Raw genomic sequence first — 72,089 nt, 5'->3', positions numbered from 1 at the left:
CCACTTTATGCTTTTAAATCCCGCGTTGTAACACTGATTTAAAACTATTTTAAAAATTAAACTACACTTTTCAGTCTCAGGAAGTACGTAAGAAAGCAGCACATGGATTTTGAACAATTTGTGGATCTATTTTAGGTGAAAACAATATTGTTTTTTGAGAGTTTAAAGAGGAGGCATTGTGCTGTTTCACATTTTATGACATATATTTAATGTTACAATGTTGCATGTCCAGACTAAACATGGAGGAAGTAATCCCCAGGCTTCTCAGCTCAGTGTGCAGGCTGTGAACGCGAGGTTTCACACAGTTTTTTTCTACACGCTGCACTTTGTGACGTAAGTCTCAGCAGGCTTCAGAGAGCTGGCCAATCAGCAAAAAGGGGGCAGGTTTTCTTAAAGGGACAGAGCTGACTGAGTCGTTTTGGGCAGTTTGTAGGAGGGCCTGCATAGAGCACCAGTGTGAGTTTTTTTAACTGTAAATTATGCTAAAATACTCCACAGGTATCATAGAGTGAAACATGAAGCTTGAAACTAGCATAATAGGGGCGCTGGTTTAGCTCAGTTGGTAGATCAGGCCCCCCATATGCAGAAGCTACAGTCCTCGACGCACTGATTGCAGGTTCGACTCCTGGCCTGCCGATCCATTTGGTGCATGTCAACCCAAACTCTCTACTCCCCACATTCCCTGTCTCACTTCTGACATCTGTCCTATCTAATAAAGGCAAAAAGCCAAAAAAATTATCTTTAAAAAGAAAAAAATAAATTAGCATAATACCCCCACTTTAAAACAGTTCAAAAGCAGTATGTTACGACTGCCAGTTGGGGTCTCACATTCAAAACTATAAGAGCATACATAGTTTGATGACGTCATGAGGTAGCGTGGGGTGTTGTTGTCGTCATTGCTGACAAAAAAAACACAGATGAGGTAATGTATTAAACTTTAAGGTTCACTCACATTTATTCATTTAATGCTAATGAAATTGCGACAACTTTAGCTAACGTTAACAGTCACACAACTTCCTCTTTCATTCCGACGCATCATCGAGTGTTTCACATGTTTCTTACCAAATTGAACTATTTATTACTTTGAATTAAATCATGTATTTCAACATTGTTGGAAACATTTGAGATAATTTAAGTACACAACTCAATAAAATAACAGTTTTAGTCTTTTCTAACATTTTAATTTGGGAATGTTGAAGGTATAATACTTTTTTTTTCAATTGTCATATAAAGGTTGCTATAACTCCAAATAAAGTATATACAGAGGTCATGACCTCTACTGCCCTCATGATGATAACTGACTAAAGAATGTCATCAGAAGTCTTTTTTCACTTTAAAGAGGCTGTAACTGATTTTTTTATTATTATTATACAAAAACTGCATCAGTTGACTGTGTGAAAATAATGTTACAATGCAAAACAGGTCGCTTGTAGTCATGAACCTACATCACCTGAGCTCCACTGAGCTTTACAGACTTTCACAGCAGATGGAGCTCATTGTTTAGCCGTCCGGTCGGAAACTTTGAGGTGTTTGTTCCCTCCCTCTGCTCTCATAGAGTTGTTTTGGACAAAGCAGGCAGCTGTTCAGCATAACAAACTCCAAAACCTCGCTGTACACTAACAGCTCAGCAACAAACAGACGCACACGGTTAGCAAAGAGCTGGTGAACCTAGTGGAGGCTGGTGGAGACCAAAAACAGAGCTAAAAGAAGGACAAGGTTGGAACAAACACAACTTATAATGAATGGTAATGTTGCTCTGTAACTGCAGGATTGCATAAGTACTCATACAATCCTGACATGGCAGCAACTTGTTTCCACTTCTGCAAAGAGGCCAAAAATGTCTGGAATGGGGTTCAACACCTGGAGCGAAAACAAAGAGTGTAGCTCTCACCAGCTGCTCAAGAGTAGAGGCTTCTGGGTAGAAAGCTTTAGCTAGAAGTATATGTTGTGTCACGTGACCTTTTTTGAAATGTGAATTACCGCAGGCCTATAATCCCTTTAATTAAAGCCTTCGTGCTATGGCTCTGCTACAACTGGCAACTACGGAGGAAAAGGCTCGTAAATCAGACGTCACCACTCTGGAGCTGGAGGGGAAGCTGAAGCAAAGCTTTGTTTGGGATGGGTGGGGTTATCCACATGGTGGGATCTGCCATCCCGCCTCATGAGAAACAGCAACTGGCGCTAACTCTGCAGCGTGATGTTACGGCATGAAACAGTCCGGAGTCATAGCAGAGCAGTTTCCTAGGCTTCATCCCTTCACTCAGCAGATTTCATCGCGCCTTTTGCGAGGGACATATTTTAGTCGCTGACATTTTGATTGTCAGTGTTTGGCATGTGGTGGGCTGATAATTCACGTTGAAAAGCTGACTAATTGGGCACCACATCCAAAAGGCTCTCTGTCACTGGAGGCTGTCCACAGCTAAGATGATTTCATGCAGCTGAGGAGATAATTCACTCGCAAATTCTGCTCAGCACAGCACAAGATATTCATGTGACTTCACAGGCCTCAGTTGTAATCCTAGTCTCAGTGGAGATCTTGTTAAACAACCCTGGTCATTTAATATTGGTATATACACATGATAAGATACCTTCATCATATGTTTTTAACAGTCCATATTTTTAAGAGGAATAGACTTCAATCACAAGTAGAAACTAGAAGAGAGTCACGTGTGATCTCTCTATATTTCTCCTTGCTGCTCCAGTGTGTCTCAGGCACATTTACATACAGTAAATGAATGCAAATAAACAGGAAGCTACAGTTCCACAATATGCAGCCTCACAGGAGTAATATGATTCTCCTCTGATCTACAGTGAGTTCAGTATCTTTTAAAAAAAGGCAAATATTATTTTGCTGAGTCTCCGCTGATGGCAAAGTGTCCTCTCTGGTCTCTCTGGGTTTCATTAAACTCAACACATTTCACAGCTCAGTTTAGAAACATCATTTGGGGAGACATATTTTGAACTGGGTCACTATTTATTACAGGCATCGGTTTCCTCTCGTGACACTTGGTACCACTACCAGCACATAACTGACATATAATCACACAGAGTAAGCTGCTCTGGTGAGCTTGTTAGCAAACATGTTTTACTTACACAATCAGAAGTTACATTAGCATTCATTCGGGGACTAGTTCAGGTCACCTCGTGAACTTTAGTCCAATGTTGAGTATCCTTTAATGTCCACCAACTCCTGATGGGAATATGTGTCTATGTTTCGTTTCTTTAGCTAGTTGAAAACAAGTTTAGCGCTGAGCTAACTGTGTGTAGTGGGTCTACCATTTTTCTTTGCTCATAACAGCCGCAGCTGGAAATAACTAAATAAGAGCAGTTGGAGTAATGAGCTGAAACTCAATATAAAGCTCTGTAAAGCTGAGCCGAGCAGGGCATTTATTCTCTGCAGGATCATCACTACAAGTGAGCCCTTCCACATTTTTATTTTGTACATTATTATAAAAAATACTGTAACGCTTGATAGAGCTTCTTGTTTATTGTGTTGTTTTGCTGTGGTGTTACCGAGGGAGATTTCCTTCACAGTGGGTTATTGGCTGAAGAGTTGTTCCAGGTATGAAAAAGAGGGTTTATGTGTGTGCAAGTTTGGAGATTACCGGGGTTCGACTGAGACGAGGGAGCTAGACACATGACGTGCCAATGGAGATTTAATGTTAGCTAATACAGTAAAAGTTAAGAGAGCAAGTGGATGAGCCACCATATTCCATCCATCCATCCATCCATCCAGAAGGCAAAGCTTTCGATTTACCAGTCGATCTACGTTACAAACCTCACCTATGGTCACGAGCTTTGGGTAGTGACCGAAAGAATGAGATCGCGGATACAAGCGGCCGAAATGAGTTTCCTTCGGAGTGTGTCTGGGCTCAGCCTTAGAGTTAGGGTAAGGAGCTAGGAATTCAATGGTGCGGGAGCTCGGAGTAGAGCCCCTACTTCTTCGTATCGAAAGGAGCCACTTGAGGTGGTTCGGGTATCTGATTAGGATGCCCCCTGGGCGCCTCCCTTTGGAGGTTTTCCAGGCACATCCAACTGGGGGTAGACCCTCACTGGAGGGATTATTTATTGCTTAGCCTGCTGCCACCGCGACCCGGCCCCGGATAAGCAGGTGGATGGATGGATGGATGGATGGATTGACGGATGGATGGATGGATGGATGGATGGAAACCTCAGATGAGCTGTTGCTACGACCTTGGAATAAATCTGGGCTCAGTTGAATAACTGGGAATCTACATAGAAACTGTAGCATCAGACGAATGTGCGTGACACGTAAGCGTCACGGCAGCACCTATTTTGCAATCTACACTGGCTGCGACTACAGCTAAGATGAGTCTCAAAGTTACGATTTCTGGCCATAAACGGGGGTGGCAGTGACGCCAAAAAGTCTGCAGTCTGCTGGAAACAGTAGAAGACAATTAAAACATTTCTTAATTGTGCATCAACTCTGTATTTATGTCGAATGTAGAAGTCAAGTCAGGCCTCCATTAACTCCAGAGGGAAACGTGTCTTTAGCTGCCGAATGCTTCACAATGTTCACATAGTTGCGAACTGTGTCTGTTAGTTATAAAATATATTTGGTATAAAGCGTCAAACAGACTTTCTGTTTCTGCACAAAACACAAACCTTGTTCCACAAAGAAACCACTGTCTGATAATCCTTCATGCTTTTAGCTGCAATTATGTTTAAACAGTGCATGTTTCTGATAACACTGTGCCGTTCTGTCTATAATTATCTCTTAAAAAGTGACTTAGGTGTGGAAATCATTCAGTGTCTCTGCTGCCCAGGGGCACACACTGAGAGGGAACATGGGAGTGATGGAGAGGACATTATGTGAAACTCTGAAGAGTCTCCGGGGACCATTACACACCACTTACCATATTTATACCATGAAATATTCAGGCTGCACTTTTCCCAGTAAGCACACAACCTTTCTTGAAGTCAAATGCTACCAAACTGAAAGCAACATGTGAACATATGGTCGCCTGACAGACTCCGCCGCAGAGGGAGGGCAGCCTGTAAAAGATGTTTTTCAACGAGGAAAGTGAAGTCAGTAGTGTTTATGTGTTTAATATGAGGAGGGATTACATATTCCAATATCTGCAGGGGACACTTTTCTTTTTTTTTTTTCAATCACATGGAAGCTAAAAACAGACAAATGAAGTCTTGAAGTAGTTTGATTTTGTTTGGAGAGGCCTCCTTCCTCCTCTCTGCTTGCCAACGCTGGCAGGGAAAGGCTTCAGTCTCTGTGTATAAGAAGCGGTGTGCCCTGGTCTCTTCTCCTCATCCTATAATTCTGACGGAGCGCCTGAAAGCTTCCTTCCTGTCTGGGAAATGACATGCTAATGGCCTTCTCTTCCTCTCTTCTCCAGTCCTGTATCACAGCTGTCTAATGAGAGCATTAGAGTAGAAGTGGCCACTGATGATGGATGCCTTCAGTTTTATCAGCTGCGAGCAACTGATGAGTCCTGAAGAGGAGATACTTCTGCTTTGGACTGAAATCACAATATTTCTTTGTCTGCAGGTGTCCTAATAAATATTTGTGCTCTGCATCCTGAGTATTCTGATTTAAAGTCTCAATGTTTAACAAAACACAGACAAAAAATTGACCTCTCAGTCTAATATTGCTGCTCAGAAGCTAGACGTGTTTCTAGGCATGCAAGGGGATTGGCTCGAAAGACGGCAATGTCCGTCTGTAAGCTGTCGACCACATGGTGTTGACTAAAATATCTCAACAACGATTAAATAGAGTGAAATAAAATTGTATTCAGATAAATCCTATTGAATTTGGTGTTTCTAAAAGTTTTCCTCTAGCATCACTTACATTTTTTAAATAACTGGTTGCCATTAATTTCCCCTCAGGATGAATAGAAAGAACTGAAACACCTTCAAAACTAATAGAAGTCCTATCAGCCTCAGCTGTAGGTTGTGTTAAAGTATTAGCATGCTGGATGTAGCATTTAGCTCAGAGTGGTTAAATACAGCTGTGGACTCGTAGCTGTGTTTTCTTCTTAATGGTGTGTACTATGAAGATACTCTACAAAAGGCACTGGAACAACAAGCAAATGTCCTAACTCATTTCAAATGATTCACTTTTCGCATGTTGTTTAACACATTTCAAGCGCCCCCTACTGACTGGTTGCAGTATAGGTCGTTAAGTTAACAGATGAGACATGAGTCAAATAATAAATCAAAATACAAACATGGTTTTCTGTCATTATACCTACTTTTTATCATGCAGATTTATGTCCAAGTGTTCTTTTTTTGGCTGAGGCGGGGTCAGCCCTACACACGGGTCTGTATGCGACTGAGTAACTGATTGAGTGACGGTACTTTCAGAGCCGTAGGGAGAGAGAGTTGCGACATCGCAATGGTGGATCATGGAGCATATTGGACCTCCACTGACGTGACTCTCTGTCTATACAGCTCTTTGCTCGGGGAGTAGGCGGGGCTGCTCCTCCGCTGCTGTCTGCTGTCCTCACCTACGTCCACAGCGCGCACCTGCTTTCAAACACGTTGTCATCGGCCTCATAAGGACAGACCCTGTAACAAATTGCCCACAGAAGCGTACTGAAGAGGTCAGCCACATACCAGGTTTCGACCTAGTCTTGTTTTAATTAATTATTTGATGCTGCAAAAAGGATGATTGACAGCTCTGTTGACAAATACGGCTCTTGTGGCCGATCTGCTCCGGATTAGCAGAGTGGAGGTGCAAGAGGAAATGTAACTAACACAATAAGTACAGTCATTAAACTTTCCATATCAAAAAGCTTTTCGCTGTTGAATGCGCTGACATGAGGGATCGTTTTTTCCGGTAAGTGAAATGTGTGTTTTGGTTAGCGGAAGAGGTGGGACGCCAATACTGCTCCACCTGCCGATCTTTATAAACCGGCATTGGTTTAACACCATAAAGTCTCTACTGGTTTCTGTTGTGCAGAACAGGTGTGTAATTTATTTGGTGTGCTGAAGAGAAAACATTCAGATGACTCGGCATAAAAAGGCTATGTAGTCCACAAAGTAGGTTACAGGTGTAGAAAGACCGGTTCAACCAAACACGACACAGCTGTTAGAAAACCACAGTCACCATCATAGCATTACATCTCTTTACATGACGTAACATATATGACATAATTAAAACTGCTTATGTAACTTAACTGATGTTACTAATGTTGTCACTCAAACCACGTCTCAACCCTAACTGAGTACTTTTTGTGGCTACACTGGGGCTATACTTTGTGGCATTATCCATTCCTAATGACGGACAGTCATCCACCACAGAGCCCTTTACTATTGAGCTCTTGTGGCCTGCTGCCTGACTTCACTGACAGCCGTCACCTGGGCAGAGACGTCAGAGGAGCCCACAGACTGGAGAGGTGGTGCCCTGCTTCCCGATGTCCCGCCGTAGATCCTTAACAGCCTCCTTCTTTGACAATGAAACTCAGCTTGCAAAGTTTACAGCCTGTCATGCTGTTGCTCGTGCACGGCTCTGTGCGCAGCTTATCAGCTAAAGAGAAAGATATAAGTTATTCTAATAAAGAGAGTCATTTTTATATGTAGTTTTCAATTGCTGACTCCTTTGACCTCATGTTAACGCTGTGTTAAGAGTCTGTTTTTTCTACACACATCTTGCCTGAATGTGCAGCATTGTTTGTGACCTGAAGATGAACTTAGTTTGCTTGCAGGTTAGCTTTGTCAGTGTCACTCATCTTCTCAGTGAGGTGAGATAATTTCAGAGGGTATGAATCATGTCAGAGAAGAAGGCTCTTGAGAATTTGTATTAACTGTACATTTCTTATAATAAATTTATGATGCATAATAGTTTTTAAATGAGTTGAATGTGCATATATTTGGCCAAATGAGCATCATACTGGTGCCTCACTCCAGTTTTATCCTGGGATGAAATAACAAACTGAATTTAAATATAAATAAGACCTGCCGTCGGACGCCTTTTATCGAGAGAACAGTTTCCCGATTATTTCCTTCATGAAACAGGGAAAAGTGGAATTATCACACACACAGAGAGAGAGAGTGTGAGTTAAGTCCGTAAGAAGATTTATTTGCATAAGCACACAGAGCCGGAGCAGTTTCCTGTGAAACAGCTTTGATGAAAGGCCTTGTTGAGAGTATGTAAATATACAGTACCTCTGAATGTTGCAGAGGGTTATATCCATTTTCACCTAAATCATGATGAATGTATTAATAAATATGTTGGGTTTTAACCCAAATACCTACAGTAACACCTGCTTCTTTATACACGATTAAACACACCAAATGTCCTGCTGGGCTCTGAAACACTGAGGGGTGCAAATTATTTATGGAACACGTGCGATAAAGATGTTTTGCTTCAATAAAATCCATAATATTCCAATTTTAAAAGAGCGTTTGATGCTGCACGTGTTTTTTTTAGAAAGGCTGGAAATCCACTTTGACAGTTTGGTGCAGTTAAAGTTCACTTTGCTTCTCCATCAATTACACAGCACACACTGTGACAGAGCAACACGAGCATCCTCCAACTCCAGCAGCACTGAGACACATTTGCATAAGTTCTGTTACTAGTGACTAAATTAAACGTCTTGGCGGTGAAGTTTAACATAATTTCCTCCCTTTGGCATTGATTATCTTGACTGAGGTGCGGTGTTCAGCATCTATTAAGACAAATCCGCTCTTATTAGGACACAGAGGATTTGAAGTCTAACAGACTGTAAAGAGGCATGATTGTTCTCTAATGAAATGCATCTCAAAAACAAAATCATTCTTTAACCGCCGTACGAGCGCCTAAATTAATGACTTCTGGATGTTTAAACCTCCCTGTTCTGTCACATATTCATTTAGTTTCCTTCTCGTTTGTCTGCCTTGGGAGCAGAAACATTTCTCACCACTGTACTATCTCCGCAGCTGCAGCTACAATATGAATTTTCATGAATGTGGCACCTTCACTTGCCAGGAAACTTAATGTGCCTCTGATATGTGTGATGAATTTCGCACATACGTGCGCTGATGATAAAGGTCATTGTTGCCGACAGCCTGGGAAATGTGACAACTGGTTTATTCAAATCATCAAGAAGCAACGTGCCTCGATTCGAAACATTTGAACTCTTATCTCTGAAGTTTACCAAACATTTATTTTTTAATTATGGACATCACGTTTTTATCAAATCTCATAAACATAATTAATTATAATCAGTTATTTTAAATATAACCTACACGTGCGTGGATTTAATCAACGTAATTTCACACATTATGGCCTTAATTATATTTTTATTTCTGAGTCAGCACCATATGTGTTCACACCTCTCATAATGATAGACATTTATAAAACATGTGACGCACTCTTTCCATTATATTAGGTTACCTATTTATCACCATTATCAGGATACTCACAGTTAATGCACAAATAAGCAAGAATAAAGGATGACAACTACAGTACATGCTCAGACATCCCTAACTTACATACTTGCTGTATGTGTCTTATGGCACATTTAACATTGCAATGATTGTAAAGGTTTTCCTTAAATTCATAATATGTGCAAACTTATGCCAGAAAATCAGTCTTAAATATTGCAGATACGATGGAAATATAGCCAAATATTTAAATAACCCCGTCTTCTCGGCGCTTCCAGCCTCAGAATAATCTTATTTACATGAGATAACAGAGAGGAAATGATATCAGAGACAAACGGCCTCTGTGATCTGGTTACTCTGCTGCAGCTTAAATAAGCAGCTACAGTCACTGCAGAGGTCGTCTCATCACAATAAGATGTGTGGAGAGGTTACTGCGAGAGAAAAAAAGATGTATACGTTATTGTACAGGTGTATCTGTAAATTAAACCTTCTTTGATCTTGTGCGATTTAGACAAAGAAGCATGCGCAGCTGCGTGTTTACATGCAAACAAGAAACCAGGCTACTGGGAGTAATTAGATTAACACAGGAAATTGTATCCCACAGAGAAGAAGCAAAAGCTGGGGAGGATGAAGACAAATCACACACACACACACACACACACACACACGGGGAAGCGGCGTGTTGCAGTCTAACTCTACCAAGAGCCAATTACGTGAGGGTCTGTTTGTGCTCAGCCAATCAGTGTCCAGCATGCCTTCTCTGCCTTTTCTGGCTCCAGGAAGCAAAATAAAGTCATCCGCTGAGAACATGGATGTAGTATGAGATGCGGTTGTGAGGACATTAATTGAAATCTAGCTCCACCTTGTGGTTGCTCTTGATATTGCAGCTTCGGATGGAAAAAGCTGTACATATTAGACTTGATTGAAGTCGATCAGGTAGACCAAAAACTTTCTACTCCCAAGCTAAAGGTTTCTTTGCAGTCCCGTATTTTATTTACTATAAATTGAGAACCACAACGGTTGTTTATTTTTTCAGTATGTCAAACGTGCAGATTATATGCGATGATACCTGTAAATAATCTGTATACCTTAAACTAAAGACAACATGTTGCTGCTGTATAGCAGATAAACTTGCGGAGCTCTTTCCTATAGTAAAGGAAGTATTCAAGCTGGGGTATGGTGTGCTGAGTTACTCCAATTAGTGAGCTGCAAATGAGAGACACAGGCCAGAGACATCCTCAGGATAAGAATGCAGAAAACGTACTTTTGTGAGAGTAATTTTATATTAGAATATTATTAGCTCACTGATGTATTAATGTGTAAGAAGTAGTTGATTGAGGTGGAGCTACTTGTTTATAAAGCATTTTATACTGTTATAAAAAAAAAATTCTCAGTAATTTTTTTTATGTAAAGCAGCAATGAAATCAAATATAATGAGGTGTGTCTTATTTGTCCAAGTGAGTATTAACATCTGACATTGATATGAGGACACTAGGTCACATGACATGGACGCTGTTGAGAAAAAAAGTATTAATTTCGAGCCATTAGGTCACATGACCTCAAAGCTATAAAAAAAAAAAGGCCCTTATTCTTTACAAAAACATGTATAGAAAATAAATGAATAACACTTGTACCCATGTACCCCATTTAGTTGCATTTTTTAATCCTAATTTTTATATTGGCAAGTCATGGAGAAAAAACCCCCATCACTTTTATATCCATTTAACAGTAATTTATAGATGGTCCCCAAGTCAGGCTCTCCGGGCGAAGCCGAGTGAGAAAGCGTCGCTGGCTCCCGAGTGAACGTCCGTCGAATATCAAACTTACTAAAGACTAACTTCACCGCGGTCCTCACAGGCGCGTGAGCTCGACCACGTGAGGGGGAAATAATGTAATGATTGCTGCTGCTGCGGGAGATTTGTTTCCCCGCCCACTGAGCTCCGTCCTTTAATAAGTGCTGTGAGACTGCAGACACACAGCAGGGCCGAGCGGCTCCACTCATCTGTTTCTCTGATCATGGATGCTAACATCGTAGTTATGGGAACCGAGAGCGTGGGGAAATCAGGTAAAGACTGTTCTGTTAAAGAAAACCTGTCATGGACACGTTTCTGTAACTCATGGTGGGTTTTATGTTTTTCAGCACTGACTGTGCGCCTCTTAACTCGGAGGTTCATTGGAGAGTATGGAGATATCGGTAAGTCAAACAGCGATACAATTCTGTATATAAAAAAACAACTTTGAAACTCTCAATTAACTTAACTTTTTTCTTGCAGAATCCATCTACGGTCACAGTTTGGTGGTAGACGGGAGGGAAATCACTCTCAATATTTGGGATTCACCTTATTCTGAGGTACAAATCATCTAATACGATTTCTTCTGAAATGCTGTGTTGTTAAAACTACATAATATAAATATAGTGTTATAGTGTTGTATTATAGCCTATTCCTACAAGTGGTTCTCCTTTCAAAGTAACTTCAAAGTTTAACAAAAATGTGTCTCAAAAAATATCATGGCCTAAAATTCCCTTCATACTTTATTCTGATTATCATAAGTGTTTTCTCATTGCATATACCTTAATTTGTTTATTTTTATCATGAGCCTTTAAGGTTATGGTCAAAGTTTACAGTCGTATACACTTAAAAGTAACATTCAAATGCAATGTGATGCATGTGCCCTGACCCTCTCAGCCATTATAACTATACATTAATAAATATATAAGAAACCCCACTATAAGTCAGTGACTGTGAATGCCTCATTGTTGTTTGCAATGTTTTCTGACCACCACAAAACTGTCTTTGACATTTGTAGAGTTTGATCGATTTTAATTGATCATATTTTCGAAGACTATAGTCTGTTGTGTATATTCTTCTTCAAAGTAGCTGATAAATATGTACAAACCAGATTTAAATATACGCAGTGCAGCAGTGTCAATGTATATTTAAGAAAGATTACTAAAATGTGTCATTTTTCAGGATTTGTCGGTGGAGGCGTCACTCTTTGAGAAGAAGGTCCAGTGGGCGGACGGCTTCGTTCTCGTCTACAGCATCTGCGACAGAGCCAGTTTCAACACTGTCAGCCGGCTCATTCACGCCATCAAGTCCACTAAAGACTACCTGAACGCAGACAAAGTGCCCATCGTGATTGTGGGTAATAAGAGGGACCTGCACCACAGGCGGACGGTGCTGAGCGAGGAGGGCCGGCTGCTCGCTCTCAAAGCAGACTGCCACTTCTACGAGGTGTCGGCGGCCGAGAACTACCACAGCGTGCTGGTGGTGTTTCACGGGCTGGTGGACAGGATGAAGGACGCCATGAAGCTGAACACAAAGAGGCCTCTGGGGTTGAAGGGGATAGTTAAAAGCATGTCTGCAGTGTTCGCCAGGAGACGGACAGACTCCTTTTAGGCACAGAGCCAGAAGAGCGTTTCTGTGAATTTACATAAGACTGGATCAATCTCACAATCTTCTAGGTGTGCCACATGTTGCTGTGCCAAAGGTAACAATGAAGTCTGACGACGCAGAGACTTCAGAAAGTGTGAAAAGACGCCAAAGAAGAAATAAAGCCATGACACATCAGGAAACATGGGGTCAAAACTATGTCACAGAGATTACAGATGTTTTCTGGTGACAGCTTGAACTTCAATCAACATAAGACTGATGAAATTACATGAAATTACATGTCATTTATTATACTGATGCTTGACCATTGTGTGCAACAAGGTTTGCAATATGTCGAAGCTATAGATACCAGACTGTAAGAAAATCTATGCACAGATTTAATGTGCCTTTACTTATGACTCTGACCAAAGATTGAAGCTCTTTAACTCACAAGTGAAACTTTTATATTGCAAGAAAAAGTGTCTTTCTCGATCCTGTAGTGAATTCTTAAAAGTAAAACACGCTTATTTGTATTTATTTAAGTCTGAACACTGTAAAGCCAAAAGAAAGAACAGTGTTTTCTATATTTATGAAAGGTTTACTTCATTATGGGAACCGTAATGTTTGTATGTACCTTGTCTGACTGCTTACAAGGATTTAAATAAAGTAGAAAATGTGAACAAATGTTTGATATTGATGTGTGAAAATGTCTGTGTATGTTTGATCCCCATGAGGCAATAATATAACCAGAAAGCAGCAATGATAACGGGTCAGATCAGAAAGGCTAGATGTGGTAGAAAATGAGTGGCATGTTTAATGTCACTGAAGGAGGACAGATGCTAATTTACTTGACCCAGCTGGTCTCCTTACTAATTACATCGTCCTACAATCCTGCAACTTTCTGTCACAACTCTACAGCACATCAGTTTCTGCATTAACACAGCCTCAATACATGGTTATTGTTATCAATCAAGAAGGGTTTAAAACAACTGTAATTGTGTTGGTTGATTCACTACATGTTTAACACATTTATCTTGCATTACAACGGTCATAATTTAAAGTTATGGACTCATGCCATTAGACCAGGTAACTACTTACTGTGCGCATATTTAATTTTGTTTAGTTTTAGTTAGTTATAGACTTTGCAAGTGTTGCAAGTAAAACATTTTGTTGTATAAAGCAGGTTTAAAGCTCCTGTGAGGAGTTTTCACAGGTTATGAAACAGACTGAAATTAATTCTGATGACTCTATATGAGCTACAAAAGCAAACCAGACCATCAGCGACAAGATTGATTATTTCTATATAATTATTTTTAATGCCTGAAACAGCTGGCGGGGGGTAGGTGTTGAAAATTTAAAGTGAGTGATACATGTGACTTAAAGAAAGCAGGATGATTGTTAAAAAACACCACTTAAGCATGCACAGGACAAAATCGGCAAAGAGATAAGAGGTACGGCTTTGTCCACAGGGGGCGCCAAAATCAATACAAACCAAAAGTTCCTCACAGGAGCTTTAAAGAACTAAAAATATAACCTCTGAATACAAAAATGCATGAGATTGTCCACACACGATATTGGCTTTCAAACATCCAAATACATCTCCTCCATTTCTTCCAACATCTTAAACCATACAAAGACTTCAGGCCCATCCTCGTTTTCAGTGACGGTCTGTGGATTCCTCTCTGAAACTAGGAGACCATTTCTCTTAAAATTCCTCTAATTTGTTGCCGGCCTGCTCCAGTAAACTTGGTCTGACCTTTAACTTCAGGCGGCACAAACGCCTTTTCTTCTGTTCCTCCCCTCAGCCTTTTGTCGTTAGGTGCAAGGAAGACGTCCATCTTTGTGGCTAATAAGGGAGCAGCATGGGAGGGCAAATGGCAAGTAAGCTGGTGCCAGCTCCCCCTCTTTTCTTTTCTTGTGTAGGAGGAATCTGACAGGAACAAGGCACAGGTTAACAAAGTGAGACTGGGGCAGTCTGGCCCTGTAGGCCCTTGTCACCGTCTCTGATCTGTCTGGGTCGCTTCACAACAGGAGCCAGAATAAACCTGACAAAGAGGTTTCACCTGCGAGAGCTGCCTACAGCTCCACTGCTGCTGATGGGTCTCGTGTCTCCTTGTGCTTCTGCAATGACGCGGTCACTTTCAGGGAAGCAGTGGCGTTTTACAATATAAATGTGGACATACATGAGACAGTTGTTTAAGATGAAGAGAACTGTGGTTACATCAAAGTAGAAGATAGTAGCATGCATTTGATAGTATATTGTATAAGCATAATACTGAGCATCCAAATTCATTACCAATGAAATGAAACAATGACAATTAGCTTGAACCTGCATGTGGTTGCAGCTCATTACACCATTAAATGCATCTTTGTGTAGAGTCTAAAGCACTGGCCTAGTGACATGTGGGCACAATATTCTTGGCATGTGCTGCTCATCTCTTCTATGATGATTAATTCACCCATTTAGTGGTAAAACATAAATCATGTGACCCTTTATGCTCCAAGAGAATTTGTACATGCGCTCCATGATGCGTTACAAACAGTGGAACTGAAAAAGTAATAAATAGATGTGTAGTTCATTGTCCTCCAGTCATAAAACCAGTCACAGATTTTGTGCTTGTGTGTAAGATTTAGTGGCATCTCGGGGTGAGGCTGCAGATCGAAACTAATAAATCGCTCCCCTCACCTTCCTCTTCCGAGTGTGTAAGCCGAACCTACGTTTGAACTGCGACTCGCAGCTCTGGGCTGCTGCAGAAACATGGTGGTGCTCCGGGGAAGAGACCCACTCCCGTTGGCCAATGTCCGCCACTGTTTAGCTTCTGTGACTCAAATTTTTGTCTCGCACCGTTGGCAGTAGCTGGCCCTTTTCTGCACCTTTTTTTCAAGGCAGATTAAGCCTGTCGAATTGGCAGCCGAGCCTGTTAGTGAGAGATATCTCTCTGGTTTTCAGCTCAACTAAAGAAGAGAAATGGAAGTGAGAAAATGAAGCAAACAAATCGTCCTTTCTTTGTCCACGAGCAACGCTAGTGCCGAATCTTACGCAGCTGTCCGAGCGTTGGGCGAAAGTGATGTTTAAAACATTGGCAGGCAAACCCTGATTTATTCTCACATCATTAAGCATACCTGCAGTCCCCTAGGTCTTTTGGTTTCCATTTTGAATGATGATTAATGATGACTCATTTCCTCTCATCCCATACTTCTTTGATGTAGTTTTTTGTGTCTGGGGCTTAAGGTTATGACAAAGCTATTTTAAGGCGAACATGTAACAATACAGCCTGCTTCATCTTACAAGCAAGTCCCTAAATCTAACTTTAGATAAATATTTGGTAACATTAAACCCCCTTTTCTAATGATCACACATGGCATTATTACTGTGCAAGGAGCCAGGCAGATGTCAATCAAAAAGTGATCTGCCACACCCACATGATCATAAAAAACATCGTCTGAAACTCTTTATTTTCCATATATGCATCTTTTTTCCAAGCCACTCACGTCCAGTATGAATTCTCACTCTCAAAACGTTCCGACTGGATGCGTTCATCTACAGAACCACTAATGTAAACACGAGTGTGGGAGCTCATGAGATTCTTGGTGCCTCTGGTGTTGTAACATTCAAAATTGCACGTTGTGACTTTCAGCATTTAGTCAAATAGTAACTAAAGCACTGAACCCTGACTGAACGCTTCAAGTCGAAGTCATTTTTGGAAGATTGAGGTGAGTCAACAGGGAAGTATCCTGAGAAGGGAAGGAAGTTTCTTAGAAAATACTTCAAAACAGAAGGTTACCTGCAGTCTTTCTAAACAGTTTAGAGGTGCTGATTTTTTAATTAGTCTGTGGTAACAATGTTTCTGAGCTGAACAGCTACAATGGCATCATCAAAAGGCAGTCGAATATTGAGATGCAGTTAATCACAGTGTCTTTGTAGTTGGACTTCAAAAAACAAAACCAACATGAAAGTAAAATCTGCAAAATCTAGATTCAGAACTTTGCAAATTGACATTCAAATTAAATGAAACAAAGCGCACACGCTCCATTTCAAGCCGACACGTGCACCACAGCTTCAGGGCACATATTGAACCTCCGCTGACTGCTGTTTTCAGGCCTGGCTGGCAGCACGTTTTCAAGACACATAACTGCAGTGAGAAAATGTAATTTTCTTCTACCTTATCGAATACAATCAGGCCTTATTTCATTAGTGGGTGGGTAAGTAAAAAGGATAAGGGGGTAGGAGGTTAGCGAGTGCAAGGAGCGAGTAAACACGGAGATAAAACCCAATCAGAGGAGCTGAGAGTGGCAGGAAGTTGAACAAAAGAAAACCTTTGTGCTGCAAATCAACATGTCTTGTACACTGATTTTGTTTGTGTAGACAGATGTTTTTTTGATTCTTTTTTTAACCAATGTGTTATTGTACTATAAAATCAGGCACCAGCTAAATCAAATTAAATATATTTATAAAGACATACTGAATTATCAGGATATTGATTATCAAGACTTGATATTTTTCAAAAATAAAATTTTGTAATTTCAGCATTAGCTTAGACCACCCAGACCACCCTTGAATATTGGGCTACATCTCTCTTGTACACCTTCCTGTCACTTCCTGCGAGTTTTAGAGGAGTAGCAATTGTGTAGTAAGTGCTACATTTCTTTCTTAGCACGATTTGGTCTTCTGGTGGTGGACAGGGGTCAGCATGGGCACCCTGACCGGTCTGCGGCTACGCGGCCCCATACACAACAAACTGCGATGCACTGTGTGTTCTGACACCTTTCTATCAGAACCAGCATCACCTTTTCAGCTATGTGAGCTACAGTAGTTCTCGTGTGAGATCGGACCACATGGGCCAGCCTTCGCTCCCCATGAACCATGACCTTGTCGTCAGTTCCCCGGTTTTCCTTCCTTGGACCACTTTTGGAAGGTACTGACCACGAACGCCCAAAGAGCTGCCGTTTGGGTGATGCTCTGACCCAGTCGTCTAGCCATCACAATTTGGCCCTTGTCAAAGTCGCTCACATCCTTACGCTCGCCCATTTTTCCTGCTTTCAACAAAATGTTCACTTGCTGCCTAACATATCCCACCTACTGCAGGTGCCATTGTAATGAGATAATCACTGTTATTCACTTCACCTGTAAACCGTCATAATGTTATGGCTGATCCATGTATGTAGGTCATCTTATAGCAGCTCACTCACCTCATAAAAGTATTTTGTTATATAACAAACAGCAATAGGCTAATGTCCCCTGTATTAGCCGAGGCAGGCTCTCACCTGGACTCTCACCTTGTGGCATTACAGGCTTTGTCAACCTGACAATGACTTTCAGTTTTCTAATACAGGACTTACACGGGGGGTCTGGAATGTGTGGACTGTAAGTCACACGGAGGCGCTCAGTGAGCCTTTTCGTTACACAGATTTATTAAGAAGTGTGTAAACTGTTCAAACATTCCAACTATCCCTCTGCGTATGCACTTTTTCCTTTGCTACGCTCCCCTGCAAAGACCTAAGGACCCCCTGCAGCTTTCCAAATAAGGTCCTGGTGTGTTCATACAGTAACCACAACTCAGCCCCAGCAGTGAAAGAACAAAGGTCACCAGTACTTAGTGCTTTTTCATGTTAGGATTTAACAGCCTCTCTCACTGTTTGTTTCTGTGCGTCATATCAGCACCTTTGCATACACTTTAGAGTCCTTTGAACGTGAATACCTTTTACTTTGCATAGTTGTGTCAGATGTTTTGTTTCAAACTGTCACCAAAGGCAGAGAGGCGGAGGTTTATTTTGACAAGTTGTCAGGCGCTCTGTGGCGTGTATAATAGGTTTATGAGAACAATTAGAGTCAGAGTTACAGGTGCAGGACGCAGGCGCCGTATCTGTCTTGATGTTGACGTGAACATTGCAGGACTCTCTCGCCAGAGAGCACTGCTGACATTCATCATGAAGACTCTTGTCAGATTGTCAGCTACAGGAGAAACCTTTGTCTTGCATCTAAATAGTCGCCTCTGCATGTTGCTTTTATTATACATAGAGAACAATGTCAGTGCAGTACTATAAATAAAAATGCCTTCAAGATGATGGTTCAAAAGGATTATTTGCAACATCTCTCCTAGCAAGGATCATTAAATGGTTAAATGAGCCATTTATAATTTGGGTTTAGCACCTAAATGCATCATAATTAATAAGATCTCACAGATCAAGGGATAATTTTTTTGTCTGAGCCTTTAATAACCTGATACTCCGCTGACTGCAGAGTAGTCATGTCTGCAGGGCAGAAGAGATAATGCCTTGATCTAATATGAAGCGGGTGATTGAGTCGGGAAAACGTTTCCTCTCACATGGGTTCACGTGGAGGGAAAGAGAGGCAGATTTTCACACGTGAGGTGGTATATTAAATCAGGCATAAGGATGAGTGATCTCTTGCAGAGACAAACATTGATATTATAACTCCACAGTCTGAAGCAATCGTAGAACAGTTAGTACAACACATAAGCACCATATTTCTTAAAGGAAAATTAATCTGTTGCCAGAATTAATAAGATCTTGGCTGGCCAATATGGCGCCTATATTCTTGCAGTACCTTTTTCTTTTTCATTCCAACATCACAACAATTAAAACATCCCAAAAAATAACTAAAGAAAAAGTTTAAAGTTTAAATAGGTTTATCTTTGCTTTTTCCTACAGGAAGTAAGATGAAAGATCGATTCCTCTTAGATCTCAAAGTGTAGAAAACAACCTGTAGTCATTTTCTGTGCAGATTATTTCTCGCCCAGGCCCAGTCACTTTAGTTTTGACGTTACAGTGAGGTTACATTTGAAAGATATATAAACTAAAATTAAATTGAATTATATATATATATTTTTTATATTTATATATTTTGTATATATGTATTTTTTATATATATATTATATACAGCTATATGTTTTATACATAGCATAATAAACTGTATATATTTCATACATATGTATTATATATATTTTATATATACAGTATATATTATATATATACAGTATATAATATATATATTTATAATATATATATGATATACATACATATTATATATATATTTTATACATATGAGCGCGTACAAGAAGGTTGACTGCAGTTCCCTCAACCGAAGACCGTGTCGCAAGGAATGATGATTTTCTGAAAGTTACATATAGCAGCTTTAAAGAAAACACAACAACACGTATAGACAATAGTGCAATGGTGCAATAGAGAGTGCAAAGGTGCAGAGATAAACATGGTTGTGAATCAGGTTGTTATATACAAGAAGTAGATGGTTGTAGTATTTACAGAACTTGCTGCCATTCAAACTTCATTCATATTTAAATCAAACGTGGCTCTGACCTGCGATAAACAACTGTTTGTTCCAGTTATTTCATTTTAAATACACTAAATCCAGATGTACAAAAGCCTAATTTAAATTCATGTTCCGTGAACTACCAAATCATTTTCTCCTTCATTGACAGCTCAACTTTAATTTGGAAAAATGAAATCTCTTCATATTAAAAGGCTTTGATGGAAAATCCAAAAAGATAAGATGCAGCTTCATTTATCCAAAAGGAAATTTAGCAGCATTATAAATAAAAGTGTAGAAATATAAATCCAAATATGCACAAGGCCAACAAAACAAAAGAAGGTTAAAAGTAAGAATCCTAACTGTATTAGATTTTCTAATTTGCTGATATTGGTAAAATCAATGACTGTAGAATCGTCAGTGGAAATGGCCATGGTAATGTAGGCCTCTTAATGACACTTCACTTGAACTACTTAATAATCACGACATGTTAGTAACCTTCGTAATGTAAAGGTGCTGTATTGAACACTTTTACGTAACATGTACTTCACACAGCTGGGGCAGAAGGTGACCTCTCAGTATGCACATACATTTTAACAGTGTTGGCTGACTGCCAGGCTGACCTCACTGCAGGGGTTCAATGTTGTGTAACAGCCCCTTTGTCTTAAATCCATCCTCTGAATATGGCTGCTAAAAGGGGAGGTGCAGGGAATGTGACCTGAATGTGAAGAATGCTATTGATTGCATTTCACACAGCAAGACGTCGAGTAGTGCGTCAAACATTATGCAGAATTACAGCCAATAAGACTAATTATGAGAGGAATCTACAGGTGTGTCCTTTCAGCTAAATATGACGGGATCCGCACAACAATCTTCGGCTCTTGTGCCAAAAGCAGGAAACAACTTGGACTGATTACTGGCTGTTACAGTGCTATCATATAGAAGGACTCAGTTTCACACCTGGGGACAATTTAGTGGTTCGGTCCAGATGCTGCACGTCTTTGAGCTCACCTGGAGGAAGACCAAAGAGAATATGCATCAATAGATGAAGAATTATAGTTATAATTCAAACCCAGTGCGCTGACAGAGCTAAACACTTCCTGTGAAATGGGACCAAGCAGTGATTCTACCACAATAAGCTAACACTTGGGTTAAATGAAGTCCCCTCCTTCACCCCTGAATGTGTCATGAAGATGTGATTTAATCAAATTCAGGACGTTATCAGCGAGCCAAAACCAATTTTCCAAGCGATTGAGCAGAGTGCAATCAACAATGTCAAAAGCAGAAAAGGTCTAACAGATTTGGGGAAACAGCAGTCACCTCTGCGTCAGGAGAAATGAGAAATTCATCAGTGATCATGAGCAGTAAGCTGTGAAACCTGAAGAAAATGTTTTTGGAATTCATTTAGGAAAGCAGCATTCAAATAATATTTCTATTCGGCCAAAGTGGGCAGATTGAACTCATATTTTAATCAAAGTTTGGCAGAAATTAAAAGGAACATGGTTTCTAATTAATATTAAAGGTTAACTTTGCATTCAGAGTTAATCAAAAGATACGTTTGGCATTTTGGAAAGGACACTTATTTGGTTTTCAGCTGAGAGTTGGATGGGAAGATTGATTTCACTCACATCTGTACGGTGGATATAAAGTGACAGCTAGCAGCCAGTTTGCATGGTATAGTGCAAACTGCTAGCTTGGCTCTGTTAAATTGGGCGTAGCTTACAATTTAATGGATAGATACAGTATTTGTTTTCTCAACTGACTCACAGCAATAAGAATAACAAAAGTTGTTCCCAAAGATGTCGTACTGTTCCTTTAAATTCATCTTTTTAATATTTACAGGTAAATAACCATGTTCTACAAATGCTTTTACAAAGGTTTCCAGATGTTTACCTTAAATTTATTTTTAGTACTAAAAACAGTCTTAAACATGGCATCATGTTGTTTTAATGCAAACTGAATCCAGTGATTTGAGCAGATGTGAAGCCGGCTGCTCTGCTGCACTCTCTCTAATAATGACTCTCGAGTGTGAGGTGTGAGACCAGGTCCCTTAATTCGTGTTTTTTGTGTTTGAGCCATCTGATCACCATCTGACTGTGAGCTTCACAGCACAAAGTGCTGTTCAGGGTCAAAAGCCATGCCTGGCCTTCATTACAGACTACATCACATCTTAGGAGGAAGCAGGAAAGCTCTCAGCGGCCGGACAGGAGAGTTAGAAGTGAGGCACGTCGGACTTTCTGCCTCCCATTGTCATTTAACATCATCGGCTAAAACATCATTTTGTTTACTCTGATTCTTAAAGGAGCAGTTCGCCCCAGAACAAAGCCGCTGTCAGTCAAAGTTGGTGTTCTCTGTAATCGATAGAAGCAATTATATTTTAAATTGGCGCCATAGCTGTGGAGAGAGTTGTAAAAACAGCTCATGGTTTCACCTATTCTACATTCCTACAACACCCAGCGTGCATTGCGCCCCTCCCTCTGAAAGGAACAGCCTACTTTACATTTCAAACCTGACGATTTTGAACGAGACATGACTCTTGGGAATATCTTGGAGGGAAAACAGGAGAGCAGGCAGCGTTTCAAGGCGCCTCACGGAACAAATTATTACATTTTACGGTGTACACAGTGCAGACGTCGGAGGCGGGCATCCTAGATTGAGGAAGTGTAGTTTAGCAAGCTCCCTGGCCTCTGCCTGATGACGTGTTTTACGTAGTCTGGTGAAGGTTTTCCAGGACAAAGCGGATAGCGTCCTCCAAAGGCACAGAGCGAAACTGCATTTTTTTCCTACCATAATGTTATTAGCTACCCATAATAGCATGATAGCACTGAGGTTGAAAATCTGCGAACTGGCCCTTTAAGGAGTTAATCTAATGAGGTGATTTTAAGATAAGATGCAAAGTCTCAAAACAGTTATCAGTGTCACAATGACAAAGTGTTCGATAGGTCAAATGCAATATAAAATGCACATTGTATATTGTATCATACGATTGTCATCATTGTATTTTACAATATGAATATTTAATGAAACAAAACGTTTCTATCTGGTTTTAAGAAGCTCACAAAATGTATTTCTAAAAATAACCACAAGAGGGCAGCTGTGTACAAAAAAGCCATCAGTGTTCTGCACTGAATGAATGAGCTCCGTCTGGCTCAATATTCATCCCTGCCTGTCTATGTGTCTGTGTGTCTGCTGTTTATTAATCTGTCACTCAGTATATCTCTGTATTTATGTTCACTTGTTTTCTGCCTCTTTGTCAATCTGTCTGTCTGACAACCAGAAATCCAATCAATTAATATATATATTATTTCACAACATCATTATATTGTTAACACATTACTGTTAATCAATACTAATATAACTACAAGATAATTGGTCATTTGTTTTGATTTGAATAACGTGCTCTGAACAGAAGAGGATTAGTGACACCTGGGGTTTGTCCTGTTTGAATTGCACACATTCAGATTTTTGGCTCGCAGTGAAGCAGAGCAAATTAATCTGTTTGTGGCTCATCTCCCAAGTGTCAGGGTGTCGGTGCGGAGCCACATATGGTGAAGAATACGAGCATGCTGATTACTGCACTCCGCTATGGAAAGCAGGGAGCCACACACAGGAGAGGATGGAGGGTAATTGCAGGGGAAAATATTGGTTCTGCATTCACACGTGGGCTCTGCGCTTCCACTCTGTTTACACTTCTATGCAGCTATTCTCCGTCAGCAATTTAAGCTCAGTTGCAGAGTTCAGTTGCAATGGAAGTAGTGCAAAATTCATGTGGTGGATTATAGTTGAAGAGAGTGGAGGTTGGGGCTCTATGGGTCTCCAAATCATTTGCCTTTGACACCGCCTGCAGACAGGTATGGTACCTAAAGGAGGAACCCTGTGGTTATGGTAAAGTGTCTGTCCCTTTAGCACCACCCTGAGGCTCACATGTGGGTTTAGGAGAGATCTGATATGTTGAAGAAAGTGCAGGCAATGAGTTAAAAAAATACCTGAGATAAGTATATCTAAGTATATCCCGCTCTCCGTCAGCTCTGTGTGCTACACCTCTCTTAAACTATTGTGCTGTTGCGTGAATGCATGCAGACCTTTGTAGTTTAAAAAGCCCTGCAGGCTGAACTGTTCAGATGTCATCGCCTTTCACTTGAAACACAAAAACACTGTTTTAAGATTGAGTAGGCCCTTCTTGTGGCACAAAAGGCAATTCAACTCAAAGCATCACAGCTGTGTGCAACAATGAAACAGGTTGATTGTCTGAGTGTTTCAATATTAACTAACAGGGTTTTGGTGATTTGGCACCTTATCAGAGTACGTTAGCAAGCTCACATTAATTCAATTAAAGCTCCTGTGAGGAACTTTCGATTTGTGTTGATTCTGGCGCCCTGTGGACAAAGCCGTACCTCTGATCTCTTTGCTGATTTTGTCCTGTATATGCTTAAGTGGTGGTTTTTTGCTCATCCTGCTTTCTTTAACAGTCATACGCATCACTCACTTTAAATCTTTGCCCTGGAAAATGTAAACCTTTAATTGTATTTTAAGTCATGTAAGTAGTTGAAGTGTTGAAGTTACATCAATGTTATGTTTGTACCCAACAAACTGGCACAGTCTTACAACGTTAACTATGCAGGTGTTTGTCAGGTACATAAGCGGCTCAACGTATTCTGTCACTTCGGCATTAGAATGTGTTGCTTGCCACCAGTAAGGAAGCTCATTGAGGAAATGCTTAGATGAGTCATATTATCATTGACTTAATCAATTTTCATTGTTCAGACTAAAATAAAATTACCAACATAAAGGTACATGATCGATGCCACAAGATAACTAGGAGAATGGCCAAGAGAAAGAGAAACATGGGGGCGTCATGTTCAGCTTAGTAGTATGTTATTGTATTGTGCATGTGTGTGAGCAGCAGTCTTTTGTGTGATGGTGTGCGTGGGTGGATTTTCTATGTTACAGACAGAGAGGACAAAAGGAAAAAGGGAAACAAAGAAGAAAAAGAAAAAATATGTCCTCTTAGCAACAAAGCTCCTGAAGGGAATCTCCTCTGGGTCAATGACGAAGACCATTCATTTATATACCTTTGGTATTTTTGTTTGTACTTTTTGCTTGTCCTATTTTCTCATCTTTATTTTCTTTTTTGCACATTTGCTCTAACCTGCTCTAACTCTGCCCGTTGCCCAACGGACCCACAGGATGTGGTCGACCTGTTGCAGGTTAGATCCCTTGTTGAACAGCCCCCCGCCCCTACAGGAGGGGTCAGTCATACTCAGTGTTGGGGGTAACCTAATCAGTTTGAGTACTCTTAATTTTTTGCAATTCAAGTAGTCAGTTTCTATCAAAAGTAATCCGTTACTAAGAGAAAAAAAGCCGTATTTCCCTTTTCCGTCTCCACAAAAAGAAGAAAATCCCCAAAGCACTGTTTCTGTGTCTCTCCTACGTCTTTGCAGGTAGCTGCGTACCAGCGGAAGGTAAACACAGCTGTGTCAGTGCGCATGCGTTGCTAGCAAACTCAACGAGCGAGAATGAAAGTATTCCCATTATTTTAAATTTTTGGGTAAAAGGGACAAGAGCAACATCACGGTCAGCTGATGAAAAAGCTCGACTTCTGATGTAGCATCTGCAGCTCCAAGAGCCTGAGTTGTATTGTTATCTCTGAAACAGCTGTGCCTAAAACAGTATGCCTCTGCCCAGTTCCTTGTCAGACTGTTAGGACTGACAGATGCAATATAACCGTTACAACTCTTTATTATGCTGTTATTAGGCTGCAGAATTATTATTATTATATGGGCCATAACCGAGGCTAAAAGTAAAATCTAACATGTTTCTCAGTAGGTAACGCAGTAACGTAACAAGTTACTTTTTAATGCCAGTAATCTTGTACTGGTTATACTGGGTTGAAGCGGGCGCTTTTTTACCTGGAGAAGGAATTAGTGGGGATCAGGACCTCTGACTGAGCTGTGGCCCAGTCAGCCATGGTTCCATCTTTGAGATATGAATGCATGAAGGGATAAGTTTTACACAATAGAGAGGAGCAGGACAGCATGAAATAAAACAAAGGACAGATTGATTAATGGGTTTGTATAATATTTAGGTTAAACAATAATATTGATTGACAGAAATAATAGAGATTATGTAGTAGTTGTTGAGTAAGAAGAGGGTAGGAAAGGGTAGAACGTAAGTCCTGGTAATATTGGTTGGAGAAATTGTTGTTGTTATTCAACTTTTTTTCCTGCACATCTTGGTGTTTGATTTTGGCCTGTTAGTAAGTGTTTCATGGCCCATTACTGCACAGCCAGATTAGGAACTTCTGTTTTATATGAAAAAGGATGAGAGAAAAAAAGTCCTGTCGAAACCGGAGCTCATGTTCCAGGAAATTCAGACCAAAGGGAAGATCCTGGTACTTACCGTTACCAGCTGCACAGGTATTTAGCTGCAAAGTCTGGCAGCTCTGAAGCTGCTAATAAGATGCGTCTGGCAAGCACTAGATGAGACAACTGTGTACCATCTGATGCCTGATACTTCTACCGGTTGTGTGCCAGAGAAGTTTTGACCTGTTAAGTTCATCAGCATCCCAGAGATATGTGAGATGTTGGCTGAACCTCATGAATGATCCACAAACCGTTATTGTACAAATCTTCATTTTTCTGCATAGAGACTGATGACTGATTGTTTCAGTGTGAACAATCGGATACAAATTGGGCCAAAGGAGATGAAACAACCTTAAGACTTCTAAAGACTTAAGAAAACTCGACAAAGAAGTTTCCTCCTGCTTCACAATCTCATTTATCACCTGCATGCCCAAGAAAACCAACAAGCCAGGATGTCTGTGGTCATGAAGTCCTGCTGTATCTGAAACACATGAAGGACATCACTGGCTCTTTGCTGAACCCCTTGAAGTTTTAAGTCAGTGGATGATGCAGTCAACATGGGACTGCACTGTTTCCTGTAACATCTCAACTCTCCAGGGACATATGGAGGGATACTGTCGGTGGATCAGAATTCATCACCATCATCCAAGACAAGAAAGCTCACTGTGCAACTCTCCCATCCCAACCTGTCATTAGATCACAAACCTCCTGACGAGAAGCAGAAGGTGAGGGTGTGCGAAGTCATATCCAGAGCCCGGACAACAGCACTGGCACACCTCAGGGCTGTGTGCTCTCCCCACTGCTCTTCCCTCTCTACGATATTGACTACCCCTCAACACATCAAAGTGTTTGCAGACGATACAACATTTTCTGCCTCATTCGAATGGTGACAAGTCTGCATGAAGACAGGGTCAAAACTTTTGATATTCAAAGCCATCAAAAGTAAATGTCCCACATAGAATCCAACGACACCCTGTCTGAAGAACGGCTGATCCACAGCAATCATTCCGTCTGTATTATGTACATCCATCGCTGTCAGGTTCACATCTGCCACTAGACAAGACAGGAACAGACTACAAAAGACACTCAGGAGTGCAGGGAAAAAATCACTGTTGTCAACCTGCCCGCCATTCATAACTAATGCATGACCAGAGTCAGGAAACTGGTGGTATACATCACTGCAGACCAATCACACTCTAGACACATGCTCCAACCTCCACCCTTCGATAGATGCTGCAGAGCTCAGAAACAACCAGACACAAGAGGAGATTATTTCCACGATCCATCACCTCGAATAGCAGTTTAATCAGTCAAATAGTGTCTCCCTGTTACATCAAAACATCCTCGTTTCCATTATCGATCGATTTTTGCCCTTAGAAATGCATCTGATCTTGCACCGTGTACACTTCATTTCACATTTACTTTCACATGCAGTGCATATAGTCCTGTCTTCAGGCCTTTTCAGATGGGGGGCTATTGACACGCCTTGTCATTCATTTTCAATGAGAAGCGAGCGGGCAGAAAGGGAGGCGCGGGCAATCTGACAGACGGCACGGCGAGCGGGCGCGATCCCGATCCCAGAATTACATAACCACTTTTTAAACAGTTACCGGGACATTAACGGGAGGGTTTTTGTATGGCAGAGGCGCAAGACTGGATATCATGTAATGCAGTTTTAACTTAAGCCAGGCTATATGTTACGCTAGCTAGCTAGCTTTAGCTATCAACAATAACAGTCTGTGGTTTGCATTAAAGACTCGGGCAGTAGTGCGCAGAAACCGTTTCCATGGTTACCACAGGTAGAGCACCTGGCGTTTACTTGCGGAGCGCTTGTCTGCCTGGCTATTCACATGAGGAGCGCAGTGAGACCCTGCGAGCGGGTATGCAGGCGGAGTGTCGCCCCCCCGTCTGAAATTACCTTTATCTGTTTAGCTTTGTTGTTTGTTTTGTGTCTTTTTCTATGCAGGTACATTTAGAGCCCTGTAAAGACTGAAGTCTCTCATGTACACATACTTGGCCAATAAGCCTGATCCTGAAGACTGTTATTCAAGCTTGGTGAACAGGATAAACTTGCAGCTGAGTGCATGTTCAGAGTGGAATGAAATGCTGCCTCATTAATGTTTTTAGCAACATGAAGACAAAATGTTTTTTATGAAAACATCTGAGTCTCAAAGTGTTATTTCTGAAAGTACAATATCTGCACACGTTTCATGTACTTCCTACAATATCCACTCTAGGAGAAAGGGTTGACTATCACTGTCTCCAGACCGACTGATCCAGAGAGATGAAAATCTAAATGAGTTTTTCCTCCTCTCCCTCCTTCTCCCACCCTGTCACACTGTTTGAGACACACTTCACCACTATTCTGTCAAGTCAACAACCGTCATCCTGTTTAAAATTGCATCAGTCCATGAGCGCTGTGTCCAAGGAGCAAACACTGTGGAGCTGATGACCCTCTGAGGGATAGAAACAAGCTCTATCATTGCTGCCATGTGGTTGCTCAAAAGTACAAAACATTTTTCTTCCAAGTTTCGTAAATTTCCGACTTCAAACCCAGAGAATTTATTTCTTGTAAATGTTGGATTTTCCCAACATAATGCAAAAAAATTAACAAAATAAAATGCTGCATAGCTAAATACAGAGAGATTTAACTGTCAGCGATGGCTTAGTCAGCATTGTGCGAGCTGGTTTGGCAGGGCGTGAATGTAACAGATGCTCATATATATGGAATAGTCTCACACTCCAGCTTTATCATTGTGTGGAATAACAGCTCCCAGGAGATCAACGCCAAATGTTTCAGCTACTCTAACATGCACTCTATGTTGCATTTGCATTACAGTGAAGTAGCAGACACAGGCTTGACACAAGACATGAGGGTGGAAAATATGACCTATGTTTTTTATCAGATTAAAGAGAAGTACAAAACATCCGAGATCCCTGAGTGACTATTCACTTCCTGTGTTTGTGTATTAAGTTAAGATAACTGCTTACAAACTGTTCTTTAGAGAAAGTGCTGTTAAGTGCAGCTTTTCTGAAAACAAGATTGATGGAATATATTAAAGGAGCAATTCTCCCCTGGAGAAAGCCACTATCAGTCAAAGCTGGTGTTCTCTGTAATTGATTGAAGCAATAATATTTGAAATTGGCGCCATAGCTGTGGAGAAAGTTGTACAAACAGCTCGTGGTTTCGCCCATTCTACATTCCTACAACACCCAGCATGCATTGCGCCCCTCCCTCTGAAAGGAACGGTCCAGCGAGAGACGCCGGAGTGAAATACTACCGTTTCGGGTGGATCGTCTAAAAGAACTCAAGGTCTGTAATCTACATTTCAAACCTGACGGTCTTAAACAAGACTCATTTATAAATGTGGAATGTCTTGGAGGGAAAACAGAGCAAAATTGCATTTTTTTCCTGACATAATGGCATTAGCTCCCCATAATAGCATGATCGCACTGAGGCTGAAAATTGGCGAGCTGGTCCTTTGAGGCAATAATATTTGTCAAATTGCAGGTCAGAGTAAAGCCAGTGGAAGAATGTGTTGTAGTTAAGCTTCTCTGACGCTTAAGAGGCAAATGCAACTATGAGTCATTTTAAACAAAACGTCACGCGGCACCTTTAAATAAAAACTGTACTAAAGTGCTTACGGTTGTACAGTCACTTCCTCCTTTGATGTTCCACAGGCGTACTTATTAATCTTTGTAGCCTTAAGATATGGTGGTACAAAAAAAGAGCCTGAAGTGTTAGAAATGTGCATGTTACATGTAGCTGTGTGTTCCTTTACATAGATGACAGAGAATTTAAAACCTGTTCTTAATCTTAATACCTTCACAGAACAGTTTCAAAGCAACAATGACAACTTTTATTTGTGTAATGCAGACGACAACTACAAGGTGTGAAGATGAAAGCAGCTATTAGATGAGGCTGTGAGGAGTAAGCTCCCAAGAGAATCCCTTAAAGCTTGTTCTTATTGATATCCATCTCCTATTGTTTTGTTGGCCAATACACGGAGCAGCCGAGGAGATGAGTCATATTTCACTTCTACACCTATAATAACACAACTTCTGGTTAGCAATTATCCCCCCATACAATTTTATATTTTCTTCAACACACTGAAGCACCTGCATTCTGAAATTCTGAATAGTGCTTTACCAACATAAAAGAAACACTCAACACTAATGCCACACTAGTCCAAGGTCCTATATATCACGATATAGGATTTTTCATACGAGTCATTTTCTGCACGTTAATGTCCATGTTAATAAACAGCGCCTCCCTCTATGGTTCGCTCCAGGTTCACTGCCACGTGCAAGGACTAGAACGTAAAGCGCTGTCAAAATGACGTAAAAATTGCCATAAAGCAGTTCAGTCGCTGGTTTTGTGACATCACGATAGAGATGATATAGAAAAACACATACGATAGACATTTTCATATTGTTTTGACAATATATATCGTCATTAGGGCCGGGTATCGATACAGATTTCTCGATTCGATTCGGATTCACAGGGTCCTGATTCGATCCGACTCGATATCGATTGGTTTAGGGGTATTTCAGTTACAATATTAATGCGCCTCTAAGCTGGTGCATCATCACAAGTTCTAATGTTTACAATAAGAATTGACCCCAAAGAAAATTAATCATGTACTTTTTATTTAACATGAACAACACACAGCAGTCAACACAGTATCAGATTTTTAGTCTGTTCATCTGGCTCATGGTTTTTATTAAACTGGGGTTTAACTTGCGTGAGATTTGAGAACAAAACCACACGAGACTAAGAGTGATGGGGAAAGGCATATCGTACAACATGGCGAAAATACACTTGTGGCCAAAGCCGACGCTAACAGAGTGTAACATAAACATCAGTGCAAAACTAACTTATATATTCATGGACGCACACTTGATAAAAAGAGTCCGTCTGCGATTACTGATATCTCCACAGTAGGTGCAGTAAACGAGTCCGGGCATGTCTCTCTCACTGCCGTGCTGGCTGAGCCATGCTGCATTCAGGAGTGCTCAGAAATGTGAATGATCAGACGGGTTTTTATAAATATTTCTAAAGATTGATCTCTGGATTTATTAATCAGTATTGGGTCATTCAAATGAGAATTGATTCAAATCGGATAAATCAATTTTTTTCAAACCCAGCCCTCATCGTCATATTGTGCAGCCCTACGCCACACTTGTTTATGCACCCTAAGCATTCATACAAAATAATGGGATGCATTTCATTGTGACCTTTGATTTTATGGTTGCTACATTGCATACATGCTTCCACTGTAATAAGCTTTTGCTGCTATACAGTACTGGAGAAGAACACACCATCTTTTTTTATACCTGTAGAGACCATAAACTTTAGTTGGCTTTGAAGTGGTACTTAATATGAATGTACATCAGGTGTCCATTCATAATAACAAATGAGGTTGTCTTGTTTCTCAAACTGTATGGATTAAGGATACAACACCGTTTATACACAATAGATCATGCAGTTTCTTACCTGTATGAGGGAGGAGTATGACACAACACAACATTAGTCTCTATTAGGTGGAGGTGTAAATATGTAATTGTGAAGCACTGACTAAATGCACTCTTTGACATTGAAGGATGCACATTAATATGCTTTTAAAATGACTCCGTATGAAAACAAGGATGAAACGTGTTTCTGAGTTTCAATAGTGGTTTGGTGATGTCTTTATTTATGAGTCTAAACATTCATCTTGATTGACCTAAACGGTGCAAATGAAAGAGTAACCTGGCGGAGGCATCACCTGATTTATTTCCTTGACTTTGTCTTCATTTGATTGTTGTTGCATCGATTTCTTTGCACGTTTGTGTAAGAAAGTCAAACAAAAAGCTTATTTTTTATTACATGACTTCCCCTCTTCTAAGCCTCGCTTGGCTCACAAGACACACTTTACATAGCAAAACCTCTTATTTATCCTGTCCATGCTGCGAGAAATACAGTAGATTTATAAAGGAAATGGAAAATGAGGTCCAAATAACATGGCTATGCTACACTGAATATAAGAAGCAAGTACCCAGTAGTGATCTGTCCGATGACATCCATCACAAAAACATCGACATAATTTAGTTGAAATTTTACTTTCACAACTGAAAATTGAGGATTTACTTTTTCAACTAATAATGATGGAATTGCATCCATCCCATCAAACACTAAATTGCATGACATTTGGTTAATTCTAGTAACAAGTGCTTTCAAACTCCAGACAATAGGAACAAAGGCTAAATGAATCCATCACACAAACATGAATTATGTGGCTGGCTCAACAAAAGCCCTAAAAGGCAGTTCTATACTATTCACAAAGACACAATGATCCATAAACTATTATGCAGAACACAAAACTCACACCCATCAGCTGTGAGTCAGTGTTCTGGTTTTACATAGAGAGTATGTATACATATGTCTGCACCAAATGTTGCAAGCTGTTTACAACGTTACGCACAGGTTTGCATTTGCTGCGACCACGATGTCACATTCACTCCACAGTCTATGCTGCCATCTGTTATACAGTGTGAGCGATCCATAATGGTGTGGATTATTCTGCCTGGTTGTGTAACACCCAATGAATATATTTTGTGAGACCTGTTACCCCCCCGTGGCGCACATTGTTCTTCACGATGGCCCAGTTATCCAGGACAATAATGGCTCCACACTGATTAACTGTTTCACACAGTCAAGGACAGCTTCTAAGAGGCTTTCATGCCATTCTGAAAGCAATGTGTGATCCTGCTTCTTACCATTCCTTAGTATTGATACTGCCCGATTGAAGTCGGATGTTTCAATTATTTTGTTTGTTGCGTGAATGTCTTTGGACATTTGGAGGACACCAGGACATCTTCATGTAAACAAGGAAACATGATAAAGAACTCTTGCATAGCCCGGGGTTAAATAGCTTTTTGCCAAAATGTCCATGAAAATAAACATTTTTTATGTATGACTTAGTTGAGGGGACTTGTCATGGTGGCAATAATAACTACGATGTTAAGGTTAGTGAATGACTACAGTCTAATTTAAAAGAAACCCGAGCTTATAATCTGTGGAAATGAACAGCTGTCTCCGGTCTTAAAGTCCTTTGTGTTGTTGAGCAATCCACCCACCTCGACCTCCTCTGTACTCCTTTCTTTGTAGAAACGTCACTGAACAAATCCTTTCTACCGGGTCTCACTGCAGTTTGTAAACGAGTCAGGAAATTTCATCCATAGAAATCTTACCAAAATCTAAACTCTACATTGATCATCAATTTTAAATATCATATGTGTTCAGCAGGATAGGCAAGTATAAACAGAGAAACTAATACAATGATTTTAGTTTATTGAGGGGATCTAATGTCGGTAAATAATATATAGAATAACCACAGCCTTATCCTTTATTATACAGACATTACAGTCAATTATAAAGCCACATATAACTATCAATTTATGATGCACCTGAAATGGGACTGACTGAATTACATTCTCTTCTGGAAATAATCTACTGACAAAACAATCAATCATTTATCAAAACATGTGTATTACAATAAAGTGAAAGGAAAACTAGATTGTCCTCGCTGAGCGTTGCTTTACATTGTGTGTGTTTGTGTTGCGTTACTAGTCTGTAATAATACTATATACTGCAAATGCAAAGGCTTTCATCAGTGGGCCATAGGCTCAATCACCATTGTGTTACCTCATTCGGCGATAGATAGTGACTTAACAGACGTTTATTTACATTAAAATCTTTGAGATTATTATTTAAGTAAAAAGAAAAAGCTCTAAATTTGTGCTATGTACAACCTTTTATAAAAAAAACCCGAAAAACTAATCGGTCAACATAAAGGAGCATTTAGCAGCTTGGAAGTCAGATTTTTCCATCAGAAGACATCACAATCACAATCAACAGGAGAAACTAAATCAAGCAAAAGAAATTGCATCCTGGACAAGAGAAGAATATAAACACTATCCAGGAACCAGAGCTAAAGCAATCACAGCATGGACGTGGATGAGGTCAAAGTCATCAGGAGACAGAGGATGGCTGCAGGAAATCAAGGAACACATCAGACACTAAAGACCATCTTTGACCAGAGACAAGTGTCACGATCCCGACCTCATATAACAGCCACTTGTTGTCTTTAGAACAATGTCATACAGGTGGCTCAATCCACATCGAAGTATGCCCATCCACTATCCAAACCCCAGACCTGATGGAGACTGTGAGACATGTTTAAAAGCACTGGAATAAGACAGTGAGTGGAAGTGGCAGATGGGTTAAAAGTGTATGTATTTATGTAAATCATAATACATACATGTATGTGTCTGTATTACCAGGGATAAGCACCCTGAAGCAAATCGCTGTCTGTGTGTTTACTTGCAACAAGAGGCGCAGTGTTGAAATAGAGATAATGTATGCCATCGCCCATGGGTAGGATCATTTTCCTTCTCAGATGAACTCTACTATAGGGATTTATGAGAAGTAGAAGAAGAAGAATGCATGAAATTGGGGATAATTTCTCTCATTTTATCCCCTCCCCCACAGCACATCATTCTCCCTTTATGAGTGAAGGTTATAAACTATCCAAGACGCTTTAAGAAAAGGGATTATTCAGAAAGAAATTCTAATAAATCAAAGGAGACAAGTAACAGTATCCAATGAGCAATTAGCTGAATTTTCTAGACGAGTAATCCTGTACAACACAGTCATCAAGGACGCGTCTGCATTCCTCTGCTATGACGCAGCTCGGAGATCAATAAGAAGAGAATTACCTGCAATCGAGTTGCCTCCTGTTTTCAAAGAGGACTACTCCATCTCATAACTTCCAGATATAAACGTTTAGATGAAAAATTATCTCATACATTTTTAACACAATGCCAACTTTGAAATCAATATTGCAGAATAGAGATGATTTAACATTTTGATATAACAGCTTATTTTCTCTCTGTGATGCAATCCTACAATTGGGACACTGTGATTGCAGTACGTATACACACCATGTGACACACACCGACACTCTTCATTACAGGTCTGTGGTGGCTGTTGATGCACGACCTACTTACTAAAAGTGTCAGAGGATGAGCAGACTTGACCTTAATTCTGGAGGGGCTCAGTATTTCTTAAGGGTTCACAGTCTCTTAGAAATTGTTTATAAGTTACTGTACGTTAAAATGACTGAAAGGTTGGAATTAAAGTCACCTTTGTCATTCTACAAATCTCTGTTGTCTAAATAATTTGGACCATTTAAAAACAAAATTGTGAAATCTCATGTTATACATATCAGTGAAACCATGACTGAATTAAACCTCTGCGAGGCCCCATTAACCCCCTATAAGCAGTCATTTGGTTACAACTGGTGGTGATAACATTTATGGGGGCAGTAAAAAAACTGCAAGTTATATGACAAAGTTGTTAGCCAAATCTATTTGCTCTATAGCAGATACTCCCCATATGCAGAATGTGTAGTTTCTAGCCACCTGTTGCAGGTCCAAACTCTGGTTTAGCTGACTGCATCGTTACATCTGTCGCCCTGATGTGTCGTCTGACTGTGTCATTACATCTGTCGCCCTGATGTGTTGTCCTGACATGTCGTCTGACGGCGTCATTACATCTGTCGCCCTGATGTGTTGTTTGATTGCGTCGTTATACCTGTCGTCCTGACGTGTTGTCTGACTGCGTCGTTATACCTGTTGTCCTGACATGTCGCCTGACTGGGTTGTTACATCTGTCGTCCTGACATGTCGTCTGACTGCGTCATTACATCCGTCGTCCCGTTCAGATGTGTCGTCTGACTGCGTCATTACATCTGTCATCCTGAAGTGTCGCGTGACCGCGTCGTTATACCTGTCGTCCTGACGTGTTGTCTGACCGCGTCGTTACATCTGTCGTCCCGATGTGTCATCTGACTGCGTCGTTATACCTGTCGTCCTGACGTGTTGTCTGACCGCGTCGTTACATCTGTTGTCCCGATGTGTCGTCTGACTGCGTCGTCCTCACGTGATGTCTGACTGCGTCGTTACATCTGATGTCCCGATGTGTCGTCTGACTGCGTCGTTATACCTGTCGTCCTGACGTGATGTCTGACTGCGTAATCAATAAAGGGTTCAAGGTGATCAGCTGCATGACAGAAACAGATAACTGTGGCAATTCACATTATCTATCTTCCTTTCCCTTTTCTACCGTCCTAATTACTTTGGTTTTGTTCTCTGGATCAAACGACGTGTCCTGGGATGACAGGACATCGGTCCCCAATGTCAACTTTGAAAAGCAAACAGAAAATGTCTCTATTTTCTAAGGCTTTTAATTTGCTACTGTTTGTGTGTCTGTAATTAATGTCATTGGAATATCTGGAAGTAAATTCTTTACTGTCTCTTTACAAGAGCTCTTTATGTAACGCAAATCTAGTTCACTTTTCAAAATTGTGCATTATGAAAACCTCTTAAAAAAAAAGATAAAGTCAATGTCAATACCTGCAAGATGCTTCACATTCCTCTGACGTATATGATATTCAACAATATAATAATTTATATCATTATATCATCATAACAGTTACATAATCCCAGTGTTGTGTCAGGAAATGATGCAGTTAAAAAGATGAGAAACAGCTACTAATGCTGCTCTAAGCAAAGACCAAACACGTGTACTTCATTTAAGCTGTATGACATGAGGAGGAAGACGTCACTGGGTCTCAAAGCAACATTAGAGGACATTTAGGTTATATAAACGTTTTGTTGAGGACTTATCAGAACATGGCACATGGATAAAAGTTGGTCATGACAAAGTTTCCTACATGGGGGACTTAAGGGGGGACATTGCAACAGTAAGTTAGTAACTTTACTTACCGTGACATCAGCCAAAGGTAAGTAAAGTGCTTTTGGAGACTGACACTAAAATGTTTTACTGTTTGGTACATGGACATTTTTATATCTTATAATATCTTAACTTGTATTTCTAGGTTCCAAATCCATTCTTTTCGAGTTACATGACATCACGGTGAGGACTATTGGGATGTAAAGAAACATTTTCTGTAGGTCATATGAAAAGTTTCCCATCATCCTAATCGTCAGGGAACATCCACCAACAGAACTTCTAGCAGTTACAATCAGTGTTCCTGTTTGGTTCAAATCCAGCCTAGGTCTTCTGCTACAGCCCCTCTCTCTCTCCCCTGCCTTTCCTTTCCTTCCTTAGCCGTCACTATCTAATAAAGGCAAATGCTCGAAAAAGATCATCACAGTTAGAGTAACATTACAGTGAAACTTGCAACACCACAATTAGAGAGGAGATCCCCTGAAGATTCTACTAAAGTCCTTGAAAAGCTACTAAAAGTAAATATTGTTGTCTGTGATGTGAAGAGTTTCAAATATAAACACATTGCCAAATGCAGACGGAGGCTCTTCTAGTCACTTTTTCCCCATGAATCTAATTGAATTCAGATTTGGCTCTTTTATTTGCAAAGACAAAAAATTCTCCCAATTTGAAAATGAAATTGACTCTTTAATCTTCATAAACGTGATTGTGTTGATGGAATTTCAAACATAAGTCTTTTTGTTTCTGGTAAAAACCACTAACTGAACACTCTCACATCATCACATCACGTTATCAATCACATTAAGTTTCACATCACAGCCTCACGTCTAGCTGTATTATAATTACATATCTGAATCAAAAAAGAAAAGAAAAAAACGCAGTGCATGTACGTAGCAGTTGCCCTGGTTACCCGGTGTTTTAAGGGGACACTGGGTGAGGACTGGCACAGACGTCCTGAGGGAGTTATATTGCAAAGTTCAAAGTGACACAGTGTCTGTGATAATGTGTCGAGCAGAATGGTTAATTTGCAAAGTATCACAGATTTTTCTTTGGTTAAAAGTCACTTGGTAAAGTTTGAGAATGTAGATGTAGAAGCTACCTGCTGCCTACAGATGGCTGAAAAAGTCACCAGTGAAGGACAGACCCTCAGTATCTGCTTCTTGCTGTCTAAGATGAAAATCATTCATGTTTTTCTGCACCTCAAGCATTCAAGCCGTAACCACATTATTTTTCTTATTCAGTGTGATGACAAGTCAGCTGGATGTTAAACATAAAATAAGCATGGGAAGACAACCCTTGGTTACAGAGAAGTTTATATGGGTGTACTTTCCTAAATAAAAGTGACCAAAACATCATGACACACAAGTGTGCTGAGCAGGTGGCTACCATGATTGCAGTGTGCCGCTAGACTGGATTATTACTGGATTAACAGAAAAAAACAAAAATGTTCTGTTGTTTTTGGAATAATCAAAAGTATTGAAGTTGTTATTTTTAATGTCACCATATTGCTATGGCCAGATATGTTGAGCAGATGCTCCAAACTAAAACCTGGGTGCAGGTTAACTGTCACATCAGGATACCAGGGGTTGAAATCAGATGTTATGCATACTTGAGGATTTATGCACTGAAATCTGCCTGCATATTACATAACACATAAACATGGCCACATGTTCCTGTCGAACACAGTATGTGCAAAGCCTTTTAAAACTAATGAAATCAAAGATATTGTAACGTTCCACAATAAGAAGTTACAAGTCGTTATTCAGCTTTACCTTGTTTTTAATTATTCCCACTTCCTACACAGGTTACTGGGCCATTAGCTAATGCCAACACAACAAAACTCTGACCTGAACCGGACATACACATGCCACCTTCACTGACCTCCGGAAATAACAGTAACTATCCTTAACAGTCCTTTTCTTAAACTGAACATAACAGCATGAACTATGGCATAACAACAACCATGTCACCCGGTCTGTTACAATATGTATATTTCACTAACACCTGAACCACGACAGAATGATGCATCCTCAAACAGCTTGAAAGAAACTTCTAACATTATTTCTATCAGGGGGTATCGAAATAGATACCACAGTTCCTCGATGCCGCCCTCACCCACCCCCAGGAGCTCCGCGGGTTCACAGACGGATCAGACCACAGCGGCTCGTGCTCTCGCTTGTCATTGCGCGCGTCAGAGCTGAGGGATGAAGCGGACTGAAGCAACAGCTGCAGAGACTGCAGCAGAAATACTCTCCGTGAGATCCCCGTCTGCGCTCACTGTCAGCTCCGCTCCTGAGTGCAGGTGAGACATTTTTTTTTTTATCTGCTGCGTAAATTGGTTTCAATTCCAATTTATTTCTTCTCTCTATCTCTGCCTTCGGGATAATAACGAGGTAAGTACATTTAATTAGGAGAAGCAATGACTGTGGAATCGTGCGTAAATTAAAAGGGAGGAGGGTAGAAGTTCTGCACATAACTACACTTCATTATTATTACTGGGTTTTTTTGTTTTTTTTATCTCACCTGCGCTGTTAAATGTTTTTTTTCTGATACTCTTTTATTGCTTTATTAACTGAGGCTTAGGGCCATGATTATCTTCGTTTAGCGCGCTTCTAAATATCGTTTAGCGCTAAATAAAGTGGTGTTTGGACATTTATTGTGCGCTAATTAAATCTGCGCGTGCCAGGACTCCATACAGAATTGTTTTAACGAGCTACAACAGTGCCAATTACGCACAGCATCTGCACTCTGTGGCATGAATGAAGCATTTAGATCCAGAGCATTAAAAACAGATCTTTCTTTTCTCAGTTTCCACAGGTGAGCTGGAGATGCGCATGGAAAAGAAAGACACAGTCTAGGATCAGACGGGATTATTTCCTCTCTTTTATTCGCAGACTAAGGTGTTCATTATGTTCCACCAGCTGACGGATCAAACCGTGAATGACAGCTGTCAGGGAGCCACCTCAGTGTGCAACAAGAGCGCTGATGGAGACGCGCTCCAGCTGCCCACTTTCTCCACCGCGGCCAAAGTCAGAGTCATCATCACCTTCAGCCTGTGCGCGGTGTCCGCTGTGTGCAACTTGGTTGTTCTTTGGGCTGCCAGCAACGGAGGCAAGCGCAAATCTCACGTGAGGATCCTCATCATGAACCTGACGGCGGCGGACCTGCTGGTGACTTTCATCGTGATGCCCGTGGACGCGGTGTGGAACATCACGGTGCAGTGGCAGGCGGGAGACGTCGCCTGCAGGCTGCTCATGTTCCTGAAGCTGGTGGCGATGTACTCGTGCGCCTTTGTGACCGTGGTCATTAGCTTGGATAGACAGTCCGCCATCCTCAACCCTCTGGGAATCAGTGAGGCCAAGAGGAAAAGCAAAATCATGTTGACTGTGGCCTGGACGATGAGCGTGGTGCTCTCGCTCCCGCAGGTAAGAGGACATACATTTTTTTATGTTCTGAGGACTCACATCAAATAGATCCCTTTCTCCACACTAATCATGAGAGGATTCTTGCACATGAAAGCTGCTGGATTTGGGGCTCTAACATCTCCGTTTAGGGAGGTGAAACCTTGTTCTGGATGCAGCTACAAGCGCTCAAACCCTGCTTTCCTCTAGTGAATTCAGCTGGGGAAGCTTTGCTGGAAAGTGAGGCGAAAGTTAATTAAATGATCCATAAAAGTCTGTAGAGGGAAACATGATGAAACAATAATAATGTATGAGGCAAAACAAGAAAGAGAAATGCTGCTGGGTCACTGAATCTGTAGAGCTTCCTGCAGTATAGCACACCAAACACGTGCACTCTGCCTTCACCTGCTGTGTTTAAAGTCAACATGTGGGAAGCACAACAGTACACGGCATGTGTAATATTCCCCAGGACATACAAACACAAGGTCCCAGTTACTAGTTGGTAAACAACATAAGACATTTGTCCTTGTATTTATTCAAACTGCTGAACATAAATGATGCAGCTGCTCGCATTAATCAAATTGGATTTCTGATCAGGTGCAGAATAATGTTCAGGGATCATCGACCCCACAGACTTTCAGCTGGCTTGTAAATGTCAGGGATGTTTATAAAGTACCTCATCAGCTCACCTTTGTTATTTCCTCAGCATCATCCAGTGGAGCCGGAGCACACTGGAGTGAAAAAAGTCAGAATATAATTTGTAAACCTCTTATTCAGATGCAGTGATTATAATTAGTTGCCATGAAGGGGCAGGGGGTTAGCTGCATTGAAGACAGAGAGGTCATGTCCTCAAGATTCTTCCTGGGAATATTTTTTTTTGTCACAACTTGAGGATGATACTCAAATCTGTTGTTGCAGCAAAGTGCTCCTTGCCCATCAGCAGCAAAGGAGGAAGTCAGGTGATGTTACAGAGCAACTAAGTAAGCAGAGGGAGGAGGTCGCTTGGATGGACGGCTCAACTAAACGTCAGACTTTAACACTGAAAATCACCGACTGTTTCTACCTAGCAACAGTATCACGGCCACATCCTTCTCGTACCCTAAACAAAGTAGTCAGTTTTAACCAAACCATTGTCTCTCCACAAACTCAAGCTTAGGTTTCTGTCAAGCGGCAACCTCCAATGTTGGAAAAATGTGTGCAACAAACGGCAGTTCCATGAGTGTCCACTCGAGGCTGGCACTAGAAGCCAAGAAACATCCATTAGTGCAGATGGGAAAATGCCAATTTTTAAAGCAGAAATAAACATGTTTACAGCCTGGTTAAAAAAAAGGGTTTGTTCTATTTAGATCTCTTTTCCTGAACTGTGCTGGGGTACATTTTGTTTTTTATAACTCACCCTTTTTAATCGTATTAAGCCTTAAATTATAAGGATGGGGTCACTTGAGTGACAGGTGGACACTGCTGGCTGTCTGCTAGACGTCAACACGGACACACAGTCATTGAACTTTACCATGATTGTGTTGTTGGAGCCTTTTGGGGAGTGAAATACTAGTTTAATTGTATTCATATTTTTGCACGGAGAAGCAGCTATGATGGTCTCTATACCTAACTTGTTAGCTTATATGTTTAATTATTCATCGGCAAGTGCATGGGCTTTTCCCTCCCCAGAGAGAACTCGAGGCTTCGTTTACACAGTCAAGAAACCAATGGTTGCATAAATAATGGACGTAGCCACCGTGACATCAGTCAATGGCATTTTTGCACAAAGCAAACCTTAAAGCTGGAATGTGGAACTTTTGCAAATAAGTGGATGTGCATCATGTTCAAGTTCCTGCCTCTGGCCCATCTCACCGAGTAAAGTCTTGTTGGAGACATTCTGTGTATTCTGTGACATTACATTAAAGGTGGGCGTCTAATGACACATTATAGGTTAAACCGAAATGAGTGCTTTGCCAGAACTGTAGCGTGGAGCAAACGTGATTCAGAGTAGGATACAGAAACTGCAAAAGTTTGGATGTGTCCAGGTTTAAAATGTAGTCAGTGTTTGGAGGACGGATTGCTGTCAAAAAATAAGGTGAACGAGTGCGAGGACAAACATGGAAAGCCACTGGTGTATTTGTCTGAGAGCAATGAAAGCAGAGGTCATACCTCATTAGCAAAGGTCGACAGTGTTTGTGCAGTTACTCTGACTGCCACGAGGGGTTTGCGTGATATGGGATTAGATATCAGACTCGGGAAACACCTCCTATTATGCATAATGTCAGTCCCAAGCGTGTTTTCAAATAATGTATCTGGATTTTTTGGTATGTATTCAAACACTGACCTGGAGGTACAAGTGGTGTATATCTTTCTGCATTGCACTGGCCTTTAGTGCCTGCTAAACAAATTAAACAATATGTAAAATCAAGAGATTTTAGCAGCACCCCACGCACCACTGCAGCGTAATTTGGTCGATTAATTATTTAATAATTAATTAGTCGTAGAATGCCCGCACTCTATTTTGACTATTGGAAATTAAAGTCTAACTTTAATTCAAATATTTAACCTATTGTAGGTATTTATCGGGGCACCACCCTATTTTGATATGGTGATTAGTATGAAAACGATTAATAACAGGATGAATAGGATGGAAAGATGGACAGAAAATGAAACCTGTAAAGGGAGCACAGTGCAGCAGCTGAGATATTGGGAGGTATCTTTGCTAAAGTCCGATATACAGTAAAGCAAAGTTAGACCTACTCTGATAGATGAGAGAGTCAATCGTGCTGTAGGTGAGGCGTGTGGAGGCCGTCGGATCAGCGTGGCCTGGAGCTTCAGGTGCTCTGGGCTTTAACCCGGGTAACATCCCTCAGAGCGGCACCACACGGCAGGTTCTGTCTCTCTAGATGACGATGTGCAGGTCACTCTGTGTTGTGTCTGGTACTGGATGAAGGCTGGGTGCGTCTTCTGGGCTCTGGGTTTGAGGCTTGTCAGAGCGCAAGGATTGGAGCAAAATCAGTGCGGATTGGAGCCAAGGCGGTAATTACCCGGGTCTACTGCAGTCATTTGACCCGGGTCTGAATGGCAGTTTTAGCCTTTCCCACTGAGCACAAAAAGCGAGCGTTAGTGGTTTTTTGACCAGTGGGAAAGCGGCTTAAGTAGATTTAATCAGCCACCCATTGGTATTCTTAAAAACTTTGAAATCCAGAGGAGTAACTAAAAGCAGATCAGGTAGTCCGGGGGGATTCTCCCCAAGCAGGAAAACTTTGTGATTTCAATATTATTTTATATAATATTATAATGTTGTGTTTTTTATTGTTTATTACAACCTGAAAAAGGACCAGAAACTATTACTTGGACAAATGAATTGGAGGTTAAAGTCCAACATTTGCCTCTGAGGTGTGGTAGAAGTACTTCACTATATGCATTTATAGTTACATTCCACCGCTGAGTTAAAGAACCTTTATACAGTTATCAAATACAAACTAGTTTATCTTATACTGTCCAGTATTACGTCACAGGATGGGACACCAGTGTGTTCCTCAGTCAGGTACGGTTTCCATATCAGTGCCCTCCGTGGTTACATTTTATTGGCTCAGCTGCAGGAAATCAAGCAAACTTTTGCATGCCACGGACAATCATTCTCATGTTATTCACTTCAGCCATAACAAGTCAAGTTAAGTAAAAGTTTATTTATATAGCACATTTAAAACAAGTGTTGTACAAGCTTAAAATACACTATCAAATAAAAGAACAAATATGTGTAATATATGTGTCAACACCCCTCTCCCTCTGAAACGAACGGCCCAGTGAGAGACACTGGAGTGAAATACTACCGTAACCGGCCCTTTAAGCAATGATTTTAAACTTTCAAGAGTTGGAGCAGTTCTAATATTAGCAGGTAGACTGTTCCACAAACATGAGCAGCCACTGCGAAGGCTCTGTCACCAGGAGCACCTGATTTGTTGACCTCAGTGCTCTGACTGGAGGGTGGTGGTGCAACAGCTCAGACAGGTAGGATGAAGCCAACCTAGTTTTAAAAACAAGTAATAAAATAATAAAGGGCCGCCCCGTAGCCACTCACTGTGAGATTAAAAGCGTACTATTTGTGGTAGGTAGAGAGGGCCTCCAAGCAAACTGGAATAAACCTTCAATTCTTCCATTGAAAAGCACAAATATGGAACACTATTGTTAAACAAATCAGGTAAAGGGCCGGATCGACACCGATCTCTCAAATGCCCCCATGGCGTTCAATAAAACTCTGCTTGATAGAAATACATTGGAGCGATGGAGAACTTTAAACTCTGCACTTACCAAGCATTTTATTGTTGTCAATCTTATCTGGCGTCACACGTACAAATAGTAAACAAGGTGAAACTCTGACCAAGAAAGGATGATGACCTTGAACGTATTGTTATTGTATTTGTTTACTCTGGACTGTGTTTTTATTCTAGTTCTTATGCAGCACATTCCTGCACGCTGCCAGTGAAATGCAAATGTTCGCTCGGGCACTTTTGAAGACTGGAGGTCCTTTATCTTCTTGCTTGGTGTGAATTATCTCAGTTTCTTTGAAACAATAAGTCCAAACAAACTTAGAAATCCCAAGATTTACTGAAAATCCCTTCCTCATGATTTGCTGTAAAAGGCTGCAGGCATTTCCTTTTTTGTTACAGCTGCAGCTAACTGTCTGCTGATACTCAGTGAGTGAGCTCAGCACTGTGAACTCTGCCACTTTTTTCTCTGGTGCACAGTATTTGTCAGTGTCATTATTGCCAGAGCCGCAATGTACAGTTACAAGAAAAGTTGCAGATGCCATGATACGACAGCTCCCCTGCACGTGATGCGTCCTGATTTAAACTCCCGAACCTTCATCTTACAGTCAGGATTCAGCTACTGAGGGCGTGACAGAGAAGCCTCAGGGAGGTGATGGGAAAGACAACAGCATTAAAGTTTAAAGGCTTCTATTTTAATCCTGCTAGGAAGAGTTTTTGACTTGTTATGAATCCGTCTGAATCTAATAGTGATGCCTCTGTAGGACCTGAAAAGCAAACCAAACCATCAGAGAGAGGGTTTGATTTTCTGAATGCCTGTCACCGCTCCGTTGTGTATAGGATTCCTATGAAGCGCAGTCAGCAAGAACACATTAAACTCACATTTAAAGGATCGCAGGATCAGCAAAGAGGGACACGTACTGCTAAAATGTACAAGAGATAAATGCAGAGCTCAAATGTACACTGATAGAGCACAGGCCAAACCACGAGTCAACCTCGTCTTTCACAGATGGAGGAACTTCTGGATTTAAAAGGATTCAAAACTGTTCCTGAATTTGCCCTCGTCCTCTTAAACAGTTATATAATCTACATCTGTTTTATTTATGAAATACACTGCAACACGTTGCTGTGTTCAGTCCACAGGGGTTACTTCTGACATTACTCTAAAAGAACTGGCTTATAACATAACATTCATGTTGGCATTGCTACCGAGCTATGAAGATGTTGGCTTAGTACCATGAAGACTATAATTGCGAGGCAGTGTTCCTAACTGAAGCTTCATCGACAGAATAACTCAGCTGTTGGTACTAAAACAAAGTTTACAAAGTTTCACTATTGTATAACAGCCATTATTCTTACACAGACACAGATATTTTACTTCCTCCTGCAAACAGCTGTGTTTAGGAAGACATTCAGTATTATAAAGTTTGCTCCTTCACTCTCTCCCAAAACAACGCTAGACAGATCAAGATCTTTAACACACCGAGCGTACAGCTTTTCTTCCACAGGGGCTGCAAGTACACAACAAGAAGAAAGTTCCTCATAGCTTCTCTGAAGACTTTCAAAGAAACAAGCAGCCCAGTCGGTCTGGAGGCAGCAGAGAGGGTGGCTGTAAATAATAATAATCTTTATCCACATGTATCTGGAACCTTTTTATTCCAAATAAAGTGCATCAGTGTTCACAAAATGTGCTTCACTAACTTTAACTCTAATGTCTAGTCATGATGAGTTTTTGACTAATTTAAAATTCCAATATTTAACAGTTAAAACAGTTAAACCCTCCAGTGAAAATCAAGTGTTTAACCTTGTAAACATCTCATGTGGTGTTTTTCATGTGCTACAAGACATATCAGAGTCATCTCCATGGCTGGGCCTGTCTGCTTTTAAACTGCAGTGTACCAAGGACAGGCTGAACAACACGTTTTCAGATTGGCAGGTTTGAGAAGTCACAAACCTAAGGAGCCAATCCCGTTAATGGATGAGGTGACGCTATGCATATCATTATGTGCAACCTATGGCAACCACTTCGGCGATGTGTGAGCCAGCTGTAACCGTCATCGTAATGTCTGCAAACTCACTACTGACTGCTAACCTTAACGTTACTAATTACTACATTTCAGACTAGCTAAGTTAGAACAAGTTGCCAGAAAACGACAGCAGAGACGAGTTTTGTTTCCGCGACTGAAGGGGCATATTTGCATAGTGGGCGGGGCCTATGCAGATTCAGGAATTTTTAACGAGGGAGAAGGAGGAGACGCCTTGAGAGGATTTTTACAAGGTAATTAAATGCATTTTGCAGAAAAAATGATATCAGACACAATTTATTATTCAAGCAGAGCATTTTATGTCTTAGAGTCGAGGTGAAATTAAAAATGTCATTTTAATCCTTTTAGATCACATCCCCGGTAATATTGTGCATCTATTTGACAATATAGGCCAAAAAAATACAGAAAATCCATTTCTTCGTATTCTTATATCAAAATCCGATAATTTTTTTCCCCTGTAAAAAAAAATATCATGTGTGCTTTAGTAAGCGCGGACCAACCAATTTCAACCAATAATATCATGACATCCACCTGTCAATCAATCTGCAACATTTAGCAGCAGAGCACCAAGAATGCTCGGTCAGTTGGAGAACGTCTGTCTACACCTACTTCTCAACGATCAAATCAAATCCCTCTAATGATATGTCCCGCCTGCACATCCTGTATCACTCGGAAATACGTCACGATACGGAAGCTAGATACTCTCGAAATGCCGTCTCAGCTCGACTTTAAAACATGACTGGAGCTGCTCTTTAAACCACAGGAGTTCACACTGTGATTGGCTGATTGGATATTCTAATCAAATTCTAATATTCTAGTAGAGACTGCAAAAATGCAAAAGTCAAGGCTTCAAAGCAACGGTCCACAAACCAACGGGTGACATCAAAGTCTCCTCTTGCCAATATCTCATGATATAGCGCTCTCCCTGCACCTCTCCTCTCTCATGGCAGGGAGCTACCAAAAACTACTGACCTTTGAGAAACCTCTTTCAGCTAGAAGCTTCTGCACAGGTCTCTAAAAATACCTTTTTTCTCTGAAGATAAATGTACTGCACTGAAAGGGACAAAACTCTCAGCCAGAGATGGTAGATCATTTGAATATTGCATAAAAGAAGCAAATTATGATTTAGACAGGAACAGTGATGATTTGTGATGCAACTATTTTAACAGCTGAGTTGCAGCACTTCTAGGTAGCATAGAAGTAAAGTGCTAAAAGGACCGGAGGACACAAAACCATGAAAAGGCAGATTGTCCTCAGTTGTAAATTAGCAACACAAGTTCACCTCATCACCTTCATAAGATGATTATACGCAGGGTTGCGTTAAAAGCTTCTTTCTGCTGCCCCTCCATGGGTTAGGCCTGGAGTCTGGTTCCAGTGGATAAAAGCAATTTGATGTGTCACCCAAACTCCAGTCACCCAGGAGTCGGACGCTCTTCTTGCCAATACATCACCCAGATCTGCATAAGGAACACACCATGTCCTGGCTTGGCACCGAGGGGGGGTAGCAGACATTCTGTAGATGGCGAGCTGTGAAATCATTGGCTGAAAAATAGCTGCACTCAGAAATAAAACAAGGCCTCAGCTCAGCAGAAAGAGTCGGTTCAGTCTCAGGTTTGGCTACAGGGCAGCACAATATCATGCGGTAAAACCGCTGAACGATGTGAAACTGCATAAAGAACATTACTGCAAACACAATCAGAACACACGCTGTTACTCAAACTGAACTTTGTAGTCTTGTTCATCTACTCGCTGGTAACGTGTAGGAATCCGCCCTCAGCTGCTCTGGCCCTTGCTTTTTCTTTCAACTCCTGCTATTATCGCTCTAACTGCAGTCTAATTGATGCTCCTGAAATATGCTTTCAAGGCTTTATTGTTGTTGAACAGACTCTGATAAACAGAAGAGGTGGAGAGAGATGAAATTCTAATGCACATGTAAAACACCATCACGCCTCGAATCGATCTCGGGGGTGTACAGCTGATGTTTAGTCATCCGCATTAACAGGTTTACAAAGGCTGCTGGAGCACTAAACTAAATGCTGGACTCAAATTTAAAAAGGTTATAATCCTAGAGAAATATTAGATATATGAACACATAAGATACTAACACGCATTTTATTTCTAATCCGTGATCTTTTCCTGAACCAAGACAAACAGTTTTGGTGCGTAAACCTCTCCAAACCGCTTCCAGCAGTGACTGGGTGTTGCTTCTTTATTTTAGTTTAATTGACGGAGTTTGCGCACAGGAGGACGTAAGCCACCTGTACTCCAAGCCTTGCACCTGTACCAGAAGTGTCATTGAAACATTGACAAAAACGGTTTCCATCAGAGCTCCCCCCCTTTGACGTGTTAAAGACAGCTGGAGGCCCTCAAGCATCAAACATTATGTCCTGCAGGGAGCTCAAGTGTTTCCAGTTGAATTGTAAAGCCTTACAGCAAGATCAGCTGAGTTCTGCTCCTCGCAATCTTGTGTTAAATGTAGTGAAAAAGCGTTAATCAGAAAGGTAAGTCCTTGTGGAGCCGCCTACGCAGAGATGTGGTGCTCAAGATGCTAATTAGTTTGAACATACTACCTTAACGTACTATTTTCCCCCTTACGACCTCAACAATAAGTTTCATTATATCCGGCAGGAAAGGCTTTTCTATAGGGTTCAAATAGCTGCGTGTTAACCTAAAAGGTCGTGATTCTGCTCTGGCTTCTGTACTTAACTGTGAAAGCAAGCTATATATACACCTTGCTCTCTCACTTGATCACTTCTAATGTACCTGTGTGTCACATTGTACGAAGTGATAGAGTATTGTTGTGATAGCGCGTTTTCTCACTCCAGAGTATTCGATGCACTGAGAATGAATTAACTTTATCTAGTAATGTCTGAGTTCATCTTCATTTATCATTGTTGTCAGGTTGTTTTAGGTATAAATCTAATACTATGTGATAAGATATGTAATCAATGAATCAATTAAAACTTACACAGCATATGACTGAAACTATTACAGATTATGTTCAATAACTTGTGTTGTTTTGTTTGAAACAGGTTGATTTATAGATATCCATTATAAAGACTAAGAAAGGTCCCTTGTATTTTAAATCACTTATGGTTCACTCACTGGTATTACAAGGCTGCAGCATGTCTACAATCTGCCGAGGATCAAAAACACAACCTGGTGTCACAGAGATCCGTTATATCAGCGGTTCCCAAACTTTTTATGCAACACACCCCCTCAAGTCCTCGCTTATAAAGAGCAAAGAAGATGAGTGACGGCGAGGAGAAACGCACAGGCAGTTAGGCCTATCATGACAGAAGATGAGGGAAATGCTGTCATATTTTCAGCCGCATTAATGAAAAATTGAATCAAGTTTAAACGACAATTACCAAACATAACATAGCGGTTACGGAAATTAGAACATTAGTAACCTAATTTGAATCTCTCGGGGTTGAAATGTGTCAGCTCCGGAAATAGTCATGACAAGAAAAGTAAGATTCAACTATATTGTTTTGTGACAGTTTGGAAAAAGCCACTGTCAGTCAAAGCTGGTGTTCTCTATAATCAATAGAAGCAATAATACTTTAAATTGGTGCCATAACTGCGGAGAGAGTCGTACAAACAGCTTGTGGTTTCGCCCATTCTACAGTCCTATAACACCCAGCGTGCATTGCGCCCCTCCCTCTGAAAGGAAGGTCTTGCTGCCGGCAATGGCTCAGAGTGACATGACGTCAGAGGCGGGTGTCGTCCGCCAGATAATGTTTTCCAGGGCCCATTGGAGAAGCAGATAGCGTCCTCCAAAGGCACAGAGAGAAACTGCATTTTTTCCTACCATAATGGCATTAGCTCCCCATGATAGCCTGACAGGACTGGGGTTGAAAATCGGCGAACTGGCCCTTTAAATTTAGTCCAGTATTTACACGTGTTACATTATGAAGATGTTCTGTGATCCTGCATAAAACTCAATGTTATAATTATTATTTTTATTATACTGTCATTCAATTTGAGGACATTATAAAATATGCTAAATAACACAATTATCACTCTAGTTGCTTCACTTGCTCTACTTTTTTGCACGTTGCACACCTCCACATTGCACTTTTGCATATTTCCACCTGGTCTTATTTTTACAGATTTTACTGTTGATGTTGTTAATATTGTCCTTTTTATATCGTGTCATTTCTAATGGGTTCGGTTTTTAAGTTTGATTTTAATCAGGTCTGATTTTACTGTTAATGTTGTACTTGTGTCGTTCTGTGTGCTCTTGCTGCAATACAAATTTCCCCTTGTGGCCCAATAAACAAATAAATAAATAACCATTAGATTTGCCAGGTGATTGACAGTTTTCTGTTGTAGAGCTGTTTAAGAGGACATTACAATATAAGTTATATACAGCTGTTTGAAGCAAGAACCCCTCTCTCTAAAGGTTTCAGTGGGAACTTCTTGCATGACCTCCCTAGAGGGTAAAAGGCTGAACTCTTGAATAATGAGAGCCTCTGAGTGGCTATCCCTTAGGGCCTGTTCCTGCTGTCACTCATTTACATGTAAAGTTTCTTTAAAAAAAAAAAACCCTCTAACCTTTGGAGTAACAGAAGGGTCTTAGGGGGGAGCCATGAAGTTCTGCATGAACCTCTTCAGAGTCTTCTCCATGTGGATCCTCAGCAGGGTCTCTCACTGCAGGCAGATGGGTTTTTACTATTAAGTGGACACAGATCAGAGACGTCACTGCCTGGCTGCCTTTTCCTGCAGGAGCAGAGGAGATATAGCAATATTTAACTGTTAGAAAATATACTTTCATGGACAAACGGTTTTCAAAAGAACCTAAAGAACATTTCCCCTAAGCCTGTTTGTGTCATATTTGTCTGAACAGTCCATTATAGACGCAGTAATACACTGGAGATTGGGCTAAATTACCCATCATATTGGCACTCGTCTGCTAATCTACAGCTCCTAGCCTCTGTCTCGTCCCTACAACCGGAGAATATCAATGATTTTCCTCAATATTCATGTCACACTTCTCACTGTTTTCTGTGGATTTAATTTGGATGACTTGTTAGAAATTTCAGTGATTTCATCAGTTTTGTCTCACCACTTCAGGACTGGACATGGACCATAACTGTGGATTTTGGCTGATTGTTTCACACAGCAGGAATTGAGTCCATTTGCTTTGCGTTCATTTACAACCATATGCCATTACACATAAATACAATCCGTATTTAGATTCAAATTCTGTTTGTGCACTTTGAGAAACGCAGCTCGTATCTATTTTTAATGTTTAAACATGAAGCTGGTTTCTGTGTGTGCATGGATGACAGCCTCTAATGTGATTTGGGCTTTTAATCCGTGATGTTTGACGGTCAGCTTTGACTAGGAATCATCCTGATTCTGTCAAGTCTCAGCGCAAGAGCTTTAAATTCTTCATATTTATTTTTTATTGCACATCTTGCAATGTTCTTAAATTATTTGGAGAGTAAAAGTACATCCAATTCCAATGACGGAAAACTATTTATTCTTTTATATTTTAGTTCTAGGTATGATGAGCCAACTGGTGTCGGTCCAGTCATTTTCTCATACCACACAAATATATTTACCTGCGGATGGTCTATACGGATAAATAATTGATGTGACATCATATGGGAGTTGAAGCACCAGACACAAACTGCAGCTGCACAAACCTCAGTTCATGGGTCAGTCATGTATGACTCAAAAGCACATGGGTCATTTCAAGCCAATATACCGTAAAAAACAACACAGTATCAGACACCTGCAAGTCTGATATAAATGCAACTCTGGTTAATCTCTCTCCAATAAAGTAGGTTGGTCTATAACTTAATCTGACAATCTTGAGGATTTCAGTTTCGTCCTCTTGGGCGCCATCTAATGGTGATATACAGTAATTGCGATAGATGCCCACAGTTGGCTCCCTTTGACACGGTTGCAACTCTTGATTGTCCTCGCTGACGGTCGCTTCCCTTTTTAGACTGTTTGCCTTCATCTGAGCGTCGAATTTGTTTCTTTTTCTTTGGCTTTTAACTTATTTTTGAAGTTGTATCTGTAGTCATCGATCTTTTCTTTGTTTGTTCAGCCATAGTAGATTACTGTTTACTCGCAACACTTGCAGAGACCGGAGAAGCAGGCGCTTAGCTCCGCCTACCCTATCTGGCAGACCAAGCACTGCTGGGTGACGGAAAACGCGTCACTAACTGGGCACCGCTTGTGATTTTTTCCGTGAATGTCTCCACAGACACCCAGCCCATAATAATACTATATACAGTAAATGCAAAGGCTTTCATCAGTGGGCCATAGGCTCAATCACCATTGTGTTACCTCATTCGGCGATAGATTGATTCGACTTAACAGACATTTATTTAGATGAAAATCTTCACTTTAACTGCCTTTCTTATTGTGTTTCGTGACAGCATACTTGCTGCCTCGGCCATGCTCACTGACAATGTCTCTTGTGGAAATATACTTTATATTGATCAGATTAAATTCACTTGTGCATTAATTGTATACTCAGTATCTATAGGTGTAAAATCTATGTATGCAGAACAGTATGTGTAATGTGTAATTTGCAGGACATACCGTATGAGGATTAGGGTTGGGAATCGCAGGGTAACTCACGATACGATATACCCACGAGGAGTCATGAAGTAGCGATGCAGTGACTCAAAATTGCAGGGATATCTGTTTTAAACACAATATATATTTGTAAATTGAAATATCTTGCCAGGTCAGAACGGCGTTATATTGCCTTAATGATATTTTGTCCGACCTCTAAGCAGGATACCAGTCTAAAGAACTCAAACAAAGGCCATAAGAAATTCACTAAAACCCCTCCAGTTCAGCATTTACAAGCACCAAAAACATTACGTAGCTGTATGCAGATATACAGATGCAAATATAACTGTTTATAAATGTATTTTTCCGAATATTGTCTTGAAAAAATGATCTTACTCTCGACTGACAGTTTTATATACTGCATATTCTGTATCAGCTTGTTCAAACATCTCATCAAAGCAACAGGAGATTGTGTTCACACTGAATGAAATATTAATACCAGTGACTCCATGTTTTTACACCGTGCGGTCAAAGGAAATGTTCTGGATGTTTTGAGCACATTTTCTACAAGTTTCCCACAGATTTCATGCTAACTTGAAGTAATTATCACGGATGTAAAAAGAACTGATAGATTCAAACATGATTATGAACATGGCTTGGCCAAACACAAGGATCTTGTAGTGATAATCAGTGAGTCACGGCGGGTTTGAAGGGGTAAAAGAAAACTCAGCAGGAGGTAAAATGCTTTCAAAGACAGGTCCTTAGGCACAGACATTTCTCCAACTGTTTAATTAAATTCTTATTGCTTAAGGCAGATACACATCTTTTATTTTAACTTTCCTCCTGATAGGACGGCTCACTGATGGCCCCGTGTCTTCCAATCTCACCACAAGAGAAAGTGTGTTGTATCCACACGAAAGGGATTCAAATATATAATGTTTATTTAAAGATCGATAAAAGCTAAAGGGACACACAGTACAGCGGAGGTGTCTTACTCACAAAGCAGACTCATGCTCTTGCTCCTGACTTAAAGAGGCTCAGCTGTTACAGAGCTTGGCCTTTGCAGTCCATTTATCTTCACAGTGATGTCCGAGGGCCTAAAGGTAACGGCTCTAAATGTTTCGATAAAAGAAAAAAGAAAAAATAGCCAGCGGCGATGCTACTGCTGTTTCTATTTTCTCAGATCAGAGGCTGCTGGGTCCTCTCAATATTCTGCTCATGTTTGAGCCCTTAGGTTTGAACCTCTCTAACCTGTGGTCAGCCCTCTGTTTCAATAATAACATGTTCTGTCATAAAAACATCCTAAAAAGGATCTTACAAGCATAGCAGCTGTAGAACATTAAACACATAGTACACTCTGCTGTCGATTTGTTTTTCCCATGTATGTGTTGTCCTGAGCAGAGCAGCGCTGTACTGAAGACATTGTCATGGAAGTCCTCCAAGATTGTTGACATAACGCTCAGTTGTATTTTTATGAGAACACAATTAGTCATTTCATTAATTTGAGCGCTTTAGATGAAAGCCAAGACTGTTGCTTTTCCTTTGATGCTCGCTTCATTTGTCCGCTAGAATTGCAAATACCGGCCTTCACTTTAACAGAGGATCGGAGGAGTACCGGTGAGAGCGGGGTTTTAGGAGCCCAGATGTCTCATGGGATTGTTTCGCCTGCTAGATTAATTATTTCTGAGACACACACAGCCAAAGGCTTTTTGTGATCAATAAAATATATTACCTGTCAATCCCTGTTATTGACACAAGATCCTTAGTCAGTCTGTTTTAAAATGACACTTGAATGAATGTCACTTTATCTCTTCTACACATGTATCTGAAAGCTCTGCACATGTCAGTGTCTCACATTCAGAGTATATCCATTATTCTATAAATGTGTCCTAAGAAATAAAGTGCTGTACCCAATTAGCTATTAAAAAAAGGGACAGATTTACAGCATAGTGGGCTGCATTCACACACCAATTTACAATTCGCATTCACCCACAAGCACATACACGCAGATCAATGTAGGCTGAGCAGCCGTGCAAGGCCGGCTAATGACAGCAATTAGGCTTCTGTGGTTTGCTCATGGACATTTAGGCAGAGGTAACGGGGGATCAAACCACCAACACTGTACGTATTTTACAAGCTGCTCTTCCTCCTGAGTCACAGCCTCCTCACAGTACACCGAGGTATGTCACAACGCCCATACATTGGGTGCTTTCACTTTGGCTAATGTGGCTCCAGGCGTCCATCACTCCCATGCAGGGAATAAAATTAGCACCTGCCACCTGCAAATACAGAGTAAATGTCAGCTGCTGCAGGATAAAGATTCAGCTCACCTGCCACCATGGCAGTTAGGTTTGTTTTTATATAAATAAATATAACTTCATAAATAAGTAGACCCTAACCCCAACCCACGAAGTAGAACAGAAATGGTTACCAGACCTTATAAAACCTCTGGGCGGAGCCTCAGGCAACGGATTTTAGCTGCTTAAGATGGGACATCATCTCCTCCACCCAGCGTTTGTACCACGGTGGTGTAACTTTCCTCCAACTGAGAAGTATCAAGCATCTAGCAAGCAAGGTACAGAATGCTATAGCCCCAGCCTGGTAAATTGTTAGCGGTGTCTCCGGCGGGACTACACCAAACAATGCAGTCAAAGGGTTAATGGGTCAATAAGCCTATTACACGTGCAAAAAGGTGTTAAATATACCTGTCCAAAGGGGGCCAATTTAGGACATACACAAAACATGTGGCTGAGGCTGGCTGGGTCCCTGTTGCACATGATGCAGGGGTGTAAGCCAGGGTAGAATTTGGCCAGCTTACTCACAGGCAGATGTAATATAAATTGCAACAACCCTGAATACGTTATTAGGTTAAGAAAACAATAGTTAGAGTTTATAGTTACATGGCTTATTCCATATTTTTACAGTTAGGTTCCTCTGACTCAGTGGTTCTAAAGCGTTCAACATGATTTCAGCAACAGCAGCAGCAGAGTCAGTGACCTGCCACAGAGGCAGGTGAGGAAGAACCTTTATTCAAACCCTGCTCACATCCCTTCCTGGCGTCTAAGCTCCTCTCCATCGAGTCGCAGACACGGAGGAACTTTATTTACCAAATAAGAAATCCTCTCTTACTCGAGCATCATTCCGAGGAGAAAGCAATTACTGATGATAAACATAGTCTCCTTTGCACTTTAATGTGGCGAGATGATTTAAATAACGGTTTTAAGAACCTGACACCTGATGTGGCTGGCTGCTGTGACAATCATACTGATTACTGAATGTGACTAAAACTTGAAACTTTTAAATTACATTTGTTTATTATAGAAAGAACTGATTGGATGTGAGGCAGCAATCACAATCAGCTATTTACACTGTAAAAAAAATCAATACTTTCCCTGTGAAAGGCTGCGTGTAGACTCAGTGTGTCCTCAACAGGTTCAGGCTGGATGCAATGGCTCTTATAATTACCATCACTGTGCAGCTATACAGGAGAGTAATGACAATATATAATTTTCCCTAAATCAATTAAAATGCACAAGAGTTTTTTTGTGATTCAGAATCTACACACATTATGTTTTATTCAATGAATATACTGTACAACTATGGTGCTGTGAACGGTGAAACTATCGACAGTATTTGTCAACAAAGCTGTCAATCATGGCGTTACACCCCGTTTATTACATTAAATAACTAATTACAACTAAACTTCTCAACAAAATTAACACTTAGAAATAAATCAGCATAATAAGAACTGACTATAATGACTTATAGTTTGACTCATGTCCCATCTGTTACCATGGAGAAGGCAGACTTTATGACCTATATTGCAGCCAGTCAGCAGGAGGTGATAGGGATGTTTTGGCTTCACTTTTTGGGAGCCGTCATGTCGGCTATTTTTTAGCTAGTCGGTCTATCCCTAGTTGTAATACTGAGGATCATAGACTGATTATTGGCCAGGCATATTATCGGCGCCAATATTCGGCATTTTGACGCATATCGGCATCGGCCTTTTTTTTTTTTTAATCCGACGGCCGATAAGAGATCAATTTAAAACTGGGTTATTTTGGCTCTGATGCAGCCGCGCCTCTCTGTCTGCAGTCACTACTCTGTCTCCAGCATTGTCCCACCCACAGCGCTGACTGGTTACACGCAGAGCCATGGCACGGGTAACAGCCAATCAGCAGTGAAAGCTGTGCATGCAGAGTGCTCACACACACGGCGGAGAGGAGAAAAAGTTCATTTCTTCGCAAATTTTATTTAACTTTGTTTTATTTACTTAGTAAAACTTCAGGAAGTTATTTATTTATTTATTTATTTAAATTTTCAGTTAACTTTATAAGAGATGCTGCTGACCCTGGGAACTCCCTGCGCTTTTTGTTTGTTTGTTTAATAAACATATGCTTAAAGGCATATAAACAAAGTTAAGTGTTGGAGTTTGTATTATTCAAAATTTTGACGCCAATATTTTCACTTTTACTGCAAATGAATATCGGCTCCAAATATCGGTTATCGGCGTCCTTGACTACTAATAATCGGTATCGGCCCTGAAATAACCATATCGGTCTATCTCTAATTACAACAATCATAAATTAATCATAAATAATACAGTACTGGATGGCCAATCAATTATCAGGTTTTTGATTGAAGCAGGGATGATGACAGACAATTTCCGGGTCAGACACCAGAGGAATTATAAAAATAAAAGGCATGGATTCTGTCCGTTTGATGTACATAAAGTTATCCATAAGCCAAACTCTTCTTCTCCTCTCATGCAGATGTTTATATTCCACAACGTGACCATCACAGTCCCGGAGAACTTCACCCAGTGCACCACCCACGGCAGCTTCGTCCAGCACTGGCAGGAGACCCTCTACAACATGTTCACCTTTGTGTGCCTCTTCCTCCTGCCTTTGGTCATCATGATCTTCTGCTACACACGGATCCTTGTTGAGATTTCAAGCCGCATGGCACGGAATAACCGTAAGTAGGATGTTTACTTAAACCCAGGGAGTGGAAAATATACGTGTTCTGAGCCCTAAAGAGTTGTGAGAGACAGACTAAGTGTTTACTTCTGTTTCAGTGGTGTCTCGAGATGTTCATCTGCGCCGCTCCCACAACAACATCCCTAAAGCTCGAATGAGGACCCTTAAGATGAGCATCGTCATCGTGACGTCGTTCATCATCTGCTGGACCCCGTACTACCTGCTGGGCCTGTGGTACTGGCTGTTCCCTGAAAAAATGGAGGAGACGGTGTCACATTCACTGACTCACATGCTGTTCATCTTTGGCCTCTTCAACGCCTGTCTCGACCCCATCACGTACGGCCTGTTCACCATTCATCTCCACCAGGGTCTGAAGAGGTGCTGTCGGAACTCAAACACACGGACTGAGTTAGACAACACCTGCCTTATGCACATGACGCCTCTGTCGTCTCGCAGCAGGCACACCACAATCGGCCACAATTCAGACAGAGAGGAGGGGAAGGACAACGGCAAGAAAAGTTGCTCAAAGCCAATCATCCCTGTAAGCAGGATGTAATGGCTTAAAGCACTTCAATAAAAAGAATATCTGCTGCAGCCAATCAGTGTTGAGCTTCCTCTCTCTCCAGAGATGACGGCTAGTTTGGTGATTTTGCTTTGAAATGCTGACGCAACAGAAATTAAATGTTCCTTTGTCGGGCGGATCTGTTCATTTTTGTTCCACTGATGTAATCGATTGTGTACTATTGTTCAGACGTGGTTTGTTCATCCGTCCATCTGTCACACGTAATATCTTTGATACCACTGATCAGATTGTTCACGTCCCACATGACGACAGTGGGTTTAAAAAAGACAGACAGACTGAAAGGAAGTCGCACTATGGTTTACGCACAAACAATACTGGGTGTTGATATGATTGTGGGACAGGAACATGAATGTGCACAACTGATTAAACATAATCAAATAGATATGAATCATATGAGATTAAAAATAATTTCTGCACTGATGAAATGAAGGTTTTCAGAGAGATTTATCATTTGGTTAACCGCTGTGTTCCTTTTTTCGGTTTATTTTTTTACTTTTTCTTGCACGTTAGAGTTTTTTGGCACAAGCTCCTCTTGCTTATTTGTGCTTGTTGTCTGGAAACGGCTTCCAATTGTCATTTGTGATGCTCTGTGTGCAGTGTAACCGACCTTGACTTCGTTTCATGACAAAAATGAATGAATTTCTCAAACTCGACCATGATGGCCTTTCAAACATCTTACAGTACTACGTATTGAATGTACCCGCGCAGCATGTTGTTGATGTGTTATTGACGGTGTAATTTGTCCAGGATCAATTCTGTATTGATTGTGTTGCACGGAAATCACACTAGAAAAAATGCTGTATGAAATATCCTTTACGCTACTTGGTATATTTTTAATATGAGTATTTGTGTTTTTAGGGTATTATGTTGTGATATATTGTGTTGCTTTCTGTGAAGAAATAGATTAAAAAAAACAGCTTTGTTTAAACTTTAAAACTCTGATAAAGTGAATTAAATAGTAAAATATTCATTTACTTTTCTTATGTTGTTGCAACAGCAAAGGAGAGCTCAATATCATTTGTTTGCATGATGTTTCTTTCTTGTAAGTCATAAAAGATGTTGTAATGTTAACCTGCAATGTGTTTTTGTTAAATAAAAAGTTGGGCCGTTTTTACTGCACTGGGTGATATTGCTAAACAATGAGCAGAAAACAAGATAATCTGTATTGATCTGGAATCATGATGCTTTTTTGTGCAAGCTGCTCCAGCCAATTCCTCCCTCTGCATCCACAGGGATTCAGGTAGACAGATGATGGAAAATTGGATATCATTTTAATGGACCAGAGCAGGAAGGTAAAATCAGGTGAGACCAGAAGAAGATGTCGACAATGGTAACTGTAGAAAGCTGTTTGAAAGGAATTTAACATTTACAGTTTGCAATATAATGTTAGGTAAAAGTTTTATAGCTACATGCATCCCTGGAATAAGAACATGAAATATAGTATGTAATCTAGATTATTCCTTACTTTGTAAACAATACCACATTACAATACCTACTGCAACATATTGTCATGGATGAAGAACTGGATAAGGCAGCCTTACTTCCAATTTGCCCAGTGGCCATCTAACTTTCCTTCAGCAGAGAAAAGCGCTGACAAATCAATGAAGCCTCACGATGTAAAGTCTGCGGGAAGGGCCAGGGGGAGTAAGACTGCCGCACATACTCAGTGTGCCACATACCCAGGAAGTAAACCAGACAGATGGAAACATTTTTGGCATATGGGCCGGCTGAGAAATTCTTATTGGACTGAATAAGCTCCATCTTTGTATTGTAAAGATGTGGATAGTGGACTCATTCATAATGGTCATGTGTGTTGGGCTATGCCAGGCCATTGTATTTCTTGTGCCGTCCAGAAGATATTGTCCGCCTACTTGAACCCCTGTAAATAAAGCATTCTATCTCCATATTTTCCCCCGCCAAAATAAAAAGCTTAAGCATTACTCACCTTCGGTTGAGCAGGTAATTAAGTGTTATGGGACATTGGTAAACTGTTGGACGTGTGGAACGCCGCTTATATTCCAATGACATGAGTTGGAGTGCTTTGCATGTCTTTGTATTTCAATGGACACACTTAAAAAGAGCACTGATACTTCTGATTGCTGAGCTACTGAATGAAATATTTTTCCTTTAATAAATCTCTTATAACCCAGAGACATTAAGAGTCCAACAAAGCATTGACTCGACTGTAACATTCAAGTGCAAACCATCTTTTAAAAACAGAGAGGCAGCCTATGTGAGGAAGTGATAAATGTGACAAGCGTTTCATCCTGCTCCCACAAACATTTGACAGAGTTCTGATTTAAAGTCAGGCCTGCAGAAACGGCCTGCATTTTGATAAACGTCCACAGAAAGGAGTTAGGAAAACAATCTCTCTGCATGGTTTGGAGATTTCATCATGAATGGATGGAGTCTGCACAGTTGTCATGAACAGTAAATGTTCAAATTATACAGTTTTTCTGAGCACTCTCAGAGCTTCTCAACCAGGTGAGCTTTAAACTTGAGGGTTAAAGTTCACTAAAAGCTTTAAAAACTCTCCCGTCCTGATGTTCAGAAGGTCACTCCTGATTTGGAAGACAGCAGTAATGAAAATATTTAGACAGCGACTTAAATTGGGTGAGATTGTTTTCTCGACTTCTGTTTCTAAGGTGAAGAATTAACGTCGGTTCTCAGCACCACAGAGGAGACTTCAAAGCTTTCAAAGTTTTTCCTTCACAGTAACCTCGCCTCTAATGCATCGATCATTTCTGTGAGTGTGGCCAAAGTTTTAGGCTCAATTTACTGTAAAAGCTCAAAAAGTTGCATTTACACAGCAGGGCTGCAGCTCGCCGGACATCAAGACAACCCACAAAAAGCTCTTTGTACAGAGCTCTGTAACACAGAGGGAAACACTCTCATGTCTCAGTGAAAACAGCTGTTATTTATTTTTAAAATCTGCTTTGACCTTTTTGAGAATCACTGGTTTACATGAAGGATCCAATCATGCAACAACAGCAGAGCTTAGATCAGGACTCAACAGCTGCACACCTTGTGAGGATTAATACTCCTGTTCTCCGACGATCAGAGAATTTCTGAAAAGATATAACATGGAAGTGAAATAAAATAAAGTGACAGGAAACGACATCACGCCACCGTCTCTTTGGGTTTAATTGGGGATTTAGTCAGATTGAACATTCCTTGTAGCCAGCTTATCTCTTCCTCTGTGTTCGCTGCCAACAAGGTGATGTGACTGAGTCATTATTACACATTTGTAAGATGAAAGTGTACCGAGGATGAAATCACTCAGGGATCATTGTTAATGTGTTAAAGAGACAGACTCATGCTTGGATGATTAATGTTTTTATCACTCATCACCAGTTAATGCAACTGTATTGTGGCTCATAATTATGCAAAGCAGCTCAACCTAGAAAAGTTCCTGCAGAAAGGTGGCTATTATCAGGATAATGACGGGTTATCTAGTGACAAAAGAACGTTTAAAAACACCAGATGCGCTACATTACACACCCCTCACACTTGTTGAATACTCCTCACCTTTAGTACTGCGCAGACTGGATGAAGGCACACGAGTCTTAGTAATGTGCTGAAATTAGTGGAACTTTAATTTGTCTCTCCAGCCGGGATACATAGAGGAGCGAATCATACGTATGGAGTGCAAGTAATACAAGTTGTCACGAATAAAAGATTTTAATTAATCTCCTTCCACATTGTGGAGACAAATTAGACGTCGCAGTCGAGTGCAGCAGTGAGCGGTGATGACGGCTGAACCTGCTCAAAGCTGACAGGATGCGGGTAACGGAAGCTGACAGGTACATGTTTAGGTCTGAGCAGTGCAATACTTGTTGGGGACCTGGAGCGCATATGCCACGTTTCAGCGTATGATGAGGTCATTAAACTCGACAGATCCCCCTCAACCGCGTCTTATTGCAGAGACACTATTAAAGCAAAACCTGGCAGGAGGTCTCTCACCTTCCACAGGGAGGTGGTTCGGAAATCCTCTCCAGCTTTCAGGTCTGGCCGTAAGAAATCATGTTTACAGATGAAATTGAATGAAAGAATTACGTCTGGCTATCTGGTCGGACCCGTTACAAGGCAGAATGTTCCAGCTCACTGTCCCCAGAAGAGAGGTGCAACAGTAGACTTAAGAGCATTAATTAGGGATAGACCGATTATCGGCACCAATATTCGGCATTTTGATGCATATCGGCATCTGCCATTTTTTTATTTTTTTTTTTAATCCAAAGGCCGATAAGAGATCAATTTTAAACTGGGTTATTTTGGCTCTGATGCATATGCTTAGAGGCGTTTAAAAAATTTTGATGCCAATATTTTCACTTTTACTGCAAATGAATATCGGCTTCAAATATCGGTTATCGGCCTCCTTGACTACTACTAATCGGTATCAGTATTGGCCCTGAAAAAACCATATCGGTCTATCTCTAGCATTAATAATAATAAAATGTGCTATCTTAAAAAAGTTTCAATGTGTGGGGAAAAAAACAGGCGAGAGAAGGACCACAAATAAAGAAGAGCAGAGGTAAAATGCTCTTCACAGCAGGAGAAGAGACACGAGTATTTTCACAGAGAGCATGCAGCATCCAAAATATATGATTAAAGTCACCTCACAGCAAAAGACAAAAGACTATTCCCTGTCTCAAACCTTCAAAAAGCTCCTGCATGGCCATACAGAGAATTCATTACAACAAGTATGCGTATTCAGACTCCTGAAAAGAATCCTGGGAGATTTATTCAGCCCTATATGCTTTATAAAAAGGGGGTCTCAGAAATGAAATCTCAGAGCAATACCTTGTATTTCTTTGACTCAGGGGATCAGGCGTCCTCACTGGATATCCATCTTATTTGCATTACAATCTGATGAAAGCTCAGGTCTAAGGCTTCTTGGCCCGCATAGGCACAAAGATAAAAGGTCAGCCTGCCCACCAGCTGTCTCCCACACAGTCAGGATCTGCTGTTGCAAATAGAACAGAGGTATGGAAATAAACCTATAAAGTTCATAGTTTAAATAGCATATAAAAAAACACTTTTAACACTATTGGCATCTATTTGGCATCTAATTTTGTATAAAGTATTATAAGAACAGTTGTAATAAATGTGATGTAAAAAAATTCACGATTCATTATTTTAAAGAATGTAATTGTTTTACAAGTTTTAAAAAGTTAACTTGAATCAAAAGGTTCAAAAGTAAAGCCTACTTTTTTTTTATGAGAAATATACTAACATGAAGCAACACAGCAGCTTTACCCTTTGTGTTCGACAGAACGTAGACGGACTGATCCTTTAGACTGCGGGAAGATGTTTGTGGAAGCTTCTAAACCATGAAGACTTGTTAGCACAGCTGCATACGGAAACTTTACATGTTAGCAAAGCAAGATGGCAGCCAGTCGTAACCATTTTAAATGTCACACTCCTGAGCACCTTTACCCTGTGAGCCAGAGAGGGTTTCAAAGGAGAGTCTCCAGCGAGTACAACTGAACCACTACCACAGCTGATAAATAATGTACATCCAGGATTCATTCAGGGAATTGGAGCAATCTCATTTCCCAATCCTTGCTCAGGTGTTGCTCTTGTCATTCAGGCTGTTCTTCCTTTTCCACGTGCTGCATGTTTGCAGAGAAATAACTGGTTTGTCTTGTAATTGGCTTTAATTAACGGGTCTTAACTTGGCCGAAATGTCAACATCATGATGCAGATTAATAAAAACTAAAAATGAAGCTTCTCTGAAATTGAATTTAGAATTTTAGATCAAAAACAGACTGTTAGCTGTTAGCACGCTGATGTCTGTTCATAGAGATTAGAAGCTAAATCATCGCCAGATAGCCGCAGCTTTTGCTTTCCAACCAGGGCATTTACCATCCTCTGATTCTACATTTCCACGTGGAATCTGTAAATAGAGATTACCACCTGATAAACACACCCATCACCATCCCTTTTCAAGGGATCCAAGCTTTGTTTGTCCTCTCTGGGCTACGGTACATCATGGGGGTTCAACATGGTGAAGCAGGTGGAAGGGGACTTGCTCTCTCTGTAGATATAAAACGTGAAAACACAACAAGTCTTGTTCAAATACCTTTGAATTTCATATTCAGTTTGTCCATTAGATCACCCGAAACTCTTTCAGTTTAGCCAACCAGGATTGCCAACAATCTACATCAGCCAATCATCTTGCTGCCGTCCAACTTCAAATCTGTTCTCTCTGCAGCTGTCATTTCAATGTGAAACGTGCAACCCTCCTCCAACTCCTGTCCTTCAGTGTCCCGGTGGAGCTCTTCAGAAGTCCACTCTTCGTCACGACCACCATCCTTCAACTACCATCACCAATATCTAGGCTGCATCCAGTAGTATCCTTTAATCCTCTCTACTTCACTACCCCCTTCAAAATAAACGAAGAAGTCACGATGTGGGCTTGTAAGACTTTTCACATTTCTCGTCTTATCATGCACATTTTAATGAACAATCTTCTCCCTCATAAGGATGTCTCTGAAGTTTAGATTTTTAGTCAGGCATTTTATTAAGAAAAAATACAAAAAACACAAGACAACTTTGAAAATAAAAGTTGAAATGAATAACCGACTCCAAGGACTTGAGCTCAACTTTTCCTATGCCATTGAACATCCAACCTAAAACCTAAAACATAAACGGTTTGATTTCATAACTTACACAAATGTAGGGCCCCATTTCATGAACATCAGCAATCACTCCATCAAATGCAGCAACTCCAGCATTCGTCAGTCTGAAAAACAAATGTTTTGTTGGCTTTTACCTGAAGCCCTGACGTTGTTGTGATGACTCGCTGAACAGCATGTTCAGTTTCAGTATTTAAGTATTGTGCTATTCCTGATGTGATGTTCAGTAAAGTTCTGGATAATTCGTCTGGCTTTGCCGCATCAGCCTTTCAAGGAGGACGATTTAAGGACAACCTGTGAAACTAAACATCAGCTATGAGTCAAAAACACGTCAATACATTTCAACAACTGCAGGATATTGTTTGGAGCATCCTTTCAGAGTTTAAATTTCACCATTTCAAAAAGGAGTTGACCTTTAAAATGAACAGACAAGTCTTAATCCTCAAGCGATGATAAAATAAATGATTAATAAAAGAACTCCTGAGCAGCATCATGAATGAACCCGTTCCACTCTTTCAATCCAGGCTGCTTATCTTCCCCAGTCTCTTCATTACTGTTGTTGACGGAGATCTCTTGTTGTGTTTAGAACAAAGTGACTGGACACAGACAGAAAACGCACTCAAGAGTTCAATGTCACCCAAAACCATTAACCTACTGTGTGACCTTCTGACCCCCAGTCCCTGCAGAGTGACAAGCTTTGACGGTTTTGTTGATATGCGGATGATGAGCGCCTGACAAGGACGTCGTGCATACGGCCGTGTTTATATTTCTTTTCCATTTATTTCATTCTCATCTTTTTGTAGCGGGTGCTCTTTCTGTTTGACATGTATTTATCAAAAAACATCTGGATTTCTCAAAACAAGATATCAGTTGAGAATTGATATTGCAAAACAAAAAGTTATCACAATGTCTGCTTTTTCCGATATCGTGCAGCCTTACCATGTAATGTGTTGCTGTAGTTGATGACCCTTTCCCCCCTACTTAATTAGCTAGTTAGCAGCTGAGAGCGCAGTTAAAGCCAATTAAAATCAGCTTAAAGAAACAAACAGCCTTCCAACCCCAGATCAGAGGACTGAAGCAGGGGAGGGGTGATTCTGGTATTCTCAGTTGAAATAAATGTCAGACACCTTGCTGGATTTTCTGACACATTCACAAGTCTTAATATAATTTTATTTGTTACTTAAACATTCTTTCTCAGCTCTGACCTCAAACCATATACTAAGAACTTGAAATGAACATTAAAAGGCGCAGCGATTGGTCCACTAATGGCCTGAACTAATGACAACTTCTTAATCAGACAAATCTTTAATTTGGAGCACAGTGAGGAAGTAACGATTTCTTGTAATCTTTTGAGATCAATAACAACGCATCTGGTTGTTTTCCAGGCTAATCAAAAAAGGAGACCGAGACAGAGAGGGAGGGGGGAGTGAAGGAGAGGAACTGATTGAAGGTGGGTGACCAGCGCAATTAATCAAGGAAGTGAGCACAACACAAACATGAGCATAGACCTGCTTTGCAACATTCATTAAAATATCACAGACACAATAGTCACACAGTTGTTAGCCTCAAAGTGAAACACATACCTGTTGATTGGTGGTGAATTGACACCATTTACCATCAAATCCAGACGCAAACATTTAGTTGGAAGAACAATAAAAAGCTGATCGATCTAAAGTCGTACATGTCAACGATACATCTTCATCTAAATGTGCTCACATCTCTGTGGCCAATTCCACACACCTTATTGACCAAGTAGATAATGCCATTTCAAATCTGTACACTATACTTCTGTTGTCATCCACAGCCCTAACTGTAACCTTTGAGACACAGAGTTAAACAAAATGGTCTGATAAAAGACACGTCTCTGCTGTGCTTATTTTATACACTGTGTTGCTTTGCTAGCGCCTCTGATAAACTCTTAGGTCCTATTGATTTAAACCCAATCTTCAGCCCTTAAGCATTCCCAACATCAACTCAACTTACTGACTTGCTCTATCATTGTTTCTATCCTTAAGTTATTGTTAACAAATATTAAGAAGCATGTCTTTATAAGATTCCTTTAGACAAAATTAGTAGGGAATAATCCAAAAACTTGGTAGAGAGATGGTACAACTGTAGCTCTGTTCTAGCTTAAAGTTGTACTGTTATAGTCAGGTGGTGTACTATAAAGAGCCCAGGAGTCAGCCTGCGGTGGTGGTCAGGGGCCACGGGTAGGTCGAACAAATACAGGACTGAGAAGACCAGAGTTTAAATTCCAGTGTGAAGCCAATAGTCAGTGTTGACTTAAATTTAGACGTTTATGACAGGGGGCATTAGTTAAGTAACTAATAAGTACTAATTCAACCCAATCCATGAACGTTTCCCTAACTTCCCTGATAGAAACAAGTGCTGTGGAGCCTAAATCTAACCAGGAAGTGAATTTTAGTCTCTGTTTTGGAGTTTTTTTATGGCAATTATTTTGTGTGTGTGTTTTTCCTTTTTCAATTTCCTGTTAGTGGGCACTGAGCCTGTACTTGAATAAGATCTCTCTGTGCTTTTGATCTCCGACAGTGGAAAGATATAGTGCCAACTCCTCATCTCTTTTTAGGGCTTCTTTCCAATGTTCCAAATAAGTTCCTTTATATTGTGTTGTAATTAGTTTGACTCCGACTGGTGTTTGGAGAGCAGCGCTGATGTGAGAAGAGTCAGTGTCTGATAAGGGGGTGTTTGGATTGCTCTGGAATAGAGTTGGCCTCTGGGGCTTGATCTTATGATAAAATTTGAGGACTCGAATGGTAATCAGTGGGCTAATTCAGATCTACATGCATTTGTTGGTGATTTCCTCTGTATATTTACAATGCATCTGAAGGATTCTGCAAATAAAAGATTAGAAAGAAAGATGGTGATGGATGTTTGTCCCAACGGGTAGCCTATCGGAAAGTTTCTGCCTGTTTTCGAAGGAGTTTTTAGTCCCCACTGTTTTGAAGTTGCTTGCTCACTGTGAAATAGTCGACTCTCTGCAAATGAAATTATAAAGAGCAAAGCCTAGAGCTGCTCTTTAGGAAAAGTGCCCCGAGATAACTTCTGTCTCGATTTGGCACCATGGAAAGAAATTGACTTGAGCGACAGTTTTAAAAGGTGCCTCTTTCTCTCTCATGACTCAGTCCTGGCATTTTTTTCATGCGTCTCTTTATTTGGTATTTGAATCAATATGAGAAGGAACACTTATTAGGAGGGGTCACTCAAGACAGTCACTGAGTCAGCTGTGAAGTGCAGACTAAAATCTTTCTTGGTGGCGTCCACTCACAATCTGGAAATGAAATACATTGTGATTATAGTCTGAAGGATCTTCGAGCACATCTTGTGCCCTGTCCACAAATACATTTCCTCCTTTACAGCCATTATATTCCAGTTCTATTATTAAGTTTGACATAATGGCAGGTTTTGTGCCAGTCTTCAGAGTCTGATGTGACTGCTATGCAGGTTTTTTGAGGGAGTTCTGGGTGCACACAGAAATAGCATTTTCACTGTGTCACTGCTCGAGTTCTTTACCAGATACAACCGTGTGTTCTGGTCTTTTTTCAACATCTTTACAGCAGTAAGAATTAGGGATGCACGATATTATCGACACGTTATCGGTATTGGCCGTCATTGACTTAAAAATACGGATAGACGCTGATATCCGCCGATATAATTAACCCATAAAATAATGGGCTGCTTCATACTTGATTAAATGCCCGACCTCGGCGCAATGTCCCCGGCGCGAAGAAGACCTGCGCGGCGCAGCGTGATGATGTCACGTATGTCTACCTGCAGCATGAGAGAGTTAGAAGCCAAAATGTCCGTGGTGTGGAAGTTTTTCAAAGTGTCCGAAATAGATAGCAAAACTGCTGTTTGCAATGACTGCTCAGCTTCGGTGATGCGAGGAGGAGCCAAGGCAAAGTCTTTCAACACTACAAACTTGATTAACCATCTCAAGACCCGTCACCCCGACCGTTGTAACAAATGTGATAAGAGTATCACCATTATACTGTACGCTAATTCCAATACAGAAGAGAGTTGATGATCTCTGCAATTAGGTGTGCGGGAAAAAAATATCGGTATCGATAATCGGCTAAATGAGTTGTAAAATATCGGCATATCAGATATCTAGCATCCCTAGTAAGAATTCAAGCATCCAAACAATACTTCAAAATTGAATGTATGCCTTATTTTTTATTATTTTATTTATTTATCATACTAGCATCATTATACCTCAGATAACTGACCATAAAACCTACGCACTTCCGAGGTACCATTTACATATGCAACTGACGCTGCTCAGACTGGCTGCAGCAACACAAACATAATGACGTTCTGACCTATTATATTATACCTATTTCTTCTGTCTGGAAGTCTGTTCTAATATCTTCGACAGCTCTCTGTTTTCTTATGTCTGTAAAGCATCAATAAAGTCTGAAAAACAACCTTTCTTATTATCATAACAAGCTACATAAACTGAGATGGCACTGCAGACATATTCAAGCTAATGTTGCTGATAAATTAGTTCCCAAATCTATACAAAAGGAATGTCAGTCATTTCCTATAAACGCTGGCTGCAGCTGGTCAAGGAGAAATGAGATTCTTCAGCAGCATTTAATAATTTAATAGTGTTATTGGTCGTGTAATGTCCTGAATACCCTCGGTTGGAAATTGTGGTTGAAAATGAAGGTTCATAATGGCCCTCAGCGTCCGCCCTGAATGGAAATGTCTGCATGTGGCATCTCTGAACCCTGCCATTTTTTAAGAAGTCAGAGAAAGTCTCAGCCGGATACATTTGTATTCAGGTATATAGTGCAGTGTGTGAGCAGGAGGGAGAGAAAGGGAAGTGTTGGTTATTAAAAATTGCTTGTATTTAAGACTTTTTCATTCATTTCCTGCAGATACAGTGAAATAACATCTTTTTAAAAAAGGTAAATCAAATAGAAAAACTTTACTGAAAGGAAACAAGGAGAGCGAGTCTTTGTCTCTTGCTGACTTGTTTACAGAAAAACTGCATTATTAAAAACCTTGAGCTATTATAATCGCAATGCAAACCTTTGTTAATCATCCTCTCATGCTATTTTGTGGTTGCAGAAGGCTAACAGTAAAAGAAGCCAATGCCTTGAGATTGTAATGTGTATAAGATAATTATGTTCATATGTCATTATGCGCCGCCCTCTTTTTAATTCTATTTTTGAGTACGCTAATTGGATTTCTAACTGTGAGTGCCATAGCAACAGCATGAAAATATAGTCTTGTCATTTCTTGTCCGAACACTTCACTAGCTGTTAAATGTCCTTCCTTTCCTGGCGTGTTCTCGGAGGCATTCTTACATTTAAAATAGTTTCATAATTGGGGGTTTATCGCCGTTTACAGGAAAATAACTCGGCGTGAATGCATTTGGACAAGCAGTGCTTTTGTAACACACAGTGTGCCCCATCTCAACAAAAACAACTTGTTTACATGCAAGTATTTCTAAACTGCTCCGTTTTTATTTCACTGAGAAAAATCCTTTTCTTAAACATCACAATCTGCTGCTTCATTATCTGGAAACACTGATTTCCTTTGGGTTTTTTGTTACAATGAAAAAAATGTAGTTGACTTTAAAATATAACGTGCAATAATAATCATTATTCCTCCTCTTGATTCATCTACTGTATTACTGTACACGTTTCCTCCAGCAGCTAATGCATGTAATCGGTGAAAGACTGACGGCTCACATGCTGGCACTCTGTGTGGAGCAGTATTCAATACAACAACAACAACAACAACAACAGAAAACAAGGACTCAAGCAGGCTGGAGATGTATTGCAGACTTTAAGCCACTTGGCTTTGTTGATAAAGTCGTGCTCGAGGCAGCCCCTTGTTTTTCCCTGCCACTCGCTTGTTTGCAGCCTAACGTGGTAGATATTTGAAAAGACATGATGTATCTCAAAGAATCAATGAGGAGGTATTTGTAAAAAACAGTGCAGTGAGAGGGGTTTGAAGGACTATAAATGATGAGTAGAAGACTAGAGTGATAGATTAAGTGCAGTACTCGGCTGAAAACTGCCAGGGACGTGATATTCAGTCTAATCTATATCTGAAGGAAGATCTTTCAGAGATATTCTACCTATGAAAAGTAACCCATCCATGTATCTGACAAGATAATATTTTGTCACATCTTTTTCCAGCTGAAGTGTTCCTTCATTCTTCTTGGCTGCTTTATTATCTGAGAGTGTTTCTAGTTCTCGTGTGCGTCTTGAAAAGGGGATTTCTATCTCAAAGCGACAACAACATTTAATAAAGTTAAAAGGAATAATACCACCAACAGATGCTTTAGAGAGCCTTTGTAAGTTGAAAAATGTCAAACCACTAATGGTGACCCAGATGAAACAAGTTGTAAGCATTGGTTTGGATTTTTTATTAGGTTGTACAGTAAAGTGTGTGGTGGTGGTGATTATACACTATAGCGCTCTGTTGTGTTCCTCAGGTGCAGTGATGGACATA

At 40.6% G+C, this 72,089-nt stretch overlaps 2 protein-coding genes across 2 annotated transcripts; both read left to right on the top strand.

Annotated features, from left to right (window-relative positions):
• Positions 1–11,358: 11,358 nt before the first annotated feature.
• Positions 11,359–12,743, top strand: LOC138612690 (ras-related and estrogen-regulated growth inhibitor-like protein). Its single transcript, XM_069686071.1, has 4 exons — positions 11,359–11,407; positions 11,483–11,536; positions 11,616–11,692; positions 12,315–12,743. The coding sequence occupies exons 1-4, from the start codon at positions 11,359–11,361 to the stop codon at positions 12,741–12,743; spliced, it is 609 nt and encodes a 202-aa protein (XP_069542172.1).
• Positions 12,744–40,070: 27,327 nt separating this feature from the next.
• On the top strand, positions 40,071–58,935 carry gnrhr4 (gonadotropin releasing hormone receptor 4). Its single transcript, XM_069685860.1, has 3 exons — positions 40,071–40,586; positions 58,173–58,377; positions 58,478–58,935. Exons 1-3 carry the CDS (start codon positions 40,071–40,073, stop codon positions 58,933–58,935), a joined length of 1,179 nt encoding a protein of 392 aa, XP_069541961.1.
• The last annotated feature ends 13,154 nt before the right edge of the window (positions 58,936–72,089 follow it).

The sequence above is a fragment of the Semicossyphus pulcher genome, unplaced genomic scaffold (genome assembly GCF_022749685.1).
Source record: "Semicossyphus pulcher isolate SPU_LCO1_2020_fin unplaced genomic scaffold, fSemPul1.0.p SCAF_8, whole genome shotgun sequence".
Classification (NCBI taxonomy): Eukaryota; Metazoa; Chordata; class Actinopteri; order Labriformes; family Labridae; genus Semicossyphus; species Semicossyphus pulcher.
The sequence above is the reverse complement of the archived record's forward strand: the minus strand, read 5'-3'. Positions and strand labels throughout refer to the sequence as shown.

Bases quoted from the DNA above. Each gene is read 5' to 3' on its own strand.
- gnrhr4 (XM_069685860.1), top strand. From the start codon at position 40,071: ATGTTCCACCAGCTGACGGATCAAACCGTGAATGACAGCTGTCAGGGA. The intron at 40,587-58,172 runs GTAAGAGGACAT...CCTCTCATGCAG, and splicing joins TGGTGCTCTCGCTCCCGCAG to ATGTTTATATTCCACAACGT. The intron at 58,378-58,477 runs GTAAGTAGGATG...CTTCTGTTTCAG, and splicing joins CCGCATGGCACGGAATAACC to TGGTGTCTCGAGATGTTCAT.
- LOC138612690 (XM_069686071.1), top strand. From the start codon at position 11,359: ATGGATGCTAACATCGTAGTTATGGGAACCGAGAGCGTGGGGAAATCA. The intron at 11,537-11,615 runs GTAAGTCAAACA...TTTTTCTTGCAG, and splicing joins TGGAGAGTATGGAGATATCG to AATCCATCTACGGTCACAGT. The intron at 11,693-12,314 runs GTACAAATCATC...GTCATTTTTCAG, and splicing joins GGGATTCACCTTATTCTGAG to GATTTGTCGGTGGAGGCGTC.